This window comes from Lepus europaeus, chromosome 19, assembly GCF_033115175.1.
Source record: "Lepus europaeus isolate LE1 chromosome 19, mLepTim1.pri, whole genome shotgun sequence".
Taxonomy (NCBI): Eukaryota; Metazoa; Chordata; class Mammalia; order Lagomorpha; family Leporidae; genus Lepus; species Lepus europaeus.
This window is the reverse complement of record NC_084845.1, coordinates 58,882,747-58,943,694: the sequence shown is the minus strand read 5'-3', so window position 1 is coordinate 58,943,694 and position 60,948 is coordinate 58,882,747. Positions and strand designations below refer to the sequence as shown.

The following is a 60,948-nucleotide window of genomic DNA, read 5'->3' as shown; positions in this document are numbered from 1 at the left end:
GGCTTCCTGTTCCCCTTCCCAACGGCCACAAGCCAGACACCTGCGGTCTATTAATGAACTGGGAGTCGGGCGAGGCCTGGCCTGCGGCCTCTCCTCTGACACAGCTAAGGTAACACATTGGTTGCTGATTTGCTGTGTGATCCAGTGGTGTCCCATCCATCCCTGGGCCTTGGTTTCTCCGTATGTAAACACGTGGACCCCCTGGCCTGGGGCCCTTCTGGATCTCAGTGCATGATCTGGAATTGCCCAGGAAAGCAGGGCAGATGGTCAGGGTATGCTCTGGGGGCTCTGGGGTCTGCCTCCACCTGTGCCCACCCCTGGGGGCCCCACGGCAGAGCAGACATGATGGCATGTCTAGCACACCTCCTCTGGGGTCCTTGGGAACATTCAAGGCAGCCGTCCTGGATGATCCTCGTCACTTGCACTGCAGAGAGCCAGAGAGGGCATGGCTGTGTGAGACAGGTGGCTGTGGGGTGCGTGCCATGCGCCTCCAGGTGTCTGTCATTGTGGGGGCCTATGTGGGGTCTCAGAGGCATGCTGTGTGTGCCTGTGTCTATGTGCTTCCTGTTTGTGCCTTTCAGGGAGAGACTTGGGGGTTCCTGTGTGTCTGATGTGCACTTTGCTCACATGACACCCCCTCACTACCTGTGGTCCAGCGAGTCATTCCGTCCATATAATCCCAGCTGGGGGCAGCTTCCCTCATTACCCCACATTCCTGATGATAACACAGAGACACAGAGCCGTGAAGGTATTTCTCTCACCCTCAGTTTCACTCAGAAGTAGTCAGATGATGAATGTGCAGCTTTTTCCCCAGTATCATACAAATTTCTTAAGCATTTCCCTCAACTATCCTTCACTCTCCCAGGGGATGAGACTGTGTGTGACTAACTCTGTCCCCCCCCCCCTCACCATGCCCCTTCCTCATCTTAGACCTAATTGGGGGCCCTTTCACAGCCTTGTGAACTTAGAGCGAACACCCAGCAAATTGTAGAGTGGGACCATGGAATGTGCCTGTCAGAAGATAACCCTAAATTGAGGAAGGGGAACCTTCTTCACTTGCGGGCCAAACAGAATTCTCAGCTTAAAAATTAGCCTGCTATGGATTTGACTGAATTTGGAGTCCAGACTGCATTGCCTTGGCAGAGCCAGACCAAATGATTTTGTGGGCCTCATACAGCCCAAGGGCCAGATAGTCCACATCCCTGCCTTAAATGATTATAGTTTCATGACCATGAAAGACCAGCTATCTTGTTTCTGAAGCAGCAACCTGCCTTTGACTTTGCTAGCTATGTAAATCTCGCTCATCTTTAATGCTGTTGGAACCAGTTCTCTTGTCTTTCTGCTGATGTCATGAGTCAAACAGATGCTAACAAATGGTTTTAAGGATTGTTCTCTGACAACTGTGAAACCAGAGTCATCGTTGCTGTCTTTGCCCTGTCAGGAATTTTCTCAATCACAGTGTGAGATATGCAAAATTGTTGTAACTCACCAAGCCAAGCCAAGCGCTGGGGGATGGGGGCAACATCATCATTTTTCTTTGGATTGCTTCCCTCAAAAACTCTTTTGCTATTGAGAACAGAGAACATTAACAGACTGGTATGGGGCTTTGCACCCCACCCATACCCACAAGTGCCCAGTGAGCCCCTGCAGACCACCCCTCCCTGCACACACCTGCATGGGCAAGCCGCAGGGAAGGCCCCATTAGGCAGGCAGCCAGGAGTGGGATCTCTGGGCCAGTCATGGGGCCAGGAGGATAGGAGACGCCCTCTGTTGAGATAAAGACAAAAAGAGAATCTTGAAAACAGCAATAGAGAAATGACTCATTACATACAAGTGACTGTCACTAAAATTAACAGCCAGTTTCTTATGAGAAATTGTGGAAGCCAGAAGGCAGTGCAATGACAAAATGTAATTGGTCTTCTGTATTTAAAGTTGATTGATAATGAATCTTAATGGAGAATGGGACTGGGAATAGGAGAGGGAGGAGGAGGTGGGGTGGGAGTGAGGGTGGGAGGGTGGGTATGGTGGTAAGAATCATTATATTCCTAAAGTTGTACTTATGAAATTTGTACTCATTAAATAAAAGGGAACAAGAATGGAAAGAACCCATCTGCTAATGCAAGGATACACAGCATGTGACCTCTCCATAAACAGACTATTATTCAGTCATGAACAAGAATGAGGTACTGACACCTGCTACCACCTGCACACTCCTCGAAATCATGACACTAAGAAATCAATCATAAAAATTCACAAATTCTATATTTCCATTATTACAAACTATTCCAAGTGGGAAAACCAATACAGACAAAAAAGCATTTCAGTGGTTGCCAGGGGCTGGGAAGTCAGGGGGAATTAAAACTGCGTAGGGAGTATGGGATTTCCTTTGGGGATGATTAAAAAGCTCTAGAAACCAGATCCTGGTAACAGTTCTGGTGCCAAACAGTGAGCATGCACCAGGTGGTACCCAGGTTCTTTGCTTCACTGTGAGAAAGATTCTTGAGACAGAGGGGAGCAAATAGCAGGCAGAAAGCATTTTCTTGAGAAAGCAAAAGGACACACTTTGAAGTCAGAATGCACGCTCAGTCAGGGTAGTGGCCCCTTCTCTGAACTGTGTGCTTAAGGTGGGTCATTTAATGAAAGGATAGGTACATCCTCATAAAGGACAGGAATGTCCATGGGTTTTCAGAGAAGCGATTTCTCAGAATCTGGCTCTCACCCTTTTTTGATCCTTGAATAGTCCAACAGTTACACATCATGGTGGCTGGTAGGTGTCATGGAAGTGTGTCAACCTGGTATGAACCTGGGCGGGGGTGGGGAGGACGATGGTCTGTTTATCCCCAAAGCAAGGCCGGCGCCGCGGCTCAATAGGCTAATCCTCCACCTTGCAGCGCCAGCACACCGGGTTCTAGTCCCGGTCGGGGCACCAGATTCTGTCCCGGTTGCCCCTCTTCCAGGCCAGCTCTCTGCTGTGGCCAGGGAGTGCAGTAGAGGATGGCCCAAGTGTTTGGGCCCTGCACCCCATGGGAGACCAGGAGAAGCACCTGGCTCCTGCCATCGGATCAGCGCGGTGCGCCGGCTGCGGCAGCCATTGGAGGGTGAACCAACGGCAAAAGGAAGACCTTTCTCTCTCTCTCTCTCACTGTCCACTCTGCCTGTCAAAAAAATAAATAAAAAATAAAAAAATCCCCAAAGCAAGAGGAACCAAAACTGTACCCTGCAGGCCCAGAGGTAACAGGAACTACACCCAGGTGGCTCAGTTGCTCTCCGCCTCCCCGTCTCAGCTGCATACCATAAATATACTGTCAATGGATTGTACACTTTAAAATACTCAGATTGTGCTACATATATTTATATGAATGCATTTCAGAAAAAAAAATGCAGCTTTAGTGGAGAAAAACACCGGTACTCTTTTCAATCTCAAACTTTTAAAGTCTGTGTTCCTGAATTTTTATTTTACTGGATCTTTATTTTATCTAAGCTACCATTTTGAATAACACAGCAAGTAGTTTTTTTTTGTTTTGTTTTGTTTTTTTTTTTAACAGGCAGTGGACAGTGAGAGAGACAGAGAGAAAGGTCTTCCTTTGCCGTTGGTTCACCCCCTAATGGCTGCTGCAGCCGGCGCACCGCGCTGATCTGAAGGCAGGAGCCAGGAGCTTCTCCTGGTCTCCCATGGGGTGCAGGGCCCAAGCACTTGGGCCATCCTCTACTGCACTCCCGGGCCATAGAAGAGAGTTGGCCTGGAAGAGGGGCAACCGGGACAGAATCCGGCGCCCCAACCGGGACTAGAACCCGGTGTGCCTGCACACAGGCCCAGCAAGTAGGTTTTAAAAATTGTATGAGAACCAAATAAGTGGATCTCTGCCTTTTGTCTAAGGAATAATTTGGCTTTTGTCCTGTTTCTGGCATCAAAACTTCTGAAATCCTTGGAATCTCCCCCACTGAGAGGTATAGGAGCTTCTATTATTCCTAAAAACCCCTTTTGGGCGTTTTCTGTAACAGCTATAGTGGCCCAAAGATGAGGAGGGGGCCACAGGAACCTCAGTTTGTAGCCAAGACAGAAAGTGGGTAACCTAGGACCCCACCCTTTGTGACTAGTATCTGAAGTTGGGGGGCAGAAGTCTTGCGAGATGGAGCCCTTCACCTGTGGGGTCTACCATTGTTTCCCAGTAGTGTCAGAACTGAATTGTAGAGACCCAATTGGTATCCAGAAAAAATTGGAAAATTGTCTGTGCGAAAACCCTCACACTGGTTTGGGGAGGTTAGTATAGTGTTTTCCTTTAATGCCCATAAAATGTGATAGCACACTTCTACACACATTCATCTCTACCAAGTGTCCACAGATTGATACTTGCTGTATGATTTGTTACAAAAATCAGCAACTTGGGGCCAGCACACTGTGGCATAGGGGTAAAGCTGCCACCTGCAGTGCTAGCATCCTATGTGGGCGTCAGTTCGAGTCCCGGCCGTTCCACTTCCGATTCAGCTGTCTGCTGTAGCCTGTAAAAGCAGTAGAGGATGGCCCAAGTCCTTGGGAAGCTCCTGGCTAATGGCTCTGCATTAGCACAGCACCAGCCGTTGCAGCCAAATTGGGGAGTGAACCAGAGGATGAAAGACCTCTCTCTGCCTCTCCTTCTGTGTGTAACTCTTTCAAATAAAATCTTGGGGGAGAAGGGGAGAGGGGGAGAGGGAGGGGGAAGGGAGGCAAGGAGGGAGAGGGAGGGGGGGGAGAGACCTGGAATGTGAGACTGAAGGAACAGAGATGCTCCCAGTCCAGGTATTTGAATTCTCCCACATGCAGAAAACTCCTAGTTTTAGGGCACTGTTCTAAACAGATTAGCTTTTAGTGCCAAGGAGTACTGAGGGCAGCAGACCCATGAAGCTTGCAAGAACTCACAGGCAGGGATGGCCTGTCACACTGTGGGATGGGGAAGTCCTCCTGCCTTTCTCTTGCCTCCCTGTTTCTTGGCCTCCTTTCCGTTTTGTTTTGTGCCTGCTATTCTTCAGTTTCCTGAATTTGAATTCTGACTGGTCTTTTTATTGCTTATCATTTTTCAAGTAGGCGAGAGATTTTCTTCTAAAGAGTATCTTGAGACCTCTAAGATTTTTATGGAATCAGACATTGAAAAGCAGAGACTCAGAATTCAAGACAGGTCTTCCTGAGACCTCAAGAGACACATTTCTAGAGTCCTACAAAACCCTCACGTGCTATCCTGACTGTACTTTACACTTTAAGAGCATCTATAGCAAATGTCAATTAAAAAAAAAAAAAGATTTCATTTATTTACTTGAGAAGTTGGAGTCAGAGTGAGAGGGAGAGAAAGGCCTTCCATCCACTTGTTTGCTTTCCAAATGGCTGCAATGGCTGGAGATGAGCCAATCCGAAGCCAGAAACTTCCTCTGGGTCTCCCACGGGGGTGCAGGGGCCCAAGGATTTGGGACATGTTTCATTACTTTCCCAGGCCACAGCAGACTAGAACCAGCGCCCATACAGGATGCCAGCATTGCAGGCGGAGCATTAACATCCTGCGCCACAGCGCTGGCCCTGTAAATGTCACTCTTGAGGACTGCATAGCACTCCACGTATGAATATATACTGATGTGACATGCAAAAGAAAAAAAAAAAAACTAATTTTCTCTTAGAGTAATACTCAGACTGAACTTTTCCAACTTTAATAGTCATTTTTGGATCTTCTACAAAGTAATCTTTGTCATTTACAGATTATTTATCTTCCTCTTAATGGTAAAACTTCTTTGTACAGGAGATATTACATTTATAAACCACAAAGGCATTTACACTATTAGTGCCTTACTTTTTAACCTTATTTAGGATTATTTAAAACAAAAATAAACAGAATTATTTAACTTTTTTTTTGGACAGGTAGAGTTAGTGAGAGAGAGAGAGAGAGACAGAGAGAAATTGGTTCACCCTCCAAATGGCCACAACGGCCGGTGCACTATGCCGATCCGAAGTCGGGAGCCAGGTGCTTCCTCCTGGTCTCCCATACGGGTGCAGGGCCCAAGCACTTGGGCCATCCTCCACTGCCTTCCTGGGCCAAAGCAGAGAGCTGGACTGGAAGAGGAGCAGCCAGGACAGAATCTGGCGCCCCAACCAGGACTAGAACCCAGGGTGCTGGCACCGCAGGCGGAGGATTAGCCTAGTGAGCCATGGTGCTGGCCCAGAATTATTTAACTTTTAATAACTTACCAGTATTTTCCTTATGGTTGGTTTCTAGCCTTCATCTGATGCTTAGAAAGGTTTTCTCCACTCCATGAAAATAAAAATATTTACTCATGTTTCTATTTTTAAAATCTTTATTATTTTCCCCTTTACAAAAGTAATGCATGCTTGGTATCAAAAATTAAACAAATAAATTTATGTAAAGCGAACATCTTTCTGAAATGTATTTCCTGATCCAACAGTAAGGTGTCTCTCTTTCTCTCTCCATTTATTCAAGATTCCTTTGGTGGCCTTCATAAAGATTTCTAATTTTCTCCATATAATTCTTGTGTGTCATCACATTCCTAGAAAATCAACTTTTCATGCTGCTGCTGGGAATAGGCTATTTTCTTTCATTATATTTTTAACTGGTTGTTGGTATAAAACAAGTAACATTTTAATTGATGTATTTCTGATTAAAAATTCAATAAAACAGAACAAAAACGTTCCCATGGAAGACTATCACATTCACTTCTCTCAGGGTTTCCCACCAGAGTCAATCTGATGGTACTTGATCCATTTCAGCACTAACCTTGGGAGTTTTCTGAAACTTTCTCACTGCTAGGCTTTTCCTTCACTGTGTACACTCTGATGCTGACTAAGTTGGAAGCCAAACCTGAAGGCTTTCCCACACACATTACATAAATAGGGCTTCTTCCAAGTGTGGACAGTCTGGTGTATAAGACAGTCAGAACTGAAGCTGAAGCCTTTGCCACATTCCACACATCTGTAGGGTTTCTCCCCAGTGTGGCTTCTCTGATGCCGGATTAAATGGGCATTGACGTGAAAGGCTTTCCCACACTCCTTACACTGGAAAGGCTTCTCCCCAGTATGGATTCTCTGGTGCACAATATAGTCAGAACTACAGCTGAATGCTTTCTCACATGCCATACATTTGAAAGGCTTCTCCCCAGTATGGATTCTCTGATGCCTGGTTAATTTGGCATTGATGCTGAAGGCTTTCCCACACTCTTTACACTGATAGGGCTTTTCCCCAGTGTGTATTCGGTGGTGATCAAGTAAGTTTCTTTTAGAAGTAAAACACTTCCCACACTCATTACACCCAAAGGGTTTCTCTCCAGTGTGAATCCTCTGATGTTGGGTTAGTTTTGCATTAACGTTGAAGGCCTTTCCACACTCATTACATTCATAGGGCTTCTCCCCAGTGTGGATTCTCTGATGCTGCCGAAGCTGGGAGTTACACCTGAAGGCTTTCCCACATTCACCGCACTCATAGGGCTTCTCTCCTGTGTGGATCCTCTGATGCTGGACTAACTTCCCTTTGACATTGAAGGCTTTTCCACATTCGGTACACCCATAGGGCTTCTCCCCCGTGTGGACTCTCTGATGCTGCATCAGTTTGGCGTTGTTATTGAAGGCTTTTCCACACTCTTTACACGGATACGGCTTCTCTCCAGTGTGGGTGCTCTGATGTTGCCTGAGCTGGGAGCTGCACCTGAAGCCCTTTCCACACTCACTGCATTCATAAGGCTTCTCTCCAGTGTGGATTCTCTGATGCTGAATCAGTTTTGCATTAACATTGAAAGCTTTCCCACAATCATTACACTCATAAGGTTTCTCCCCAGTGTGGACTCTCTGGTGTGTAATATATGCAGAACTACAGCTAAAGCCATTTCCGCACTCCTTGCACTGATAGGGCTTCTCTCCTGTATGGATCCTCTGGTGCCTACTCAGACTCCCATTAACGCTAAAGGCCTTTCCACATACCTTACACTGATAGGGCTTCTCCCCACTGTGGATCGTCTGATGTGTTATATAATGGGAACTGTAGCTGAAGCTTTTCCCACACTCCACACATTTGAAGGGTTTCTCCCCACCATGATGTCTTTGATGCCAAATTAATTTTGCGTTACCAGTGAAGCCTTTGCCACACTCTGTACACTGAAATGCCTTTTCCCCGCTGTAGTCCTCTTGATGCTGATTAAGTTGAGAGTCACACCTAAAAGTTTCTACTAATTTTTCACATTTTAAAGGTCTTTCCACAATATTAATCGTTTCACGTTTAATGAGCTGTATGTCAAAGCTGAAGGCTTTCTTCAATCCTGGATGCTCAGGGGGCTGCTCCTTAGTGGCGAGGTTATGACACAGATACAGGTTTGGACTTTGATCAGAGACACACTCAGCCACAGGGTTTGTCTCATTTTTCCCGGCTGCATCAATCACACTGCTGCTGTCCTTCTTCATATTTCCTGCTGAGTGGCCTTCCTGTTGTTTCTCTGGAAAACGCCCCTCTGAAAAGTCTGCTTCCTGGGAGAAATCCTTCTGAAGCTCAAATGATGTACTAGCCTTCTTGTCACATGTTGCCTTTGCCAAATCACTGCCAGTCTGGATACCAATATCTACTATTAAAAACACAAAACATAAATGTTGTGTCAGAACCACGTTAGAAAGAAGAACAGAACTGTGCTGTATAAAGGATCTTAATAATCAGAGGACTTTTTACAGGACAGACATACACATAAGTGTTTGTACAGGCAGGTAAAACTTCTGACATGGCTAGGTCCCAAGAAATGCGTTGGGTAACTCTGTCATGGTGAAAACATTACAGAGGGACCGCACACAAACCTAGATGGTGTTCCCTACTACATCTGCTATATGGCGTAGCCCATTGCTTCTGTACAGTATCTTACTGTAAGGAATACTTTATGCAACTACAACACAATGGTAAGTATTTGGGTAAATAAACATATTTAAACATAGGAAAATAATAGATGACAGGAATTTTACAGCTCCAGTGTAATCATATGAGACCATTATCATAAATACAGTCCACTGTTGACCAAAATGTTATTCAGTGCACGACCTTATATGCCTAAAAAACTTCTGTGAAAAATACACAAGAAATGGAGCAAATTGGCACAGAAAGTCTGGAAGACTCTTTTTTTTACATTTTTGATAGATTTCATACATTTCTCTTTACTGTTTTGAGCACTGCCAATATTATAAATTTTAAAGAACTGAGTTAAAAAGAACCCCTGTCTCACTCTGCATAAGGCAAGCCTATTGTAAAAAACATAACCAATAACATAAAAGATTAAAAGCAACAGTAGTGGAATCAAAATCTAGATTTTTGTCCATTACACCAGCATTCTTTCCATCATTCCATACTTTTTTTTTTTTTTTTTTAAACAGGCAGAGTTAGTGAGAGAGAGAGGCAGAGTTAGTGAGAGAGAGACAGAGAGAAAGGTCTTCCTTCTGTTGGATCACTTCCCTAATGGCTGCTCCGGCCGGTGCTGTGCCGATCCAAAGCCAGGAGCCAGGTGCTTCTTCCTGGTCTCCCATGCGGGTGCAGGGCCCAAGCACTTGGGCCATCTCCCACTGCCTTCCCAGGCCACAGCAGAGAGCTGGACTGGAAGAGGAGCAACCAGGACAGAATCATCAGCACCCCAACCGGGACTAGAACCTGAGATGCCAGCGCTGCGGGCGGAGGATTAGCCTAGTGAGCTGCGGTGCCAGCCCATTCCATACTTTTTTTTTTTTTTTTTTTTTTTGGACAGGCAGAGTGGACAGTGAGAGAGAGAGAGGAAGGTTCCTTTCCTTTGCCATTGGTTCACCCTCCAACGGCCGCCGCAGCTGGCGCACTGCGGCCGGCGCAGGGCCCAAGCACTTGGGCCATCCTCCACTGCACTCCCGGGCCACAGCAGAAAGCTGGCCTGGAAGAGGGGCAACCGGGACAGAATCCGGTGCCCCGACCAGGACTAGAACCTGGTGTGCCGACGCCGCAAGGCGGAGGATTAGCCTATTGAGCCGCGGCGCCGGCCTCCATTCCATACTTTTTAACATTCTGCAGTTTGTTCTTAGTTAACTCTAAAGTATGGAAAACGCTTAAGAAGGGAAAGGCCAGGTTCCAAAATCATGTGGCAACACTGGGAACCACTTAGCAGCACCAAGAAGCAAAAAATAATTTTGTTTCTGTACTCTGATTTAAACTCTAGGCTTTGCAACATTTCTCCTTAAACTTCTTTTTTCTCTACTTCAGAAAGGCTGTTTAAGGCCCATTTGACCCCATCTCTTTCCACCCCTTCCAGAACACAGCTGCATTAACCTTGCCTCTTCTGCCTGTTTCCCCAAATCATAAAATTCATCATTTGCTAACATGCTTGATATAATCTCAGTAATTTTTTAAAATTTATTTATTTGAAAGGCAGAGTTATAGAGAGGCAGGGGCGAGGGGCGAGGGGCAAGGTGAAGTGAGGAAAGAAAAGACAAAAGACAAGAGAGAGAGAGGAAGAGGGAGAGAGGGAGGGAGGGGTAGGTAGGTAGGTAGGTAGGTCTTTAAACCCCCGGTCCACTTCCCAAATGGTCACAACAACTGAAGCCAGGCTGGTCTGAAGCCAAGAACTAGGAGGAGTTTCTTCCGGGTCTCTCATGCAGGTGCAGGGGCCCAAGAACTTCGGCCATCTTCCACTGCTTTCCCAGGCCACAGCAGAGAGCTAGATTGGAAGTGGAGTAGCCAGGACCTGAACTGGCACCCATATGGGATGCCAGCACCACAGGCAGCAGCTTTACCCACTATGCCACAGCACCAAGCTCCCCCCCCCCCCCAATAATCTTTAGGGCTATTGATTTCTGCATCTGTTCTCAAATATCTCAAAAGCTTGGCCCAAAAATGCTGCCTGTATTTTTTTCATCTCTCATTTCTCCTCAACCACATTTAATACATCCTCTGCCTCAATATTTCATTGTAACTGCTTTCTGTAAATGCAAATTATCTGTATTTTCTTGGGAAGCTTTTTTCAAAGTAATACTGGTCTTTTCCCAATTAAAAAAATAATAATAATACTGGAGGCCAGCACTGTGGCACAGCAAGTATCTGGGGTGCCGGAATCCCATATGGGTGCCGGTTCATGTCCCAGCTGCTCCACTTCCGATCCCACTCCCTGCTAACGTGCCTGGGAAAGCAGGGGAAAATGGCCCAAGTCCTTGGGCCTGCACCCACATGGGAGACCTGGATGAAGCTCCTGGTTTCAGATTGGCCCAGCCCTGGCCATTGTGGCCATTTGGTGAGTGAACCAGCAGATGGACGATCTCGCCCTCTCTCTGTCTCATTCTCTCTGTAACTTTGCCTGTCAAATAAATTAATAATAATAATAATAATACTGTCTGTTGCTATAAACTGAAAGTTTCTCTATTCTCTCAAATTCTTATGTGAAAGCACTAACCCCCCAAACAGGAAGCAGGGCCGAGGCAGAGTCTTCAGGAATGGGAGTGGTACCCTGTATAAAAAAGGTCCTAGAGTGCTCCCTTTCCTTCTACCACAGGAGGACACAGCAAGAAGACAGCTGTCTGCTAACCAGGAAGTGAGCCCCTGCCAGACAGAACTTGCCTGCGCCTTCATCTTGGACCATCTAGCCTCTAGAACTAGAATATTTAAATTTCTGTTGTTTACGACCTATCCAGTCCAGGGCATGCTGCTATAGTAGCCCAAATTGACAAAGACAGCTGTAGAATCAGAAATTTACAAAGGGTGGAATTAGCTTAATTGGTTAAGGTGCCCATGTCCCCTGCTGGAGTACCCCGATTCAACACCCAGCTCCAGCTCTTGATTCCAGCTTCCTGCTAATCCAGACCCCGAAAGGCAGCGGTGACAGTTTAGTAATTAAATTCCTGCCACCCACATGGTAGACATGGATTGAGTTTCTGGCTCCAGCTTTTAGCCCAGCCTAGTCCTGGTCACTGCAGGCATTTGAGGAGAGACCCAGCAGATGGTAGATCTGTCTCTCTTCATCCTCTTAAAATTTTTTCAAAAAGAAAAATAAAAAAGAAAGAAAATTAAAGCTGTCCAAATACAATCACTTGAAAATAATTGCCAATCTTCTGATGTATTTCCTTCACCAATCATTTTCCCTTCAATCATTTTTCTAAAAACAACTACATATTTTTTTCAAAATTGAAAATGTTTTTCTTCCTTAATAGTCATGATGATCATTTTGGAGTATCTTTGGATATACCATAAAAATAAACTTCTTAATTGTCAGACAGCATTCCACTCTGCAGAGGCACCTCAAATGACCATTCCTTGTACACTGAAAACTGTTTCCAGTATTTTATTACATGTATGAAAGCATGTACTATATAATGTATACAAACTTATATATATAATCCTATAATGATAGATAAGCTTCTGTGACATGCACTTCCGTCTAGAGCTTCAATGCCTTTAGAAGGCTACAGCCCTAGCAGGGAACGTCCAGGTTACAAGGTATAAATTTTTCCTTAAACCATCCACTCACACTCACTTCAGAAGTCCATTCCTCTTCTGCTGCACTATAACCAATATTTAATACAATTTAATTGTTCCCAATATGCTAGGTGAAATCTCTCACCGTTTTAATTTATATGTCATTGGCTTTCTGAGGGTGGACATCTTCCACATTGATCAATATCTGTGTACTTCCAATGTAATCAACCACTTGGATTCCTTGCCAGTTTTTGCACACCAGTGACCTTCTATTTACCAAATCCCGCAGTGTGGTAGATGCCAGTATCCATCCACTCTCCTTTTCCTCTTTACCAGCACAATGTTCATTTTTTCAGAGCAGCAATATGCCCAGCAAAAAACTGCATTTCCCATCTTCTCTTATAGTGCCGGCGGCCACTTGACACAATTACAGCAAATGAGATCTACACAGAAGCCACGGGGTGAGATTTCTGAGAAAGTTGTCAACACTGCTGACACAGGCCTCACGCCGTCCCTTCCTCCCCTCACGCCCCTGTCTGCTTAGGGTCTCTTCATTTCTTACCTTCATTAGTCTACACACAGGACTAGATCAGTATTTCTATCACCAGTTCAGATCAGGATGCATTGCAAGAACCTCAAAGACTTGTATTGTTATCCCCAAGACTAGAACTATTGCCTCCTTTTATTATTATTATTATCATCCCATTTTCAGAAATAAGAACATTGAATCTTAGTGAACTCAAAACTAACCTGCTCCAAGTCACAAGACTAGAATGGGAACTCAGGCCGGCGCTGTGGCTCAACAGGCTAATCCTCCGCCTTGCGGCGCCGGCACACCGGGTTCTAGTCCCGGTCGGGGCACCGATCCTGTCCCGGTTGCCCCTCTTCCAGGCCAGCTCTCTGCTGTGGCCAGGGAGTGCAGTGGAGGATGGCCCAAGTGTTTGGGCTCTGCACCCCATGGGAGACCAGGATAAGCACCTGGCTCCTGCCATTGGAACAGCGCGGTGCGCCGGCCGCAGCGCGCTACCGCGGCGGCCATTGGAGGGTGAACCAACGGCAAAAGGAAGACCTTTCTCTCTGTCTCTCTCTCTCACTGTCCACTCTGCCTGTCAAAAATCAAAAAAAAAAAAAAAAAAGAATGGGAACTCAGGGAAGTCCACCCTAAAACTAGGCTTTTAGCCACTTCCATATTCCTGTGTTAAAAGGCCGTTAATTATGCAACCTCCATATTAAATGGACAAGGCTTAGAAAATGCCAGTGGGGGGTGGGAGTGGGCAGCACTGTGGAGTAGTGGGTAAAGCTGCTGTCTGCAGTGTCAGCATCCAATATGGGTGCCGGCTAGAGTCCCAGCTGCTCCACTTCTGATCCAGCTCCTTGCTAATGTGCCTGGGAAAGCAGTGGAAGATGGCTCAAGTGCTTAGGCCCGCGCACCCACATGAGAGACCTGATTGAAGCTCCTGGCTTTGGCCTGGCCCAGCCCTGGGGCCATTGCAGCCATTTGGGGAGTGAACCAGTGGATGGAAGATCTCTCTCCCTGACTCTCCCTCCCTCTAATTCTTTCAAATAAATAAATCTTTTAAAAAAGAAAGAAAATGGCAAGGACCTCAAAAATTACCAAATCCTTTAATTCTGTCTGAGAAAAGCAGGACTCCAAGTTTTGAACTGAAAAGAAAATGAGGCATTTGAAAAACATCTGCTCTTGAAACCAGACACAGCAAACTGTGAAAACAAAACAACGTATACACAACTTTACAAATCACCAAAATTTATGAAAACTTCATTCTGTACGGCTGACCATACAGGTTTATGTGTTGCTAACACTGCTTTCTTCCTCAAGAGTTAAACATCCCAAAATAATGAGCAGTTCGAGTCTCTCTTACCGGCCCAGAGGCCCTGGGGACCTGCTGCTGCTCCAGGGGTCAGTGGGATTGAGACCACCAGCTCACCTCCTCTCTCTAGTTGTGAGATCACAGCAGGTTTGAGAAGTGGAAATCCTGGAGTGGGGAAGAAGCAGAAGGCAGATGAACAGTCTCCCACAGATGACTTTTAAGCCTCTTCTCAGACTGACTCAGCAACAGAGAGGGAAGGTCAGAGCCTGAGGGGTTCCAAGGCTAAGGACTATGGGAAATGGTAGGGGGAGGTTGTACATGTGAAAGGTGAGGGAGCTTTGGAAGCAGTAGGGGAGGCAGATCTTGCCCAGATTGGGCCCAGGAACACATAGATTCTGCCAACCAATACCAATTTTACTCCTGGCCTGCAATATTCAGAATCCATCACAGAGCTTCCATGGGTGGATCGCAAGTGCACAGCAGTCCCACCAGAGTCTCACACTGGTCCCAAAAGGGCTCAAGTTTCACCCTTATAAACAGGCTTTAAGAGTAAGGGATTAGGAACAGTCTTGGAGTGCCTGCTCAGTAAAGGACTACTAGAGACCCCACCAGCACCTTTAATGGGAAAGTAAACCAGGAAAACCCAAATGGCATAGTATAGGTCCCAGGAAGAGAGAGGCCTTACCCAGGGAGGCCACATTCCCATAATTCTCCAGCATCACATCCCTGTACAGGGCCCTCTGTGCAGGGGACAGGCCATCCCATTCCGTCTGGGTGAAGTACACAGCTACATCCTCAAAGGTCACCAACTTCTGAAACAACAGGTTCCTGCTGCCCTAGGGCCAATTCCATGGCTCAGGCCCTAGGTGAGGGGCAGAGGGCAGTATAAGGGATTGGGGAGGGAGCTTGTAAGAGCACAAAATTGATAACAGGAGAGGCTTGAGAAAAAGTATCAGAAAGTAAACCACAGAGTATCTGAATTCTTTCACAGCAAAGAAACCTCAGGCCATTCTTCACACTTAAAAGTAACACAAGCTGAGCTGCAAGAAAAAAAATTCCCAAAAGCAAATTTCCCTACAGCAACTGTTCTCTTTTATACACACCATTCCCTTGCTGACACAGATGGGTCCATCAGCACTCTCACTTCACGCTCTGAGGTCCCAGCTCTCCTACTCTACACCTTGTCCTCACCCTCACACCACAAGCCACCCCAAAGTACGGTCATGATTGCAGCTCATCTAGCCCCCACCTGTCACCCAATTTCCACCTCTGGCCCTAGCAAGGGGTGGTGCAGCATCCACTCAGGCACCTGCAGCCAAGGAAGCTCAGTGCTGCTCTGGCCAGACACCTGCCTGAAGCTCCTGTGTTCACTGCTGCCCTCCACCGTTCCACCCAAACTCTTTCTGACTCCTCTCCAGCCTTCACAGTTTCTCCAAGAAGGCTTAGAAAAGAAGGGAGACAGCCTCCCCACTGACTGGCTACACTGCCACCCTTTCGACTCCTCCTCTTTGCATCACTAAACTACATGGTCAGCACAAACTCTGCCACTCGGGGGTATACTGTGCATGGTCCTCAGGCCCACCTGCCCAGCCCATCTCACCACCCTGGTAGCTGCAGCCTGCCTGGCTCTTGCTCTGCCCACTCCTGCCGGGCAGTGTCTGTCTTCCTGGATTCTGCTGACTACTATGCATCAACAATTCTGTCCCATTTCTAGGTATTTCTGAGTTCTTTCTGTGGGACCGTAGGAAAGTCAAGGAATTTCTCTGCAAAAAACTAAATGGCTTCCCTGTGTGCCACTACTCCCCCTTTCCCTAGGAAGTGGGCACCTCTTCTCGAATTCCCACTTCAGCTGGTGTCAGCAAAATTCACAGGGGAACCTCACCTAGAAATCTGGTGTCCACTGCTGACTCTCCCCTCTCCCTTGCCTCCACTCCAGTTCTTAATGCTTTGCCTACACAAACTAAAGACTTATGTCATAAGCACCACTTGAACCAGATCCCTTCTCTTTAACAACTGCTTTCCTTGATGATGGCCACATCACCTGAACTTCCTTCTGAAATGGTGCTTTTGAAGGCTCCTGAAAACGATTCCAGATCCAGCTGTTGGGGCCAGCGCTGTGGCTTTAGCAAGCAAAGCCACTGCTTGTAGTGCCAGCATCCCATATGGACACCGGTTCAAGTCCCGGCTGCTCCACTTCCGATCCAGCTCTCTGCTATGGCCTGGGAAAGCAGCAAAAGATGGCCCAAGTCCTTGGGCCTCTGAACCCGTGGGAGACCCAGAAGAAGCTCCTGGCTTTGGATCAGCCCAGCTCTGGCCACTGTGATCATTTGGGGAGTGAACCAGTAGATGAAGACCCCTCTCTCTCTGCCTCTGCCTCTGCAACTCTGCCTTTCAAATAAATAAATAAATCCTTAAAAAAAAAAACAAAAAAAACAAACAAACAAAAAAAAGATCCAGCTGTCACAAATCTGACCACATTCTGTCACTGTCACCAGAGCTGTCATACAGCTCAGTAGCTATGAATAACACAGCAACTATGACTCCAGGCATGTCATTTTACTCCCCATTCTTTTGCATGTTTTCTCCCTGGTTGATAAAGTAGGACACAGCACCAACCACAGAGACAAGTGTCCAGATTGAGCAATGCATGCAAAGGGCTTCTCTGGGGCCTGCTGCATTCTCAGCCTTAAACGGTATTACTTATTCTCAACCTGGGGTCCATGGATGCATCTTGGGGGTCCATGGAACCCCTGAACATGTAAGATTGGGCTTAGTGTTCTGGGGGAGAGGCTCAAAAGCTCTTATCCGAAACCTACAGTCTGAGCCTTTGCACCTCAAGCTGAACTGAACGCCTCCCAAGGACACCAGGGGACATTCCGTCCTGTAAGAGTTCCTATCATTCCTCTCTCTTGACTTCACTGTCCATCATCTTCTCCTTTCCCCAAATCAGAGGGACAACCAAGCTTCTTGGCCATCTGGTCCCGTTACTCCTCTTCCTCGACCCTGGCACTGAGCGTCCTGTCCTCTGTGATTCTCCATCCACATTTGTGCACACAGTATCCCACGTGAGCAGCTTCCACATCTCCGTTCACCCACAGCCCTTTGTTGGGAGTGCTCCTGGACAAAGGGGAAAGACCTTCCATGCACAAAGGGTCTATATGACAAACAGAAGCTGTACGACAATTCTGCTCACTGCTCCCTCCTCCGTATCACCATGCCAGTGTCTCCCATAAGTTCCAGCTTTCATCCCAAGGCTCCCCAGCACCCCTTCTCGTTCTCCCCAGTCTGAGGAAGAGCTCACCTGGGGCCAGGCAGTCAAGAGCATGGCTGTCATCACTTGGTCTCCCCTCCAGGGAAGGGCTGGGGCTGTGAAGACACAGAGAGAGGTGAGCATGAGGCAAGCCACCACCACCGGGGCAGTACAGCCCCTCATGGAAGATGCAAGCCACAGGCAGCCTGCATCCGATGGGAGTGCCAACAGAAGGGAGAGACTCCCACACCGGCTCAGCACTCGCTGATACCGCCAGGGATCTCAAATCAACAATTCAGTCACAAGTCACACATACAAAAGAGCATATCTATAAAGTATATGCAGATCCTAAAGAAGAATAAAGACTCAAATAGGAATGATTCTGTTCCAGACAGAACATTACCAAGATCTCTGACTCATTTCTCTTTTCCTAAACAAACAACATCCTCATTGACTCTGTAGGAGAAGCCAGACTGGCTGGGCTGATGACTCCCCTCACCACACACACACACACACACACACGCACACACACCCTGGGGAGCCAGGCTCCAGAGAGGCACCAGATGGCCTGTCTGCTCAGAGTTCTGAGTGTCCTCTAGAATCCGAAAGCCTCTGTAGAGATCTTGGGAGGTTGGCCTCTCCAGGGACCAGGCCACCTACTCCTCTTCACTAACCTTCAGAAAGTGAATGAGCCAAGGCCTGGACTTCTGCCTCAGCTTCTGAGAGAGCACTATATCGTCCAAATGCCACCACCTGGAGCTTCCTGGTCATTGTGTTCAAAGACACATGAACTGGCTGGTTTCTGATGTTTTACTGCTGCTAAAGTCAGTCTTCAAATTGTACACTGTCAGGGCCGGTGCTCTGGTACAGCAGGTTAAGCAGCCACCTGAAAAGCAAGTATCTCAAAAGAGGACCAGTTTGGGGCTGGCACTGTGGCATAGTGGGTAAAAGCCACCAGGCATCCCATATGGGCGCCAGCTGGAGTCCTGACTGTTCCACTTTCACTCCAGCTCTCTGCTATAGCCTGGGAAAGCAGTAAAAATAGACGGCCCAAGTCCTTGGACCCCTGCACCCACATGGGAGACCCAGAAGAAGCTCCTGGCTCCTAGCTTCAGATCAGCATAGCTCCAGCCATTGAGGCCATCTGGGTAGTGCCCCCACCTCTCTAAAACTCTGCCTTTCAAATAAAATAAATATATATTTTAAAAAAGAGAGAGAGAGTACCAGTTTGAATCCCAGCTGCTCCACTTCCAATGCAGCTCCCTGCTAAAGCACCTGGGAAAAGCAGCAGGTGGCCTGAGTGCTTGGGCCCCTGCCACCACCATGGGTATTCTGATAAGGGATGTGGGTGTCACAAGCAGCAGCTTAACTCTCTACCCTACAGTGCTACACCCCGGGTCACTCTTTGTTGATTTAAACTTTGTTCAATTTTATCTGTCTGAGGTCTGTTAACAGGCTCACCTTCCTTCTCTCACTCTTCTCCTCCTTCACTCTGTCCCTGAATAGACTGTCAGAAACAGATCCTTGTCCCATATGTGCAAGTGGCTTTTTTTCTATCTTCTTAAGGTTGAATGAGTTACTCATTTATTTTCACTCCTCCCATTTGGCAATTTAAGTCCAAAAGGTCACAAATTTTCCTCTAAAAACACTACTAGCGACACTCCAGAGGTTTTTATATTTCATATTTTATTTATAATTTTACAGCCAGTCAGAAACTCTATTTTAATCATCTCTGTTTAGGACTTTTTTTTTTTTTTAATTATTTGACAGGTAGAGTTATAGACAATGAGAGAGAGACAGAGAGAAAGGTCTTCCTTCTGTTGATTCACTCTCCAAATGGCCGCCTCGGCCGGCGCTGTGCCGATCCCAAGCCAAGAGCCAGGCGCTTCCTCCTGGTCTCCCATGTGGGTGCAGGGCCCAAGCGCTTGGGCCATCCTCCACTGCCTTGTCGGGCCACAACAGAGAGCTGGACTGGAAGAGGAGCAACCGGAACTAGAACCTGGCCCCAATATGGGAAGCTGGCACCGCAAGTGGAGGATTAACCAAGTGAGCAATGGTGCCAGCCCAGGGCAACTTGTTTTTAACTTCTCTATCCATGAGTTATGATTTTATTGCATGATGTTTAAATAACCTGATCAATTATCTTCTACTTGACAGATTTTTCCAAGTTTGGGGGGTATATGGCTAAAGTGTCCATTTAAAAAGATAGTCTGGGGCGGGATTCAACCCAGTGGTTAAGTCACAGTACTTGGGTCTGAAAACGAGCTCCAGCTCCTGACTGCAGCTTCCTGCTAAGGCAGACCTGGGAGGCGGTGGTGATGCCGCGGAGTAACTGGTTCCTGCCACCACCTAGAGGCGGTCTGAGCGCCAAGCTTCAGCCCAGACCTGGGCATCTGCAGAGTACACCAGCAGATGGAATCAGCATCTCCCCCCCCTCCCCCTCTCGTTTCCTGTCTGCCTCTTAAAGTACACAGAAAAGTAAATTAAAATTTTAAAACTATTCTCTGGTGTTTAAAAAGAAAATTTATTCTATGCTGGAAGAATGTGTAATTCCAGCTGAATCTAATAAACTCTACCAATTACATTATATAGATTTCTTTTTTTTTTTTTTTTTTTTAATTTTTGACAGGCAGAGTGGACAGTGAGAGAGAGAGAGAAAGGTCTTCCTTTTGCCGTTGGTTCACCCTCCAGTGGCCGCAGCGCGCCGCGCTGATCAGATGGCAGGAGCCAGGTGCCTGGTCTCCCATGGGGTGCAGGGCCCAGACACTTGGGCCATCCTCCACTGCACTCCCTGGCCACAGCAGAGAGCTGGCCTGGAAGAGGGGCAACCGGGACAGGATCGGTGCCCCGACCGGGACTAGAACCCGGTGTGCCGGCGCCGCAAGGCGGAGGATTAGCCTAGTGAGCCACGGCGCCGGCCCACATTATATAGATTTCTAAGTAACCTTTTGATTATTTTTACCTAATGAAACCAAGGCAGCCAGTAAAGAGCTCTCACAAAACGCTGGGCCTAGATGTGTCATGAGCAAACCCTTCCAAATTTTTAAGAAATGAATAATTTTAACTCCTTAAACTGCAGCACAACACAGCAAAAATAAGATTCTCAATTCTTTTTATGGCAGCAAAACACTAATACAAAACCACAGACAGGGTCTCATTTATAAATACTGATGCAAACATTCTAAATGGTAAGGAATAGACTCCAGGAGTTCACCAAGGTAACGCAGTGACTAAGATCTTAAGATCTTCATATGTATGCAAGTAAAGCTCAATATTGATAAAGACCAGTACTTTCCCTACATTCGCAAGTAAAAGAAAGACAAACATACAAGTACTGTCTGTCAACAGAAGCCAAAGGTATCTGAAAAGAATTTTGCATTCAGGGCTAACTTTAAAACCCTACACCCTAGGGGTGGGCAGAGCGGCAGAGCCACTTGGGCCACTGCTCCAGACTCCTGCATCCAACATCCACATGCCACACTGGAGTGAGGGGCTCCTCCTCTCCCATCTAGCTTCCTGCTAACCCACATCCCAGGAGGCAGCAGCTGATGGCTCAAGGGCTTGAGTCCCTGCCACCCATGTGGGAGTCCTGGTTTGAGTTCTGGCTCTTGGCTTCAGTCTAGCTGAACCCAGGTTGTTGTGGGCATCTGGGGAGTGAACCAACAAACAGAAGATCTTTCTCCCTTTCAAACCGGAGTGGAAACAAACAAACAAAAAAACTATACCCTAGAAATACTCATATGAGAAACTCATGTAAGTCATATGTACAAAAAATACTCACTTTCAGCACTATTTTAATAGCAAAAAACTGGAAACAAGCCACTGATAATGTATCAATCTTTCAAATCTTTTTCACTAATGGAACATCAAGCAAGTCCCAAAAGACTACAGATTATGCCATTAAACACAATGTTTACAGATCTATGCATACATGATAATTTTTCATAAACACTTAGGCTAGCTTAACACTCCTTCTAGGTAAGCGGTTCCCCCCAGGGCCAGGTGAACGAGGGCCACTGATGGACGCAGCCGTACAGGTGATGCTCTCTTTCTTAAGCGGGTGGCGAATTCATACATAAACGTTATAAAGTACTCATCTTACGAATACACACATCCTCACACCAACACAGGACCCCAAACCAAATACAAACAGCAGCAAATGAGCCGAGCCACACTAAGTGAGGCAAGAGAGCTACCGGACTCTGGAAAACAAGATTTTGACTACATACTGGCTAAAAGCAGAACAGAACCCAACTCTGCACTGCCGGTTGAAAATCCGTTCTCCACGGGAGAATAACTAGAAATTGTGTTAGTATCTCCGTGTATTCTAGAAGTCAGCAAGTCCGTAACCACGCAGGGGAAGCCACTCTCACGTCACTTTAACCCACAGCCCACGGCGCGTAGGGCCGAGCTCTCGTCCCGCCCCACACGGCTCGGGGGCCAGGGCCGCCCCTGCCCAGGGATGGGCGCGCGCCGCTCCTCCCGCGTCGTGACCCTGAGCCACGACCGCGGAGCGCACGGGCGCCGATGCCTGCGCGACTTTGGCACAGCCACTGACGTGCGACGTCACCACAGGCCGCTCCGCCCGCGCCACATCTTCCTGGAACAGACCCAGCGCGGCAAGCTCGGAGCTTCGTGGCCGTCGAGTGCTTGTACTCCCTCAGGACGGAAGGTAATCGGCCACCAAACCCAAACGCGAGCCGAGAGCGTCGGGGCCGACCTCTACTCGCTCCGGCCAGCGTGGACCACCGCACACCCAGCGCCACCCAGAGCGGACGCGCGCCCCAAGCCCACCGGCCGCCCTGGGACTCGGGCACCGCCCTCGGCGTCTGCAGCCCCACACTCACCCCCGCACCCGGCGGGCCCGCGGCGCACCCGGAAGTGCGTCAGCAGGTGCGCCCCGAGTCGCGCTGGGAGCGGGGTCGTGGGCTCTCGCTGGTATCCTCGCCCCGCCCCCTGCGGCCGCGTCCTGCCTACCTGACCCCTGCCCCCCTCGCCCATCTCTCTCATGTCTGACCTGCGGGAGCCATTGCTCCTCGAGGGAAACGGGGAAGGCAGGACTCAGCGCCAAGCCAGAGGCGCCGGGAACCTGCATCTTGGTAAAGCTGCAGGAGCAGTCAGGTAGACTGGACCGTGGGCAAACCCCGTGCCCCCCTGGGAAATCAGCGTCTCTTAATATGCATTTTCTTCTTGGCGTTAAAACTAATGCTAGGCCTTAAAGGTAACGTAAAAATAAAAACATAATTTGTAATTTTTAAAAAAGTCTTAATTATGTATTTGAAAGTCATAGTTACGGAGAAAGAGGGAGAGACACAGAGATCTTCCACCCACTGGTTCAGTCCCACAACGGCTGAGGCTGGGCCAGGCCCAAGCCAGGAGCTTCATCTGGGTCTCCCATGTGGGTGGCAGGGGCCCAAGCACTTGGGCCATCCTCTGCTGCTTTTCCCAGGCCATGAGCAGGGAGCTGGCTGGGACATGGAACTGGCACCTATATGGGATGCTGGCATCGCAGGCAGCAGTTTTACCCAGTATGTTACAACGCCAGACCCCATAATTTTAATTTTAAAAACCACATACCACTAAGATATGTAAATGCTGGATGGTGACTGCTACAGGAGAGCTAATGAAGTGGCCAGGTATTTGCCCTTACATAGAGAATTTGACTGAATGCCACAGCTGCAAAACCATGTCTTATGTTGGTGTTTCAGAAACCACAAAAGTGTGATCCAACATGGTGAGCAGTTTTTGGTAAAGATCTGAATTAAACAGTGTGATCTATTGATTATTTATTACTTATATTCTGGAACATCAACATGTGTTAGAACTGTGCAAAAATGAACTGTGTTAATCCTAGATTTATAAATGGGATTTTCACCTACTTGAATGACCAACAAGACATTTGGAAGTCTGGATTTTTTTTTTTTTTTTTCAATAAGACCAGACCATCTTGTGCACTGTGGGATTTGTGGCATGCCTGGTCTCACCCACAGTGCTGCCATCAACCTCATTAGCTCTGTCGAGCATAACAAATACCTCCCATAAAATTCCAGAATGAACTCTGGTGGAGGGGGAGAGAGCTTTAAAGGCCACTGGATTGGACCACTCTTAGCCCCCCACCCCAACCCTTTCTTCTTTACACCTCTAATCCCCCCAGTGCTACTGCACTGAATGGTGGTAACAGGCCCCCTCACATCTCCCTTTCTCTTCAGTCGCACTTGCTAAGCGTGTTGTTCTCTAAACCCAGAATGCCTGTTCCTACCTTCCATCTTTACAATCACTGGAAGTGTCTGTTCAAATTCCATATCCCCTAGCAAACAAAACTGCCCTAACCACCCAGAATAAGGTGGGTCCCCTCTGCAGAAATGTGCCAGCACAGCACCTCGTATTCGTCAGTATTCACATATTTATATATTTTAATGGCAGTGGTTTGTATCTGTCCTCTCTGGTAGCTTCAGGGTACAAGGATTGTGTCTGTCTTGTTCAACACCATTATCCTCAGCTGGAGCACAAAACCCAGCACAAAGGAGGGGAGCAAAAAGCAGTTGCTACTGACATGGTCCAAAGGCTTCAGCCCCAACTTCTGGGTAGAACCTTCTTCTGTATCTGCCACTGGGAGTAGGATGTGTGTTTTGCCTGGGATCAGGACACCAAATGTTGCCAGGGGCCCTTCTCTGCACTGTCCTGATTCTGATCTCCACTGTTTTCCAAAATGAGCACCTTACATAAATTTCTCTTAGATAGGAAAATGGTCCCCACGATTTGGCAGTTACACTTGGAGATTACATTGCAGTACTTGATGGATGTCACTTCTAGGCTCAGAAAGCAGACCATCTGGTAGGAGTCAGAGGAGAGGCAGAGAGAGAGAGGTCTTCCATCTGCTGGTTCACTCCCCAATTGGCTGCAATGGCCGGAGCTTCACCAATCCGAAGCCAGGAGCCAGGAGCTTCTTCCGGGTCTCCCACGTGGGTGCAGGGCCCAAGAACTTGGGCCATCTTCCACTGCTTTCCCAGGCCATAGCAGAGAGCTGGATGGGAAGTAGAGCAGCTGGCTCTTGAACTGGTCCCCATATGGGATGTCAGTGCTTCAAGCCAGGGCGTTAACCCGCTGCACCACAGCACTGGCCTCGATGTTTCCAGTTTTAAGAAGACAGATTAGGCTAGCGCCGTGGCTCAACAGGCTAATCCTCCGCCTAGTGGTGCTGGCACACCAGGTTCTAGTCCCGGTCGGGGCGCCAGATTCTGTCCCGGCTGCCCCTCTTCCAGGCCAGCTCTCTGCTATGGCCCGGGAGTGCAGTGGAGGATGGCCCAAGTGCTTGGGCTCTGCACCCCATGGGAAACCAGGAGAAGCACCTGGCTCCTGCCTTTGGAACAGCGTGGTGCTCCGGCCACAGTGCGCCGGCCGCGGCGGCCATTGGAGGGTGAACCAATGGCAAATGAAGACCTTTCTGTCTGTCTCTCTCTCTCACTGTCCACTCTGCCTGTCAAAAATTAAAAATTAGCCGGCGCCGTGGCTCAACAGGCTAATCCTCCGCCTTGCGGCGCCGGCACACCGGGTTCTAGTCCCGGTCGGGGCACCAATCCTGTCCCGGTTGCCCCTCTTCCAGGCCAGCTCTCTGCTGTGGCCAGGGAGTGCAGTGGAGGATGGCCCAAGTCCTTGGGCGCTGCACCCCATGGGAGACCAGGAGAAGCACCTGGCTCCTGCCATCGGAACAGCGCGGTGCGCCCGCCGCAGCGCGCTACCGCGGCGGCCATTGGAGGGTGAACCAACGGCAAAGGAAGACCTTTCTCTCTGTCTCTCTCTCTCTCTCACTGTCCACTCTGCCTGTCAAAAATAAAAAAAAAAAAAATTAAAAATTAAAAAAACAAAAAAAAAAGATTAAGAATGGTACTTCTGCTTCTTCTTCAAAATTGTAATGAAGCAATAAAAGTCTGGTTGGAGATAATTCCAGGAGCTCAAGGATGTTTCAATATAACAATCTTTTCTCTTACTCGTTGATATTGTGAGTTACATGAACAGATCACTCAATCTACCGTGTGGAGAATTAAATTGCATTGGGGCTGGCACCATGGCATAGTAGGCTAAGCTTCCGCCTGCAGCACCAGCACTCCATATGGGTGCTGGTTCAAGTCCTGGCTGCTCCACTTCTGATCCAGCTGTTATGGCCTAGAAAGCAGTAGGAGATGGCCCACTGCTTGGGCCCCTGCACCCACATGGGAGACCTAAAAATGGATCCTGGCTCCTGGCTTCAGATCGGCTCAGCTCCAGCTGTTGTGGCCACTTGGGGAGTGAACTACTGGATAGAAGACCTTTCTCTCCCCACCTCCCGCCCTGTCTGTAACTCTGCCTCTCAAATAAATAAATAAAATCTTAAAAAAAAAAAGATATACATTGCATAATGTTATGGTTTGTCCCCAAACCATGAAACTTGGTCCTCCATCTGGCAGCTGGGAGGTGGGTTTATAAGAAAAAAAAGGCATGGATTTCAAAATTTTTTGGACCAAAATAAATTTACCTTTCAATATCCATGAGCTTTTAGAAGTACCGTAAGTTGTTCCACTTACACAAGAGGGCCTGGGATTCAGTAACTGCTCAGTACAGTTAACTTTTCCCCTTCTCTACCTTACTCTTGAATCTGATCACTCTCACACAATTATCAGTCAATAAATAAATAATAAAGTAAAAAAAATATATAAATGTGACATCATCAAAACTAGAGGAAAGAGACTGTAGTGCCAAACTCCTTCAGACGTCTGGTTTGCCTAAATTCATGGAAACTTGCTAATGACCAAATTCAGAAGCTTTCTACTAGAGAATGCAGCCCTAGTCCACTGTGTGTTTCTGAACAGAGGTTAACAGTTGGGGGTTAGCGAGTGAGGAGAGGGTATAAATGAGAATCAACAGCCGGTCTTCCCAGTGATCACAACATGCCTTCTCATATGCACAATAGCTTGCTGCTGCTGCTGCTGCTTCTTCTTCTTTTTGACAGAGTTAGACAGTGAGAGAGACAGACAGAAAGGTTTTCCTTCCGTTGGTTCACCCCCCAAATGACTGCCACAGCTGGCACATCCGAAGCCAGGAGCCAGGTGCTTCCTCCTGGTCTCCCATGCGGGTGCAGGACCCAAGCACCTGGGCCATCCTCCACTGCACTCCCAGGCCATAGCAGAGAGCTGGCCTGGAAGAGGGGCAACCGGGATAGAATCCGGCGCCCCAACCGGGACTAGAACCTGGGGTGTCGGCACAGCAGGCGGAGGATTAGCCTAGTGAGTCGCGGCGCTGGCCAATAGCTTGCTTCTTACACAGAAAGATCTTCATACAGAAAGATCTCGGAATGTCTTTCTTTACATAGCAAACCATATTTTTCCCCAACCTAAAGGAGTCTGACCTCAAGAATAATACTGTGATCCTAGGACCCAATCCCACAGAATACCCAAAAGAGTCCAATTATCAGCTCTGATGCTGAAGTCCCCTGGAAGAAAGAAAAAGAATCCCAATCCCTCTCAGCATGGAGAACCTTCTGTAAGACTGATGGAACTGAGGGGACTGCCATCTCCAGGCACCCAGGAGTGAAAGGCCACTTTTTTTATACTGCGGTCCAAATACAGAGGCCTAAAGCAGGAAACAGGAAGACTGCGGTTCTGTCCAGGGTGCTACTCTGCCCCATCTGGGTGTTAAGGGAGCTCTCCAAGGTCCTGGATTGACCTCAGAATCACTGATTTCCAAACTGGTGCTCTAACTACTCTGTGTATTTCTAAAAATTTATCTATCTGAGAGGCAGAGAGAGATACAGAGACAGGGAAACAGAGTTTTCAATTTGCTGATTCACAACAGCCAGTCTGAAGCTGGGAACGCTATCCAGATCTCCCCTGTGGGTAAAAGGAACCTAATTACTTGAGCGAGCACTACTGCCTCCCTGGGGGCTACATTAACAAGAACTTGCAGTCAGAATCCAGAGTCAGGAGTCAAACCTAGGTACTTCAATGTGGGATGCAGGGTGTTCTAACCACTAGGCTAAATGCCTCCTCCCTCCCCACTCCAACTGTACTTTAAATCTGATCCAGATACTGCTCCTATCTCTTTGTTTGAACTCAGTTAATTAGAACCTAACGTGTCACCTCATGTTCTGGTAATCCTTCAAAGGATTCTTTTACTTTAGGAATTCAAATCCTTACATTGACTGATAATCTCAGAGTGGCAAGCATCATCAGGTCCTCTCGACAGGCTGGTTACGTTAAATGCACCCTACTGTAGCTCCTGGGTACACAGCTATAGTTAGGTAAACCACTTAGCCTGTTTAAAATTAAGCATTTCAAAGAAAAACATAGCACTGTCAAAGAAAGCTTCTTTGAAGCAGAAGTTAGAAAAGTACAGTCCCCACTGAAAACAGAATGGAATTTCATCATGAAAGTGCCCGTGTGGACCATCAGCTAACATCTAAGATTCCATTCTTGTAAACTGCTAATATCCATGACTGGACTATTAGAAACTTTATCACCGCTCTTGAGTTCTGTCTCCTGCTCTCTAGTTTGGGTTCCCATGAAAGCAGAACGAAAGCAGAACTGGAGACAGGGACTTGGATATATAGGAGATAGTTTCAGAAGACACGACGAAAGCTGGAGTGAGGCAGGAAAGGAGGAAAAGTCAATGTAAGGTGTTAACGTCGATGCTATGAGCACTGGAGCCCTCCAGATAAAGGATCAACTCCTTCTACAACTACCCCCTTGAAAGGTAGGAAGCTGGAAGCTTCATTCTTAGGCTCTTCTCATTAAGGGTTTTCCTGAGATTAACGTCTCCCATGCATGCGTAGGTTATACTTCACTAAGTGAGCTCTAAAAATGTGGCGGAGGCAGAATGTTGAGGCCTGGAAGGATCTCAGCAGTGCAAGGGCAGTTCTCACTTGCACAGAACTGTCCACCATGGCTGCAGCTAACGGTGCAGAGACGCACCAAAGTCACAGGTCAGAATACCACAACCCCCTGAACCTTCACCCATCAATCTGCTAGGTTTCAGTGTTCCTAAGATGTAAAGTGCGGATAAACATTGTGCGTATCTCAGAACTGCTATGAAATTTTCCAACTAGGGGCCGGCGCTGTGGGGCAGTGGGTTAAAGCCTGAGCCTGCAGCACTGGCATCCCATATGGGTGCCAGTTCGAATCCTGGCTGCTCCTCTTCCAATCCAGCTCTCTGCTATGTCATGGAAAGCAGTAGAAGATGGCCCAAGTCTTTGGGTCTCTGCACCCGCATGGGAGACCCAGAAGAAGCTCCTGGCTCCTGGCTTTGGATTGTCTCAGCTCTGGCCATTGCAGTCATTTGGGGAGTGAACCAGTGGAATGGAAGACCTCTCTCTCTCTCTCTTGCTCTACCTGTCTCTGTAACTCTGCCTTTCAAATAAATAAAATAAATCTCTTTTTCTAAAGAAATTTTCAAACTATATAGCACAACCAACTGCACACCAGAATTATTCTCCTCTTTTCCAAAGTCTCTAGACCTCACACTTGGATGGCAGGCAGGGACTGGGGTGGAGACTGCTGGCTGTCCATCTAGACACTCATTCTCCAGCATGTGGATGACGCTAACGAGTCAATGAAGTCCAGGAACGTGGGATGATCACACCACCCTTGGCTGTCCCCACATCTCAAACTGGAAGGCCCTCAAAGAAGCCAGCTCCCTAGCTCAGGTATGTATTATGAAGATATGCATTTTCAGATTTTATCAAGAGGCATAGATGCTTAACAACATGCCAGTGCCACACAACCATGAAGCCTGGGAGGTCCTAAACATCAAGTCTACCACCTCACAACAGCTATACCAAGACATGGTCCGTACCAGACGTATCTTAATCTCAACCCGTGCTTCCCTTTACAGATAGATGCCCACCCTCTGGCCACCCCCATTCTGTGAAGTGCTGCTCAATCTCCCTGTGCTGACCTGATCCAAATACTCTCCTCCACCATCCGCTCTTCTGTTGCCAAGACGCAGCTGTCAGACTTTACCTCAGCCTCTACAGGGCAGTACTGTGCAATGGTTAGAACACGAGCTCTGAACTCAGACTGCCTGAGTTTGAATCTCTACTCTGCTACTTACTGTGCCTTTGGGTTCCTCGACTGTGACATGGGCCTGATAACTGCCTTCTTCATAAAGTTGTTAAACTGAGTAAATGTGTGTAATGATTAAGAAAGTGCCTGGCATATGTTTAGTGACTACTCCCCAAAATATTAATACTGTCGCCATGTGCTTAAGGGCAGCTGTAGCTGACATAGCAACACATGAAACTTAGGCTTTCTTGTCCTGGGTACTTTAACTAGATTCTTTTCTGCATGACTTTTGTCCTCAAAACAACCCCCCTTAGAAATAACTCAGATGACAACAACAGTACGTAATAAATTGCAGTAAATCCACATAATGGACTACCATAGCAATGAGAATTAATCTATATTGATGATTCCATTTATGGAAAACTACAAAAACAGGCAAAATAACCCGTGATGATAGAAGTCATAATACAAGTTATGATGAGAGAGATGTAACGACTGAAATGGATTATAGAACAACTCATAAGGTGCCAGTGATTCCATTTCTTGACAATGGTGATTATGACTACGTTCTTTACAAAAATTCAAGTTGTACAACTGTACCTCGTGCACTCTTATGTATGCTACACTTCACTTTTTAAAAACATCTACTTTTTAAAAACATTTGCTTAAAAAGTGATACCCCCAATCTTTTTATTCATTGGACAGCCCAAGTACACAGTACCACTGCTCTAATCCAGGGGAGAGCAGGGAGACTCTGGAACTGAACAGGTGACTCCAACAACAGATGGCAGCAGAAAGGTATGTGAGAGAAGAGGATGCAAGTTAAATTCAGCATCCAAAGGGCCGCTTTTTGTTTTCCAAAGTGTCATCTCTGCATCATGTCTTAGAACTAAGAACCAGGGGCTGGAATCGTGGCACAGCGGGGAAAGCCGCCACCTGCAACACCAGCATCCCATATAGGAACTGGTTTGTGTCCCAGCTGCTCCACTTCTGATCCAGCTCCCTGCATATGGCCTGGGAAAAGCAACAGATGGCCCAAACATTTGGGCCCCTTACACCCACATGGGAGACCCAGATGAAGCTCCTGGGTTTGTCCTGGTTCAGCCCTAGCTGTTGCAGCCACTTGGAAAGTGAACCGGCAGATGGATGTCTCTCTACTGTAACTTTCAATTAAATCTTAAAACAACAAAACTGACAACCAGATCATTTCCTTGGTCCACTAACCAGATCAAGGGGCAAAATGGACAAGCTATCCTGAATGTTAATCTGGTAAATGCCACACCATGAAAGATACAAAATCCAGACACTTAATAATTTGATGTCTAGAATAGTACCCATCCCTAATAAAAACTGGACAATGAAAGCTTTAAGAAAGAAAACTTTCAGTTTCATATTTAAGAGTTACTCTTGAGAATGGATTCATTGATGCATAGTTTTGTAGCAACCCTGAATTTTCTGTTACAGACCTTAAGCTGCTACATCTATCCACTGGTGGTGTCCTAATGTAGACTGAGCTCTGCAGTGGTACAGCAGGTTTCCCAATCACATTTTATAATCACAGGGCTTGGAGGACTTCCAGGACTATAACTACAGACTCCCAGGCATCATAGACACGAAACAATTCTAAATCACCAGGTAAGTCATACTTCAGACTTCGTAGGATGGAAGATCTGTCTCTCCCTTTCTGACTTTCAAATAAATACATCTTTAAAAAAAAAAAAAAAAACTTCTCAAATAATTGTTATACTGTGCTATGGTTTAGATATGGTTTGAGTGCATCCCTCAAGGACTCGTGTTGTGTGATCCCTGATGTGGTGATGCTGGGATGTGTCAGAAGCAATTTATTTCTTATGGGACCCTGGTTAGTTCTTGAGAAAGGGCTGCTACAAAGAGCAAGGGTGATCCCTTTTAGTCTCTCTGGTTCTTGTTTTGTGATCTCCCTCTCATACGCACTCCTGCCATGAGATGACACAGCCAGAAGGGTGCCCTCCCTAAAGCCAGCATCATGCCATTTGGACTTTCAACCTCTTAAACTGTGAGTTAAATAAACCCTTTTCTTTATACATTACCCAGCCTTGGGTATTTTGTTACAGCAGTGGAAAAGACTAACACCCACTGACAAGCCTCAGTATAGTCAAAATTCTATTCCAAGGAAAGAAAAGCCAACTCAAACTTACTAAAGCTAATGACAAAAAAGGAATTTATTGATTACTGGGATATAAAAATCCACACATACTTCAAGTTTCAGATATGGCTTAAAGAAGTTGTTCCAATAGTATCTTCAAGTTTGATCACCTACCAAATCTCAGTTGTCATTTTTGCCGTGTTGACTTTATTCTCATCTTCCACAAGAATCCAGTTCTGCTCAGCTTTAAAATCAATGAAAAAAAATAAAGAGTATTTCTTCCTATTAAGTCTGGCCAAGCCCTGAGACGCTAAATGAGCCCTATTTGGTCACCTTTTGACATCCAAACCAAGGACTACGTCCTATGGGAAGGAATTTGTAGACAAGCCTGTGTCACACATTTCACTCCCAAGCAGAAGATGGAATCCAAAATGAAAGTGAGGTACTGTTACCAGTAAAAGGGGGTGAAAAATGCTGGAAGGCCAAAACGACCAATGTCTAGCACGGGCTTTTCTCCAGGGGGCACGTGTTCAAGGTGACCTAGCTGGGAAGAATTTCTAAAGGTTTTCTCATACTTGCTACAGCCATAGTGTTTCTTCCCAGAGTGAACTTTTTGATGCTGAACAAGATTGCTTTTGCTAGTGAAGACTTTCCCACACTTGTCACATACGTAGGACATCTCTCGAATATGAATCCTTAGATGCCTTTTTAACTGTTCCTGAGCACTGAACGCCTTCCCACAATCCACACAGCCAAAGGGCTTCTCCTCACTGTGGATCCGCTGGTGCCGAGTGAGTTTTGTAGGAAAATTGAAGGCTTGTCCACACACTTTACAAGAATAGGGCTTTTCCCCTGTGTGAATACGCTGATGTTGACTAAGATGGGAAGTCCTTCCAAAGCTTTTGCCACACCTGTTACACTCATAGGGTTTCTCTCCAGTATGGGTTTTTTGATGCCGAATCAGTGGTGAATTACCAACAAAAGCTTTTCCACATTCAGTACACTCATAGGGCTTCTCCCCAGTGTGGATTCTCTGATGTATAACAAACTCAGAACTGCTAGTAAAGTTATGTCCACACTCTGTACAGTGATAGGGCCTGTCCCCACTGTGGATCCTCTGATGCCTGATCAGATTGGCGTTATCATTAAAGGCTCTCCCACAGGCTGCACACTGGTATGGTTTCTCTCCAGTGTGGGTCCTCTGGTGCCGAATCAGTGAGGAATTACCAGTGAAGGCTTTTCCACACTCTTTACACTCAAACGGTTTCTCTCCAGTGTGGATTCTCTGGTGTCTAACATAGTAAGAAAAATAGCTGAAGGATTTCCCACACTCCTCACATCTGAAGGGTTTCCTCACAGAGTGGATTCCTGGAACCTTTCCTTGAATACTTCTCACTCTAGGGATTTCTTGGTGCTTCTCCAGACAAGTGTCTGGGAAGTCAGTTCTCTGAGGGACACTCTTCATCAGCTCACATGACACCATGCCTCTTTCTTCAGACATTCCCTGTGTGGCTGTGGACATGCCGTCAATGGAGGTCTCAGCATCTGACATCAAGACATGGAAATCAAAATTAAAACTTACAGGGCTTTGGAAGATAGCATTGCAACCTCCTCGTCAGCCTGCTAGGACACAGCTGCTAAAATCAAAGTGCCAGATATCACGCAGGCAGGAAACAGTCAGGGTACAGACAGTGCCGGTGCTCACGCCGGGCTGCTTCCCACGCTCTTCCAGCTCCACAGTTGAATGACGCCTCCTGGTGCATTCTAGTATCTTTTGTATTTCTGCTATTTATAGACTGATAGAATGCCAAAGAGGGACTGGCGCTGTGACATAGCGGGTAAAGCCACTGACTGCAGTGCCGGCATCCCATATGGGCACTGGTTCGAGTCCTGGCTGCTCCACTTCTGATCCAGCTCTCTGCTGTGGCCTGGGAAAGCAATAGAAGATGGCCCAGGTCCTTGGGCCCCTACACCCGCGTGGGATACATGGGAGAAGCTCCTGGCTCCTGGCTTCGGAGCAGTGCAGCTCCAGCAGTTGCAGCTAACTGGGGAGTGAACCAGCGGATAGAAGACCTCTCTCTGCCTCTCCTTCTCTCTGTGTGTAACTCTGACTTTCAAATAAATACATAAATCTTAAATATATATATATAGATATATATATACATATACACATATATATATACACACACACACATATATAAAATGCCAAAGAAAGCACAAGCTCTAAGAGCAAGAAGTGATGCTGGGGCTGGCGAGACTCAGAGTCAGAAAACAAAAGCAATGATGGACTGTTCTTTTTAAAAATTCCTATCCCAGGGGCTGGTGTGTAGCTCACTTGGTTAATCCTCTGCCTGCAGCACCTGGATCCCATGTGGGCCCAGGGTTCTAGTCCTGGTGGCTCCTCTTCTGGTCCAGCTCTCTGCTGTGGCCCGGGAGGGCAGTGGAGGATGGCCCAGGTGCTTGAGTGCCTGCACCCGCATGGGAGACCAGGAAGAAGCACCTGGCTCCTGGCTTCGGATCGGTGTAGTTCCAGCCTTAGCAGCCATTTGGGGGGTGAACCAATGGAAGGAAGACCTTTCTCTCTGTCTCCGTCTCTCACTGTCTAACTCAATCTGTCAAATAAAAAATAAAAAAATTCCTATCCCACAATCTAGTCCCAATCACAGAACGTGAAAAGACAGAGAGAAAACCACACAACTGCTTAGAAGACCTCGCCCCCAGTAAGCTACCTGGTCACCTAGTCCACAGGTTCACAACCACAGGTCTATAGATGGGTAGGGAACAAGTGAGCACCTTAAAACTGTTGGCAACTGCTATGACCTGTCATAAAACTCTCAAAATTTGAAACTCAAACATGCAGAGAAACTACTGTTCTAGATTCTCTGCCTATTTGCGAAGGGGAGAACACAGTTTACTTAGATACATGAAGACTACCAAATATTCTTTCTCATATTAGCAAAAAGGAGAGAAATAACAGCCCATAACATGGCTTTTGTGCTCTTAAAGATGGGATAACTAAGTTAACTAAGTTAAAGTCAATCAAACTTTAACATCATCTGGGATTTGTCTGCTGATTAATCAAGTTCTTCCTGTGAATGTGAATTAAACAAATAAGAAACCTTAGAGAGTGTTGGGAGGTGAGATCTGTGACTGAAGTGAATGTGGTAACCAACAGTCCAAGTGCGAGTGATCAAGACAACCTGGAGGCTGGCACCGTGGCTCAATAGGCTAATCCTCTGCCTTGCGGTGCCAGCACACCGGGTTCTAGTCCCGGTCAGGGTGCCAGATTCTGTCCCGGTTGCCCCTCTTCCAGGCCAGCTCTCTGCTATGGCCCGGGAGTGCAGTGGAGGATGGCCCAAGTGCTTGGGCCCTGCACCCGCATGGGAGACCAGGAGAAGCACCTGGCTCCTGGCTTCGGATCAGCGTGGTGCGCCGGCCACAGCGGCCACTGGAAGGTAAACCAACAGCAAAAGGAAGACCTTTCTCTCTGTCTCTCTCTCTCACTGTCCACTCTGCCTGTCAAAAAAAAAAAAAAAAGACAACTCAGAAATCTGTTCTCATATCCCTCCTCTGTCTTGCCTACTAAGGGTATTCAGTGTCACAAAATCAGGAATAAGCAACCAAAAATCTAGTTCCCTGCTGCCCCATACCCTGCCATTCATACTTATGAGGACTCCGACAGCTGTTCTTCCAAGCAACCTTCCCTACACACGATTAAAGCCGCCTCCCTAGTTCTGCAGTTGCTGCCACCTCCTTCCTGCTGGAGACACCAAGGTCGCCCCTGTGCTCTCAGCTCCTCTCCCTTCCACTTCCACACCTTCCCACCACAAATCACCCTGACGTCTCACTTACTTCCCAATCACCCCTAAGACCTCTCCCTCCGCTTCGCCTGTATGCTGATCTAGCTGTATCTTCTCTTCATGCACAACCTCCTTCTTCAGACCCTCAGATCCACTTGGCCTTAATGACCATCTTTTACAGTGAACTTTTCCTCACAGGTTCTTCAAACGTAGCCTCAGTCATGCAATTTATATAGGGTACTACTATCCAACAATCTTTTTTAGAAATGAAATAATGCTAGTCTCCATTAGAACAACAAGAAAATATTCACACACACTGCAATGCTAGCTACAGTAAACTGTTTGCTTATACTCTGGTTTCAGAGGACAGGCAAGTGCACAGTGTTTTGCTGCAAAGTTTAACAATGCCCACTGAGAGTCATTATCAAAAAAGAGTTTGGAAAACATGGCTACTGTTCAGTGTATTTTTATTCCTAAACTTATAAAAACCAGAGGCTAATGTGCCACCTCAACCTTGTCCTTGCTCTCTGCAAACCAGGTACCCTGAAAATCCTGCCCTTGGCTTCAATTTCACTGTTCACTCTCCAAGGTCCTCCTGACTAACTGTTTGCTTTTTCTCCCCTCTCTCATTAAAGTTAAATATTCCTTAATATTTAAGATTCAGCCTTCATTTCTCTGCGGGAGCCATTTCAATCCACTTCTGTAAAGCACGCCCCCACCTGTGTTTTCAGACCTGCTGCTCATCTCAGCTTCTGCACTTGCCCTTTCAGTGGTCTGCTGCAGTCATCCACCCAGATTCTACAGAAACCTCACATTTTATGCTTAGGTATGGATTTAAGTCAATTCAAAAAGCTCCCGTATCATGACTTTCCAGTGTTATCTGACTCAACTACTTCCTTTTATGGCCAAGTCTGATCAATTTTACCTCCACACTCTCCTTCCCAATTCCATTCTTACATTACCATTTTCCCTACCTGATCTACTCACTAAAAGCTGATGACATTTCATAACAGTGCAACAGGACTTCATGCCATCCACACCCTTCATTTCAAACCACATACTATGTTAATGTTCTGAAAACAAAGTTAATATCAGCCTGTGTCTCTAGTGGCAAGATCACCATGGTAGGGGTCGTTGCTCCTGCCCCATGCTCTGGTTTGCCTGCTTGTCCACCTCCACAAGTTCTCCAGGAGAGTCATCCAAGTCCACTACAAACGCTGCATCTGGACTTCCCATACAAGCCTAAGTATTAGGCAGCAACCAAATTCACCAACACCGCTGGTAACTGGGGCGGCTCAGGGTATGCTGCAGACTCTGTCAGCCCTCTTCTACAAAGTCAAGAGAACGAACGCTCACTGGGTGTTTAGTCGCACGCTTCATGCTCTTGCACTGCTTACTAGAAAAGACCAAGCAGTGCTTGCGGGCGGGCTCCGTGTCTAAACAGGCTCACGGGTGAGTACCCTGCACACTAAACTGCGGAGCTCTTTACAGTGATTAATGCTCTACTCCCTCCCTCAAGCCAGTGTTGCCACTGTAATTTGCTGAGTTTGAACTCACGGCCCTGCCACTGATCTTCTAAAGTGGAATGATTCCAACTCCTCCTCCTGCCACGCTCTCACAGTCCACTGCTGCTACACCCACAACCGCACCATCTGCATCTGCTCCCCATCTTGCATCCTCCCAAGCTTCTTAAACAAAGCTTGGCACACAGCAAGTGCTCAAAAAGCATACTTAAATGAATCCACCCCATGCAAAGGAGGACCACTGCGGTAGACAATGCTGACACTCAGAAAGCAGCAATGGATTCAAGAACTGTAATCAGACGTGCTGAATGGTAACACCTGAATGTGAGTTAAGACTGGCGGGAAAGTTTTCATATTTGGGGAAAATCAATCATTTTATTTCAATTCTGGCCACCACGGCTCATTTTAAAATGCACAGCTCCATGAAACCCTATAATTGCTGTTCTAAACCTGCCTCACTTACCTTCACAGAGCTCTCTAGCCCTCTCTGCAGGGGGCTCCTCCTGTACCTCGAGGTTCCAAGGTAAATCCCCTCTCTCCAGAAGTGAGATCAGGGCAGGTTTGGGAACTGGGTATCCTGAAAAAGGGGAATATAATGGCACCTTTCAGTCCTATATCTGTGGTGTAAAATGAAAGAGAACCCCAGGAGTCAGAGCAGACTATAGAAGAGCGTTCAGGACTGGGCACGGACAGATCAGGACAGAGATTCTGATCAAGAGGAAACAGAGCCGGCGCTGTGGCTTAACAGGCTAATCCTCCACCTGCGGCGCCGGCACACCGGGTTCTAGTCTTGGTCGGGGCACCGGATCCTGTCCCGGTTGCTCCTCTTCCAGTCCAGCTCTCTGCTGTGGCCCAGGAGTGCAGTGGAGGATGGCCCAAGTGCTTGGGCCCTGCACCCGCATGGGAGACCAGGAGAAGCACCTGGCTCCTGGCTTCAGATCAGCACAATGCGCCAGCCACAGCGGCCACTGGAGGGTGAACCAACGGCAAAGGAAGACCTTTCTCTCTGTCTCTCTCTCTCACTATCCACTCTGCCTGTCAAAAAAAAAAAAGCGGAAACAGAGCATCTCTGCCCTCTTCCTAAAAAAAAATACTTCAGGGCAGGTGAGTTAGTGAGACCCTGAAGGCCCGGGCAGACGAAGTCAGCAGAAAGGCCTACTCCTTCCTGCACAGCCTTTTGGGAATGGGACACTCTCTCCCCAGTGGACGGCAAACTCAAGACCCAAGACCCAGCAATCTCTGAACTTGGTCAATAAGCCTCAGCCCTGGAGGCATGCAATGGACGATACCAGGGACAATCCCTCTTCCCCACACTCTACCCCTAGTCTGTAAGAAGAAAAAAAGGGAACAGGAAAGTAGACCTGAGTCCCAGGAGGAAAAGAGCCTTACCCAGCATAGTTAAGGTCCCATAATTCTCCACCATCACACTTCTGTACAGGGCCCTCTGTGCAGGAGAAAGCTCAGCCCATTCTGCCTGGGTGAAGCACACAGCCACATCCCTAAAAGTCACCAGCTCCTGAAACAACAGACTCTGCTGCCCCAGAGCCATTCCTCTGGCTCAGGGCAGAGGGGACAGTAATGAGGGTCTGAAGAAGGGCTCTATAAGAGAAAAGAACTGGATACCAGACCATTAAATAAATAATGCAACCCCAAACCGGAAATGTCCATTAGGGTACAACTTAGTCATAAAGTGTAATTTTACATTTCAAAAGCTCTGTGGGAAAGGTCTACCATTAATTATCTTTCTTAGAGCAATATCTCTTTTTTTGTTTGTTGCACCTAAAAGTGGACAATTAGTCTCAATGTGTTCAGATGTTCACTCACATGTGGCATCTCAGAACTCAACTGTTCCCACTTTTCTGCTCCAAGGGCCCAGCCAAGTGTCCCCTACAAGTGTTCACTCCACCAAACCTCATGCCCACAGAACGTGCACCAGGGGAGTCACAGTTTGCCTTGACAAGCCTTCCCACGTGACACCCGGTCCTCACATCTGAGACGTGGATAAGAGGCTGTGCTGCTGACGAGTGCCCAGCAGAGGGCGCTCAGAGTTGCCGGGCAGTGCATTCTTCCTGAGAGATCTTCCTGGGAGATGATTCTGTAACAGAACTGGTAGCTCTTTCAGCTACTTGACTTTACACCTTCAAGATCATGTGTAATGGCTTCTGCCAATCAAGCCTCATGCTTTTTCAATAGTCATCCTTTCCCCCTCCTTGACAGCCCAACTCTACATTCCCAGAGAATTCTAGCATCTGGCTTAAAGCCTCTAGTTAATCCTCAGTCTCTGGCATCAAACTTGACTACCTAAACGCGCAGTAAATATCCTCCCACCCTCCAGCACCTCAAATGACTGCACATCCTCACTTGCCTGTCATGCCACACTGCCTCGGACTCTGGATGACCCAGCACATGGGATCCACCAACCTACACCAAACTCATCTTGCCTCTCAACTGGCTCCCTTTATAACTCATGAAAATCAGCTGACACAGTGATATGTTTTGCTCTCAGTTGATGGCACCAATTTCACCCCAATCACTGCTCTTTCCTGACAAACCATCAGTAATCAAATCCTATCAGTTAATTCCTGGAACCTGACTCCTCTTCACAATGGAGTGCAGGGTATTCGCCCTCTGCTGGACATTCTTGAGCACCACAGCCTCTTCTCACTCAAGTATCAGATGGCAGGGTGGGGGTGTTACATGAGACAGGCTGGTCAGGGCAAACTGTGACTCCCCTAGTATTCTACTCCAACAACTCCACACTCCAGGCCTACCCTGCGCTGAATCCACCCCCTGTCTGGCTGAACATCTGAACCCGTCATCTCCTGAATGAATCTCCACTAACTAGAGCTGTGGCTCTCAAAGTGTGGTTCAAGGCAACCACCAGAAACAGTGGCATCACCCAGAAAAGCTGTTATAAAGCCAAATTCTCGGGCTCCATTCTGAGGGCAATTTGTGCTTTGAAGAGTCTGCTGAAGTTTGAGAACCCTGGATTAGTGGATACAAGCCAAAGCGCAGGCTGAGATGTATTAGGTGACTAGGAAAAGGGAAGAGAAGGCACAAGACTATAAACACAGAAACTATCTGGGAAGCTGTGCATATAAAATCTCAGGGAAGGAATGGCAAACCCTAAATGTGGGTGATATAAAAGATGTGACAAGTAGATGAGATAGTAGGCAGAAACAACAGAACTTGCCAGCTCTCAGAAATGGTACTGGGAAGAACAGAGTCAACAATCAGGCAATCTAGAGACTGGGTGATCAGGACTGCATTGTGATATCAGTGACTTTTTAGAAAATAAAAAGGTGGGGGCCGGCGCTGCGGCTCACTAGGCTAATCCTCCACCTTGCGGCGCCGGCACACCGGGTTCTAGTCCCGGTCGGGGCACTGATCCTGTCCCGGTTGCCCCTCTTCCAGGCCAGCTCTCTGCTGTGGCCAGGGAGTGCAGTGGAGGATGGCCCAAGTCCTTGGGTCCTGCACCCCATGGGAGACCAGGAGAAGCACCTGGCTCCTGCCATCGGATCAGCAAGGTGCGCCGGCCACAGCGCGCCAACTGCGGCGGCCATTGGAGGGTGAACCAACGGCAAAGGAAGACCTTTCTCTCTGTCTCTCTCTCTCTCACTGTCCACTCTGCCTGTCAAAAATAAAAAAAAAATTAATAAAAAAAAAGAAAAGAAAAAGGTGGGAGCTACAAAGACAATCATCAGTGAGAAAGTCAGGTACAGGGACCCAACAGAAATGAGAAATCTGGAATTTGGACTTGAGATATGCTTCAATGGATACTAAGTTTCAAGATTAAACAAGTCTCAAAGAAATGATAAAGCAACACACAACAATTCATTAGTCTCAAAAAGTGATATATAATTCAAGAAATCAACTTCCTGCCCCCACATATAAGGTATTTATGTCACTCTAAAAATGAAGCCCCCTAGGGCAGGCCCATGGTACAGTGTATAAGTCATCACCTGGGATGCCTACGTCCTGTATCAGACTGCCTGGTTAGAGTCCCAGTTGCTCTGCTTCCAATCCAACTTCCTGCTAATGTATACTCTGGAAGGCAGCTGGTGACAGCCCAAGTACTTGCATCCCTGCCACACATATAGGAGAACTAGATTGGTCTGGCCCAGCTCTGGGTGTTGCAGGTAATAAGGGAGTGAACCAGAGGACAGAAGATCTGTCTCTCTGCCTTTCAAATAAAATGAAAATAGATTTTAAAATTATTATTACAAGGAAAGCCAGGGCAGGCATTGGGGTACAGCAGGGTTAAGTCACCACTACAACTCCAGCACCTCATGTGAGCAGGTTCAAGTTCTGGCTACTCTATTTCTGATCCAGCTCCCTGCTAATGTAACTAGGAAAGCAGTGGAGGATGGCCCATGTACTTGGTCCCTGTCATACACGTGAGAGACCCACATGGAGTCCCAGTCTCCTGGCTTTGGCCTGGCCTAGCGCTGGTCATTGTAGTCACTGGGGGAGTGAACTGCAGAATGTCTCTGTCTCTCCCTTTATCTTTGTAACTGTGCCTTTCAAATAAACAAATAAACCTTTAATAATAAATAAACAGGTGCTGGCATTGTGGTGTAGCAGGTAAAGCTGCCATTTGCAATGCCAGTATCCCATATGGGCATAGGTTCAAGTCCCAGCTGCTCCATTTCCAATCCAGCTCCCTGCTAATGGCTTCGGAAAAGCAGCAGAAAGTGGCCCAAGTGTTTGAGCCTCTGCCACACACATAGGAGACCTAGATGAAGTTCCTGACTTTAGCCTGGCCCAGTGCTGGCTGTTGCAGCCATCTGGGGAGTGAACCAGCAGATGGAAGATCTCCTTCCCTCTATTTCTTTCTCTTTCTCTCTCACTCTTTCAAAACAAATAAATCTTTTTTTTTTTTTTTAAGATTTATTTTTATTTATTTGAAAGTCAGAGTTACACAGAGAAAGAAGAGGCAGAGAGAGAGAGAGAAGTGTTCCATCCGATGGTTCACTCCCCAGATGGCTGCAATGGCTGGAGCTGTGCAGATCCGAAGCCAAGGAGCCAGGAGCTTCTTCTGGGTCTCCCACGTGGGTGCAGGGGCCCAAGGACATGGACCATCTTCTACTGCTTTCCCAGGCCACAGCAGAGGAGCTGGATCGGAAGGGGAGCAGCCGGGACTAGAACCGGTGCCCATATGGGATGCCAGCATTTCAGGCCAGGGCATTAACCCGCTGCGCCACAGCGCTGGCCCCATAAATAAATCTTAAAATAAATAAATAAATAACAAAGCCAGTGGAGAATAGAGGTTATATGACTGGCTCAAGGTAACTATGCACTGAGGCTTGATGGGAATCCCTAACTTCAGGTGTCGTGTCCTCGTGTGGATTCTCCTGGCACGGCCCACTACCTCACTTATGCAGCAGTACCTCTAGGATGAATCTCTGATTCTAAGCCCAACTTACTGGCCCTCTTTACCTTGTCTTCTTCCTGCCATCCCTCTGCAGCCACCTCTGAGAACTTGTTAGTTGGATCATTCCCACCCTATACCGGATCCCCACATCATGAGCCTGTGTCCTTTATTCTCACAGACTCCTGGCAGGGCTGAAGGGAACTGAACCTGGGAACCCTTGTGCCCAGCCAAGATATTCAGCACACAGGAGGCTATACTTCTGATTCCCAGGACACCTTCTCCTGTCTGCATCTTTTAAAAATAACTAAATAAACAAATAAGTTTATTAGAAAGGCAGAGTGACAGAGACAGGGAGAGACAGATATTCCATCCACTGGTTCACTCCCAAGCAAATGCAACAGTCACAGCTGGGCCAGGCTGAAGCCAGGAGTCAGTGACCCCATCCTGGTTTCCCATATGGTTGCAGAGGCCCAAGCACCTGGGCCATCTTCCACTGCTTCCCCAGGCACATTAGCAGGGGGTAGGATCAAAAGCAGAGAAGATGGGACCCCAACTGGCACTCTGATATAGGATGCCAACTGGCACTGCAAGTAGCGACAACCCACTGTACCACAACACTGGCCCCACCTGTCTCCATCTTCACTGGCCCTGGAGCCAGACTGGCCAGCCCCTCACCATCAGCTCTTTCCAAGCACCTAGTCCTAATGGAGGAAACCAACAAAGTCTTTTTTTCCTCCTCCTCTGGTTCTCAGACTTGCCAGAATTACCTCTGTCATCCACCATTTTCCTTAAATCAGATCCTTCTAAGGCTGACCCGAGGGATCCACAGCTCACCTGGTATGGGACTTTCAAGGACATGGTTGCCATCACCTGGGCTCCCTCTCAGGGAAGGGCAGGGGCTGAGGGAACAAATGAAGAGAACCAAGAGTGAGCCCCACACAGTAAAAGGTGCTCCCATGAGCCAACAAACCTGCCAATAACAGTAGCGGTAATCATTTGCCAAATGCCCACTGGTTAAGTGTCGTCTAAATATTTCATCTTTAATCCACAATATACCATGAGCCTTGTAATTCTGAAATGAAAAGTAACTTCCCCCAGGTCACCAGCACCTATGTTCACCAATATCAGGCAACACAAGAGAAAAACCAAAGAAAATCCTAACAAAAGCAATCCCAGGCCTTAGTTTAACAACACAACTTTCTGACAAACCTAAGATCTAAAAAAAAAAAAAAAAAAGTAGTACTGGTTTTTGGATAAAAAATATGTATCTCCATTCAATACTAACAATAATCATCTGACCCTTTTCTTGTTTCCATAGGTAAGGATAAAACTCAGCAACATGTTCTCTAACAAGATCACGCGGCAGGTGGATGGGTAAACCTGGATCGCACAGTAGATCTGCCAAAGGCTACACCTTTAATAACTGCATTAAACTGCTTCTCATCATAATCCCAACAGATTTCTTTTAGAACATGACCAAGTGATTCAAAAGTTAATACAGAACGACAGACGACTAGCTAAGGAATTTCAGAAAAAGATCTCAGAAAACCTGCCTTTCCTTGGGCAGATGTGTTTTTCATCACTCCAATCTGGGGTCCAGTGACAACTAGAAACTGACTTAGCAAAGGGTGCTGAAAGGCCGCCTCAACATGTCAGCGTGTCTGGATTATACCACCCCCTACTCATGTTCTACCCGAAGGCCGGCATCCTCCCAGGAGAGACAGCGCAGGTGGCAGTCCCCTGCCAACCCCTCTGCGAACCCGTGCCACCCACCTCCTTTCTGGGTTTGGCCACCCCGGTCCTCAGCTTCCTCCTCTGAGCTAACTCAGGACCTTCAGATCTGCTGCCTCCTCCGAAGGAGCAAGTCGCCCCCAGCCTCAGAACCTTTGAACTGACACCCTCTGCCTGGTATCTTCCCTCACGGACCGCTCTTCAGCTAGGTGATGGCACGCCCTGTCTCTGCGGACCGCGCCGGGGCCCTGTTCCACACCCCGCACACGGCGTCTCCCAGATCACATAGTGACTTGTACTTTCCTCATTCAACATATATCGCACACATATTTCATGCCAGGGTATGTGTGAGCCACAGGAGACATCGTGGGGGTGGGGTGGGGGTAGGGGAAGGACGCGATGCCTTCCCGCACGGAGCTCAGGCTAAGATGACCAGTGTCATCAGTGCCAGGCGGACACTATCCGAGACAGGAAGGCTGCCTAAGGGAAGATCTTTACAAAGGGAATAGCACGGGCGAAAGCGTGTTCCGGAAGCAGAGGGTCCCCAACGCTGCAGCAGCACAGCCACGCGCTACAAGCCAAGGCTGAACAGGGCGCGCGGGGCCAAGCCACGCAGGGTCTGGCGCACGTCAAGAATTCGGTCTCCAGCCTGCAAGCACAGGGGCGGAGGCAGGGCCGCGAGCAGGTGGAGTGAAATGATCAGCTCTAGCACGTGACTTTCCCATTCCTCGGGCAGCTCCCCGGGGACGGCGCCCAGCGCCCTCCCATTCACAGCAGCACCCGGGAGCCTGCAAGAGCGACCGGCATTTAGCGGTTCCGGGACGAGTCGTCGGCTCCATGGGCAGCGAGGTGGCTGTGTGGGGGCCGCGGGGCGTCTCCTCTCCGTCGGCGGACCACGTCCACCGCCTCCATGTCCCAAGGCGGCCGGAGACGCGCGCGTAGGCACCTAGGGAGCGCGAGCCGACCAATTCCACCGCGGCCACAGCCTTCCCAGGGGTGAAGGCAGCGAGAACCGCAACCGCTCCTGAGCGGGGAAAGCCCGGCACCTACCTCGGGCAGCGCGAGAAGCGAGGCGCGCCCGGAAGTGCGTCACCGCGCGGCAGTGATGCGTCATTTCTCCAGGCCGCCGCCTCGCGCCCCGTGGTGGTGGTGCGGCCCCGGGTTAACCTGGGAGTAGGGAGCGGATCGCTGTTAAACGTAGCATTTCCTTTCCCTGTGTGTTGACGACAGGCCATGGCAGCATCAGCTGTAGAAAGTGCAGATATTTTATGGGCTGTTCCCATCACTAATTTGAAATCATCACCGTTGTTGGCCTTATCTGTGCAGCTTGTCATTTCGTTTCATACATTAGTGAGGTTGCACTTATATTTGTGTCACACTTTCTATTATGTATTATGAAATTATTTGAACTCAATGCTGAGGTGTTTTTTTGTTTTTTGTTTTTTTTTTTTTAATATGCCAGCCTTTTAAGTGAAGGAGCCTGGACTCGAACTGGCGCCCCTATGGAATTCCAGTGCTGTAGGCGGAGGCTTAACCTACTATGTCATAGAGAACGGCCCCACTTTTCTTTTTTTTTAATTGTTCTACCCAGTGTTAATTGGAAAGGTTCACAGGTGTTACCAGACTGCCAAAAAGGTCGTTGTGGGGTGGAGAGGGCTGTGGCAGAGTGGGTAAAGCTGCTGCCTGCAGTGTCAGCATCCCATATGGACGCCAGTTCCAGACCCAGCTGCTTCTCTTCCGATCCGGCTCTCTGCACCCACGTGGGAGATGCGGATGAAGCCCCTGACCCCTGGCTTCAGATGGGTCCACCTCTGGCCGTTGCAGCCATTTGGGGAGTGAACCAGTGGATGGAAGAACCCCCTCCCCCCCGCCCCCACCTCTCCGTAACTCTGCCTTTCAAACAAATAAATAAATCTTTTAAAAAAACACACACACACTCTCTGTAAAGACCCAACCACATTAAGAAACAGCAGGACTGAAGAAAGGCATAAAAAGAAACTATTTGGAAGTGAAAACAACAGATATAGAGAAATGACTGAATATGAGGGAGCTCAAGAAATCTGTGACAGCCATAAAGTTTCCATAGCTTGACAGATGAAAGTGCCATTCGCTGAGACCAGGAATTCAGAAGACGAGTTGGCTTCAGCCAGGACAGTTATAAAATTTAGTCTTGCAAATACTGAATACACATATATCCCACTTCATTGAAATTTAATTAACGGGGCCCGCACTGTGGCACAGCGGGTATGGGCACTGGTTTGAGTCTTAACTGCTCCACTTCTGATCCAGCTCTCTGCTATGGCCTGGGAAAGCAGTAGAAGATGGCCCAAGTCCCTGGGCCCCCGCACCCACATGAGAGACCCAGAAGAAGCTCCTGGCTCCTAGTGTCGTATCGACACAGCTCCAGCTGTTGCGGCCAATTGGGGAGTGAACCAGTGCATGGAAGACCTCTCTCTGTCTGCCTTTCCTTCTCTCTCTTTAACTCTTTCAAATAAATCAATAAATCTTTTTTAAAAAAACCTAATTCACATATCATACAACTCAGATTAAAACTCAACAGTTTTATTCAATCACAGACTTGTGAAAGCATCACCACAATAAATTTTAGGACATTTTCATTATTCCCAAAAGCGATCTCGTAACAAATCAGCAGTCACCGCCCCATTTTGCCTGCGGTAGGTAGAAGAGTGTTTCCCTCAAAGACGTGTGTCCTGATCTCTGGAACCTGTCACTGTGTTAGCTTATGCAACCAAGAAGAAGCGAAGGTGGAGTCAAGGTTGCTTAACAGCTTACTGGAAGATTATCTTGGATTATGCAGGTGGGCCCAGTATAGTCATGAGTGAAAGAAGGAACAGGAAGAAAGAACCACAGAAAACATGCGGTCTTGGCCCAACACTGCTGGCTTTGAAGCCGGAAGAAAGGGATCCCAAGCTAAAGAAAGTGAGTGGTCTCCAGAAACTGGAAAGAGGGAGAAACCGGATTCTCTCCCTCGCTGAAACCTTGAACTCAATCCAGTGAGACTTGCTGTGGACTTCTGGCCTCCAGAACTATGAAGAAAATAAATCTATACTGTTTTAAGCCACTGCTCATGGAAATTTGTGATTGAAATAATAATTAAAAAAAAAAACACACACACATCACTACCCTTCCTCCTCCAATCCCAGACAAGCCTGATATAATTTCTAACTTTGTAAATTTGACTATTCTGGACATTTACATCATGTAAATGTTCTTTAAGTCTAGGTACAAAACAAAAAGGTTTTATTGTTGGTAACTTTATTACATTCTTTAGATCCATGAGTACCTATGTGCTTATTCAGTGTCGAGTTGCATAGGGGCTGGCACTGTGGCATAGCGGGTAAAGCCGCCGCCTGCAGTGCCGGCATCCCATATGGGCATCGGTTCAAGTCCCAGCTGCTCCTGCACACATGTGGAAGACCCAGAGGAAGCTCCTGGCTCCTAGAGCATTGCAGCCATCTGGGGAGTGAACCAGCAGATGGAAAACCTCTCTCTCTGCCTCTCCTCTCTCTGTATAACTCTGAATTCCAAATAAATAAATAAATAAATGTTTATTTTAAAAAAAGCTGCATATAGCTTGAGGGAAGGGGGATGGAGAGGAAGGAGGATATTGTATTTTTACTCAACAAAAGACACTGCACTGAAGAGAAATGTTGCAATTATTCCTATGGAATGGACTCTCCTCACAGAGAAGCAGCATGATTTGAGCAGTGCTTTTAGGAACTTCAGACAAACTACACACTGCACTGGCCCTCAACCCTGGCCATCAGAAGCATTAGTTTATCCCAATAATGCTTCTACATAGGTGTCCTGTTCTTCCATATTTTACTGATGCTATACAAGTCCACTTCCTCAAACAACTTAGTAATTATTTCTATATTAAAATAGCAGGTGAATGCCAAGTGAACAGTTATTGTGGCAAGTGTACCATGGAGACCATCAGAAGTTAAACCAAACTTATTCCCTGCATGGTTACATTTTTATGAATCAGAATTCATATTGCTCTGATTGCTTGGTATTTAGAAACAAATTCCTCATAGGATGTTGTAATCTTAATTTCCCCTAGACTCTAACTCACTATCCTCATTAAATGCTGAATGTGGAGAAACATGGGCATCCTGAAATCTTCCTTTTGCTTAAACAATGAGATAATTTCCATTCCAGTTGTCAAAAATGCCTTCAGTGAGTTTTCAAGGGTATTAATAGCTAATTAGTGTTGACCTGTTTCCTTAGCTTAAAAAGAAATGTATATTCATACTCATGTCTGTCATAATCTGTACCAAAAACAATTATTAAGTGCTTTTTATTTGAGAGGCAGAGACAAATTCTGAGACAGAGAGCTCCTATCCATTAGTCCACCAACACCCCCTACGCCCGCCAAATGCCTGCAACAGCCAGACTGGCCCAGGCCAAAGCCAGGAGGAGGAACTCAGTCCAAGTCTCCCAGGCGAGGGGCAGGGACACAAGTACTTCAGACACCATCTGCAGCCCCTCCAGCAGCATGTATGTTAGCAGGAAGCTGGAATCATGAGCAGAGATGGGACTAAAACCCAGGCACTCTGACGTGGGATACCAGCGTCCCACACAGCATCCTAACCACCAGGCCAAACGCCTGCCACAAATGTCATTTTAAAGCTTTGGCCACTCCTTCTGGAACCACGTCTCCTTCTGGTCACCTCATGGCCTAAATATCCAATTCTCCCTCCGACTCCTCCACTAATCGCCTCTCAGCTTCTGGCCAAGATCAAGTGTAGCATCTAACTCCTCCACTATCTTTAGTTAGATAAAGAGCAATGCAAAGTCACAGGACCCAGATGTTCACAGCGTATTTACTGTTATTACTGACAGGAAATTGAAGAGGAAAACGAGAAGCCTGGGCACAAGTGGGTTGAAATTAAAGTGTAACTTCAGTTTCATGAAAAAAAAAATCATTTTTGCCTTGGCTGCAAAATATATACACACATACATACATACATACATACATACAGTAAACTGGGGCCAGCGCTGTGGTGCAGCGGGTTAAGGCCCTGGCCTGAAGCGCTGGCATCTCATATGGGCACCAGTTCTAGTCCTGGCTGCTCCTCTTCCAATCTAGCTCTCTGCTGTGGCCTGGGAAAGCAGTAGATGGCCCACGTCCTTGGGCCCCTGCACCCACATGGGAGACCTGGAAGAAGTTCCCGGCTCCTGGCTGATCAGTGCAGTTCCAGCCATGCAGCCATCTGGGGAGTGAACCAGCGGATGGAAGACCTCTCTCTCTCTGTCTCTACCTCTCTCTGTAACTCTTTCAAATAAATAAAATAAATCTTTTAAATATTTATATATATATAAACTAAATATTGCATGTCAGTAACTACAGTGAATCAGAGCTGATGTTATTTGCATTCTCCCCTTGTACTGAAAACATACTTAGTGTTCAAGATAGAATGTCTTCATCTCTGACATTGAGAAGGTATGTCTGCCCTTACCACTGCTATTCACCATCATATTGGGAGTCCTAGCAAGTGCAAAAAGGGCAGAAAAGGCGAGTGTAAAGCACCCAGATTGGAAAGCAGCAAAACTGTTATGCTGTGGGGCATGCTTATCTACATAGAAAATCCCAGAGAATCTACAAAAGAGTTCCTAAAACTACTGAGTGAATTAAGTAAGGTCACAGAATAAGGTCAAGGTACAAAATACCAATTCTTGGAACTTTCAGTTGCCAATAGTACAATTTTGAAATTTTTAAAGTACTATTTACAACAGCACAAAAAATTGAGATATTTAGGTGTGTCCAATAAAACATATGTAAGATATGCATAATGAAAACTATAATGACAAAGGAAATGAAAGACATAATTGAGAGATGTATTATGTCCATTTATTGGAAACATTAATATTGCTAAGATGTCAATTCTTCCCAAATTGATCTATATATTCCAAGCAATCCCAATCAAAATTCTAGGAAGACTTTTGTAGAAAACAAGATAATTCTATTATATTCTATCATATAATTCTATTGTATTCTAGCCATATAATAAAGCTGAAAGAAAGCAATAGAGAAAGGAGGGGTTCCTTAATAAATTATGCTGAAACATTTGGATATCCCAATGGAAAAATGAAACTATCTTTTAACCCACATCATTACTACAGTAAACTCCAAGTAGGTTAAAAATTCCAGTGAAGAAATCAAACTCTGATGAGGAAGCATGAGCAGTATGATTTCTACAAATGAGCTTCATCTTGTCTGCCCCACATCTGCGGCTGACCACTGGCATGGGGGCCTCCACCAGGACTGAGCAACCTGCGGCCCAGCGCTCCCAGGACATGGACACAGCATCTCCAGAGGCACCTCAGGTGGCCTCCCTGGGCTCACATGCCCTTGTGATCTACCTTCCCCAAACCCCCAACCAACACTGATTTGCCTGTTCCATTCCACTCTGCTGTGGAGGCTGCTGGAGCCCCAGCCATCCTCACGAGTGTATTTTCTGCTAATGGCCCAGGATACAGCTTAATATCCTATGACACAGAAGACAGCCCTTAAAAAAAATGTTTTTTATCAGGTCCCAAATTTCAACAGTGCTAGGTTTCAGATGGAGAACAAAAGCAATTTCCTTCATTATAAAATCCCCTAACCTGATCAAAGGTCAGGACAGACATGCCATTCCAGACATTATGATGATAAATGTCAGGCTTTTTTTTTTTTTTTTTGACAGATAAGAGTTAGATAATGAGAAAGAGAGAGAGAAAGGTCTTCCTTCCGTTGGTTCACCCCTCAAATGGCCACTACGGCCGGCACTGCACCGATCCAAAGCCAGGAGCCAGGTGCTTCTTCCTGGTCTCCCATACGAGTGCAGGGGCCCAAGCACCCGGGCCATCTTCCACCGCCTTCCTGGGCCACAGCAGAGAGCTGGACTGAAAGAGGAACAACCAGGACTAGAATCTAGCACCCATATGGGATACCGGCGCCACAGGCAGAGGATTAACCTAGTGAGCCACGGCACCAGTCCTAAATGTCAGGCTTTTACATGTAAGTATGAGTAACTTGCAGACAGTTCTGGACTAATGTATTTGTAAATGTCAATAGTAAATCATAAATTATCAACACTGGCTCAAGAAGACAGTGAAACTGAACAACGCCTTTAACACAAAGAACTGTTAAAGGTCTCTTCTCTACCTCCAACTGGCTCAGGCAGCTTTATAGGTAGATATTTTCCAAACGTCCAAAGAACAGATAACTGCTTGGCTGTCCAGACTGTTCTACCTCAGAGAGAAAAAACAGCCTCTACTTCTAATAACCAGGTATGATCTAGTTCCCAAATCTTGACAAAAATGGGGGATATGGAGGGCAACCATTTATGAAGATAGGTACCAATATCCTAAACATATCCACAAAAACAATCCATGAGACTTAAAAAGAAATTTAAAACGCCGTATGTAACCAAGATTATAAGAATGGGGGCAGACGGAGCAGGGAAAGCTGCTGCTGTGGACTCCCACATCCCATATTAAGAATGCTAGCTCGGGGCGGCCGCCGGCAGCGCTGGCATCCCATGTGGGCACCAGTCCAAGTGCCGGCTGCTCCACTTCCTATCCAGCTCTCTGCTATGGCCTGGGAGGGCAGTACAAGATGGCCCAAGTCCTTGGGCCCCTGCACCTGTGCAGGAGACCCAGAGGAAGCTCCTGGCTTCTGTTTGGCGCAGCTCCAAATGTTACAGCCAACTGGGGAGACCTCTCTCTCTGCATCTGCTTCTCTCTGTGTAAACATGACTTTCAAATAGAATAAATAAAATCTTTTTTTTTTAAAGATTTATTTTAGGGGATGGCGTCATGGCACAGTGCGTTAATCCTCTGCCTTAGGCGCCAGCATCCCAAATGGGCACCAGTTCTAGTCCCGGCTGCTCCTCTTCCAATCCAGCTCTCTACTATGGCCTGGGAAAGCAGTGGAAGATACCCCAAGTTCTTGGGCCCCTGCCATCTGCATGGAAGACTGGGAAGAGGCACCTGGCTCCTGGCTTCGGATCTGTGCAGCTCCGGCTGCTGCAGCCATTTGAGGAATGAAGCAACGGAAGGAAGACCTTTCTCTCTGTCTCTCCTTCTCACTGTCTGTAAGTTTACCTCTTAAGACAGAGTTACAGAGAGAGAGGTAGAGATAGAGAGAGGTCTTACATCTGCTGGTTCACTCCCCAGATGGCCGCAATGGCCGGAGCCAGGAGCCAGGAGCCAGGAGCCAGTAGTTTCTTCTGGGTCTCCCACGTGGGTGCAGGGGCCCAAGGACTTGGGCCATCTTCTATTGCTATCCCAGGCCATAGCAGAGAGCTGGATCGGAAGGGGAGCAGCCGGGACTAGAACCGGTGCCCATATGGGATGCCAGCATTTCAGGCCAGGGCATTAACCCGCTGCGCCACAGCGCTGGCCCCAATAAATAAAATCCAAAAAAAAAAAAAAAAAAAAAAAGAGAGAGAGAGAGAGAGAGAGAGAGAGAGAGCTAGCTCAGGTCCTGACTACTGTGTTTCTGACCCAGTTTCCTGCTAACATGCTTGGGAAGCAGCAATGACAGCTTACACACTCTGGTCCCTGCCACCCCTGCGGGAACCCTGGAGGGAGTTTCCAGGTACCTGGCTTTGGCCTGACCCAGCCCTTGCTGTAGCAGGCATTTGGGGAGTGAACCAGAGGATGGAAGATCTCGCTCTTATTCTCTCTCACTCTGCCTTTCAAATAAATAAATAAATCTTAACAAGTATGTAAGAATGACAGGGCGAGCACTGTGGCATAATAGGTTAAGCCTCTGCCTGCAGTACCAGCATCCTAAATGGATGCCAGTTCAAGTCCCAACAGTTTCACTTCCAATCCCGCTCCCTGCTATGGCCTGGGATAGCAGCAGCAGATGGCCCAAGTGCTTGAGCCCCTGCACTGACGTGAGAGGCCTGGACGAGGCTCCTGTCTTCAGACTGGCCTGACTCTGGCTGTTGCAGTCATTTGGGGAGTGAACTAGCAGATAGAGCAGCTCTCTCTCGCTCTCTCTCTCTCTCTCTCTCTCGGTAACTCTGCCTCTCAAATAAATAAATAGAAAGAGAGAGAGAGAGAGAGAGAGAGAGAGAGAGAGAGAGAAGAGAAAGGATTCACCATGGCAAAGCTCTGAATAAAAGAAATTGTGCTTCACAAAAAATGTTGTGGGGCCGGCACTGTGGCATAGCAGGTAAAGCTGCCACCTGCAGTGCCAGCATCCCATATGGGTACCAGTTCTAGTCCCAGATGCTCCACTTTCCATAACAGTTCTCTGCTACGACCTGTGAAGGCAGTGGAAGATGACCCAAGTCCTTGGGCCCCTGCACCCATATGGGAGACCTGGAAATATCTCCTGGCTCCTGATTTCATATTGGTCCAGCTCTGGCCATTGTGGCCATGTGGGAAGTGAACCAGTGGATGGAAGCTCTCTCTCACTGTCTACCTCTGCCTCTGCCTCTCTGTAACTCTGCCTTTCAAATAAAATAAATCTTTTTTTAAAATAAAAAAAAATGTTGTACAACTTAGGTGAGAATATGGTGACAACAAAAGCTATATATAAAAGATATCTATATGAATGATTTAGTATTAGAAAAATAGTATAATTAATTATATAATTAGGTCAAAGAAGAAATATCATCTTGAAATATAGAAAATCCAGCAATCATTTTTATTAAAGTAGGAAATAAATGCTTCTCTTTAAAGATTTTCTATTTGCACCAAGCAATGAGGTCCTGGGTTGGACAGAAACTAAAGTAGGTCTTCAGAAGCCTTTCCAGACTCAGGAGTGAAAGATAAACATTTGGGTGACTTCTCATCAGAGTAGAACAAAACCTAGAGTTTTTGTTGGGTCTTAAAATGCTCCCCGGGGCCAGCGCCGCAGCTCAATAGGCTAATCCTCCACCTGCGGCGCCGGCACACTGGGTTCTAGTCCCGGTCGGGGCACCGGATTCTGTCCCGGTTGCCCCTCTTCCAGGCCAGCTCTCTGCTATGGCCCTGGAGTGCAGTGGAGGATGGCCCAAGTCCTTGGGTCCTGCACTCCATGGGAGACTAGGAGAAGCACCTGGCTCCTGGCTTCGGATCAGCGCGGTGCGCCGGCCGCAGCGGCTATTGGAGGGTGAACCAACGGCAAAGGAAGACCTTTCTCTCTGTCTCTCTCTCTCACTGTCCACTCTGCCTGTCAAAAAAAAAAAAAAAAAAATGCTCCCCGGAAAAATCCTCCTCCAGTGTTCTTTCTATTGAGGTTTATGGTGTGGATTACTGCAATATTGATTTGACCAGCATGAGGCATAAAACTGGCCAAATGGCTTCTCTAAAGTCAGCCCTGATGCAGCGGGTTTGGGAATGACCTCAAATGTTTGTTTTCCAGAGCGAACCCTTCAGGACTCAACTGTACAGAACGTGTAGGAGTTCGCCCACCCTGCTACTGTGGAAGGAAGTCAGAGTCCACTGATCTGTTAGCACTAAGTCAGTCAAATCAGAAAAGAGACGACGCCGGTGAAGAAAGAAATGGTCACACTGGCTCTGTATGTGCAGCACACTTAAATCTTACAGTTTTGTAATAGGGAAGAAATAAATAAATGGTTGAATTGGAAGAAAAAAATTTTCTATTTAATACAGTTACATTCTCTAAGGAATATTTATTGATACTGTTTTATAACTTCAAATTTTGATCACAGTCATTTTTGAAGATTTATTTATTTGAAAGGCAGAGCTAGAGAGAGAAGGAGAGCAGAGAAAATGATCTTCCAGCTGCTGGTTCACTCCCCAGGTGGCTACAACAGCCAGAGCTGGGCCAGGCCAAAGCAGAGGCCTGGAACTCCAGCTGGGTCTCCCACATGCATGGCAGGAGCCCAAGCACATAGGCCATCGTCTGCTGCTTTCCCAGGCACATTAGCAGGGAGCTGGATAGGAAGTGGAACAGCCAGGACTTGAACCAGAGCTCATATGGGATGTCTGCATTACAGGCAACAGCTTCACCCACTACACAATGCCACCCCCATCACAGTTTCTAAACTGCTGTAACTTTTACCCACACAGGATGCTGACACTTCAAACTAGTTTAACTGAGGATTCATGGCTTTCCCACATTCGCACTACTCAAGCGTGTCTGCTTCTGTGTGAACCATTAAAACCACAGCTACAGCACTTCTAGCACATCACACACATGAGACGGCCTCATGGTATGGACTCAGTAATGCCAGGTTACCTTAACTCTGAAGCTTTTACACATCTGAGACATTGGAATGACTCTGCAACACATAAGGATTCTGCTTCAAGTGACATAAAATCCAACCCAAATTACTTAAGCAAAAAGAAACACACACAAACCAACCCTCCCACCCCAGAATTTGATTCATCTCAGTGAAAAATCCATAGATGGGTTTAGCTCTCTCCATCTCCGCCACTTGTAGTTCGACTACCTTCTCAGCCTTCCTGTGCTATCAAATTTAACATCTAAGAGAAGCAGAAAAGAAAGTTGCTTCCTGCTAGACTGCATGGCCACGGAGCTCATTCTCACTGGATGAACTACTGCAGAAGGAGCAGGGCAGGTGCACCAGTCTGGGTCGCACACTCCACCCCTGTGAGACAGAACAGAGCCTGAACTAAACCATAAGACCGGTTAGGTGGGGACCGTGATTTCCCAGAGAGAAGTTACCAGGCAAATGGGGTAAAAAATGCCGGGAGTCCCAAATAGGCCAGGTCCAGCACAGGCTTCTCTCTAGAGTGGGCATACTGGTGACGCTGCAGCTGGGAGCACATCCTAAAGGTTCTCCTGCACTTGCTACATTCGTAGGATTTAGGCTTCTCTCCACTGTGGATCCTCTGATGCCTGCTTAATCTGGATTTAACAACAAAGGCTCTTCCACACTCACTGCACTTGTAGGGCTTCTCCCCAATGTGGATCCTCTGATGTATAACCAACTGAGAACTACTGGGAAGCCGTTTCCACACTGCTTGCAGAGGTGAGGCCGGTCGCCATTGTGGGTCCTCTGATGCCTGGTCAGATTTGCGCTGTTACTAAAGGCTTTCCCACAGGCCTCGCACTGATAGGGTTTCTCGCCAGTGTGGATTCTCTGGTGCCGAATTAATGAAGAATTGCCATTAAAGGACTTCCCGCACTCCTCATACGGATAGGGCTTCTCCCCAGTGTGGATTCTCTGGTGTCTAATGTAGTAAGAAAAAAAGCTGAAGGATTTCCCACACTCCTCGCATTTGAAGGGCTTCCTTGCAGAGTGGACTTTCTCCCCCTTTCTTTCAGTATTTTTCACCGGGGGGACTTGCCGGTGCTGGTCCACTTCAATTGTCCCTAGAAAGTCAGTTGCCTGAGATGTGCTCATTGGCAGCCCGTATACCACTGTGAGGCCTCTTTCCTCAAAAATCCCATGTGTTGTTGCGGCCCTCTTGGCAGTGCTGGTCTCTGCACCTGATATAAGAAGCAGAAAACACAAATGCCAAGTGAGAATCATACTGGAACCTAGATAGCACCGAAATCACAGGGTTTTCAGAGATTATTAATCCAACTACTTTCCCACCTGCTTGCCAGAAACATAAAGCCAACACAACGAAAATGCCAAATACCACAGAAAATAGTACAGGTGGACAAGGGAAGTGGACTTGAACCCAGGTCACTACACTTCCTAACACGGAAGACCGCTCACTGTGCTGCTGCAGAACTATGCATCCCTAACAATCTGTGACTTCACCTCCTTAGATGCCTGAAACATGCATGGAGGAAGAAGGGCACATGCTCAGCAGACACCCTGTAACCAGGTTGCCCTGGCTGTTGTGGGCATTTGGGGAGTGAACCAGTGGATGGGAGGTCTCTCTCTCCCTTTCTCTGCCTTTCAAATAAATACATCTTTAAAAAAGAGAGACTATTTTGCAGGATGGAGTGGGAAGAAAGATGGCCTGGCTCAAGGAAGGGAACATAAGCCCTAACATAACTTCTGAGATAATATACTGTGAGACAGAGGACTAGTACGCAGCAGTAAAGACAAATAATCCGGTTAGAAAAGGTGCAAAGGAATGAACAGATGTTTCAGCAGAGAGGAAATACAGATGGCAAATTGATGTGTGAAAACATGTTCAACTCCTGTAGCCATCAGAAAATGCAGTTTGAAACCACAGTGACACTACACACCTATCCTATGTGTCACATATATAATACGAAGAACTTTATGATTTAGTGTGGGGGAGAATCTGGGGAGTGCATTGTAACTGGATAGTTGTAGAGCCCACCTGTGAGCATTCATTCTTCTGTCTTTCCTGTTAAGCACTGAAGAGCTTACAGTTGAGGACTGAGAGCTTAGGCAGGAGTTTGTTGTCTGTGCTGCTGTGTGCTAATATGGTGGGTGCCAGCTACACGTGCTCAGTAAACTGTTAAGTACTTGAAAGAGGCTGGTTCAAACGGACATGTGCTAAAAGTATAAAATGCACACCATTTGAAGACTAAATACAAAAATGTAAATTATCTAAACAATGTTTGCATTGATTATATGTTGAAATGATAAATGACACTACTTTGGATATATTGAGTTAAAATAAAATATATTATTAAAATTAATTTTACCATTTTATCTTTACTTTTTGAATATAGCTACCAGAAGTTCTAAAAGTACACAGCTTGGCTTGCATTGAAAATCCACATCGTCTTCCTGTTGGAGAGCCTGCTCCACTGCAGAATGTACTGAGCCAACTCTGTGTAAATTAATCAGTGCAAGTGGCAAATCCAGAACACAGTTAAGGTAGACCTGAAGAGTTCTGTCTTAAGGAAGTTAAGGTGTGGACATAGGAAATGAAAAAGCAGGCAAAACCAGAACAGGAAAACAGGAAATAAGTGATCAGGTAAACAGAGCATGAAGCAGGAACAGTGACACCACACACCCACCACAACAGCCTTATCACTAAAGACATAAAGACTGTGTTTTCAAAATGTCAACTCGACATAGTGTGGGCTTTGATTGACTGAGGAGCAAAAAGGCACAGAAGGCATAAAACCCGGCCACAGGCATGTGTTTTTGGCCCAGCAGTTAAGGTGCCAGGATGTCCATGTCTCATGTGATTCCTCACTCTGGCTCATTCCTGCCAGTGAGGATCCTGGGAGGCAGCAGGTGATAGGTCACCGGGTTAGGTTCCTGCTACCCAAGTGGAGGACCTGGATTGAGTTCCCAGCTCCTGCCTGTGGCCCTGGGCCCAGCCCTGGCCATTGCAGATACTCAGGGAGTGAACCAGCAGATTGGAGCTCTATCTGTCTCTCTTTGTCTCTCATAACAAAAACAATAACAATAATAATAACAATAATAAAAAGCCTGTCACATTGCTACTGCATTGCAGTTAATAACTTTGGAGGCCTGCAGAAGAGTGGAGACCATGCAGCACAGGTTTGGGAAGGATGGTGAGGACTTGTGGAGCAGCAGAAGCATAGATCAGAGTCAGGTACCCACGAGCTTTCTTTGGGACATGCAGCTCCTGAGGTATTGCAGGCTGTTGAGAATATAGCTGTGTGATCTTGAAGTGCCATTGGGTCTGGAGTTACACAGGATGTCACAAAATCTGGAAACAAGCTCTAATGCATAATGACATGATCACATCTTCAGTCTGTTCAAAATACATGATTACTGATGTTTCCAGACTTTCTGGTCATCCTGTGTATGTGGAAATCCTCTGTATCAGAGGTTCACAACTGGGGGAAATTTTGTCTCCTGGGGACACTTGACAATGTCTGGAGACGTTTTTCATTGCCCATGCTGGACAAGAGAGTGCCCCTGGATCAAGGGTGGTGCTTAACGTCCTACAGTGCACAAGACAGCTCCTCGCAAGGGCTATTTTTTCCCCCAAAGAAGCCACTTATTTAATGAGTACACATTTCATAAGTACAACTTCAGGAATATAGTGATTCTTCCCTCCATGCCCACCCTCCCACCCCAGCGAAGGATTATTCAGCTCACACCATCAGCAGTGCTTAGGTTCAGAAACCTTCCTGTCTGCAGAGTGCTCTAGCTGAAATGTTGCCAAGTGGAGGAGAGAAGAGGATGGGAACAGAATCTTCAGGAGTACTTAGGGTTAGCGAGAGAGGGAGAAGGAAGTAGAGAAGGTGAAGGCCGGGAGACACCCAGGAAGAAGCATGCAGCTGACACCAAAGGTGGAAAGATTTCCAAGGAAGATGGCAGGTGCTGGAGGATAAGGCTGGTGAGGAGTAAATAGGAAGCAGACAGTCTGAGGCAGCACTGACCCTTCCTTTTCAAAACTTTACTTACAATTATTTTTATTTGAAAAGCAGAGTGATGTAGAGAGAGGAGAGAGAGAGGGAGAGGTAGGAAGGGAGGGGTATCTTCCATCTGCTGGTTCACTCCTAGCTGGAGCTAGGCCACGCCAAAGCCATCAGGCAGGACCTCTCTGTGGGTCTCCCATGTCAGTAGCAAGGACCCAAAGACTTGAGGCATCACCCACTGCCTCCTAGGGTGCACATTAGCAGGAAGCTGGATGGGAGGTGGAGGCAGGACTAGATCCCTGATGTCCAACATAGTCATCCCAAGTGGCACCTTAACGTGCTGTGCCACAATGCCTACCCCAAGACCTTTTTATTGTGAGGCTTAGGAATGAAAGGAAAGACTGTAAATTGTGGCTCTAACGTGATGTTTGGAAACTTTGTTTTTTACTATAACCTACAGTAGGAAATACATTTAATGTTACAACATACATTTAATGTTAAATACATATAAATTACATGCCTATATGAGTATATAATTGAACCAAAATTTCATATCAATAAGTACCTTTCCTGTGTGCTCTGACCTCTGGTATTTTTTTAAAAGACTTATTTATTTATTTGAAAACACAGTTATAGAGAGGTAGAGAGAGAGAGAGAGGTCTTTCGTCCTGTTGCTATGGATTCATTCTGAGAGGAGGAGCATGGTGGGGGCAAGAGGTGCGGAGTCACCACACAGACCCCAGGAGTCGGGTGAAAGCAGGCCAGAGGCAAGCAGCCCGCAGACTCATTTATTTCAGTTGGTACAGCAGCTTATATAGCCAAGGCAGCCAATCCAGTCAAGGGGTGGTTTATACCCTAACCAATCACAGCCTGTTGCCAGGCAGGCTCCGTTACCATGTGGTTTCTGAAGCTATCCAATCACAGCCTGTTGTCAGCGGCCATCTTGGCATGGCCTTCTCATTCCACCATACCATCCACTGGTTTTCTCCCCAAATGACTGCAATGGCCGGAGCTGGGCTGATCCGAAGCCAGGAGCCAGGAGCTTCTTTCAGGCCTCCTACACAGGTGCAGGGGCCCCAGGACTTGGGCCATCTTCTGTTGCATTCCCTGGCCACAGCAGAGAGCTGGATCAGAAGTGGAGCAGCCAGAGCTTGAATGGGTGCTCCTGCCCTGATAGGGGATGCAGGTGCTGCAGGTGGCAGCTTAGCTCACTGTGCCACAGTGCCAGCACCAACCTCTGTTATTTTTTAAATGAATTTTAATTTTAGTTAAAATTAATTAAAATTAATTTTTAATTTTAAAATTAATTCTTTATGCAAAACTAGTCTGATCTGATCTATCTCAATTTGTAAAAAAAAAAAAATTTCACAATCTGCTACATTCATCTCATGATGCACTATGGTTCTCAAACAATTAAAAAGAAAAATAAACAGCCTAGGGAAGATAACACGTCCTCCACTGCACCTGACTACATAATGGAAGAAAAGGTGAGAAGTGGGAAGGGGCGGGCTCTGCTCCTGATGGAACTGTGTCCTGGAGGGACAGAAGAGCTGGCACCGAGGCAGGGGGTGCTGATCTGCACAAGGAGAGGCAAATGCGGCCCTGCCACGTGGGAGCTGGGGAGTGTCTTCTGGGCAGCCCTGGTCTC

At 47.1% G+C, this 60,948-nt stretch overlaps 1 protein-coding gene and 1 long non-coding RNA gene across 17 annotated transcripts; one reads left to right on the top strand and one right to left on the bottom strand.

Annotated features, from left to right (window-relative positions):
• Positions 1 to 6,294: 6,294 nt before the first annotated feature.
• ZNF23 (zinc finger protein 23) lies at positions 6,295 to 45,159 on the bottom strand. 16 transcript variants are annotated; one of them, XM_062177285.1, is made up of 8 exons: positions 45,137 to 45,159; positions 43,190 to 43,254; positions 38,371 to 38,497; positions 37,445 to 37,558; positions 17,553 to 17,617; positions 14,937 to 15,063; positions 14,303 to 14,416; positions 6,295 to 8,583 (listed from the first exon to the last, which is right to left on the bottom strand). In XM_062177285.1, the coding sequence occupies exons 2-8, from the start codon at positions 43,220 to 43,222 to the stop codon at positions 6,782 to 6,784; spliced, it is 2,382 nt and encodes a 793-aa protein (XP_062033269.1). In that variant the 5' UTR covers positions 43,223 to 43,254; positions 45,137 to 45,159; the 3' UTR covers positions 6,295 to 6,781. The 16 variants fall into 16 exon arrangements, with proteins under 16 accessions (XP_062033269.1, XP_062033270.1, XP_062033265.1 ...); XM_062177286.1 differs by lacking the exon at positions 45,137 to 45,159 and adding an exon at positions 45,033 to 45,050; XM_062177281.1 differs by lacking the exon at positions 45,137 to 45,159 and adding an exon at positions 44,888 to 44,943 and having other exon boundaries at positions 38,371 to 38,538.
• Positions 22,114 to 29,656, top strand: LOC133748482 (uncharacterized). Its single transcript, XR_009864460.1, has 3 exons — positions 22,114 to 22,173; positions 28,978 to 29,175; positions 29,364 to 29,656. It is a non-coding gene; the product is annotated as an uncharacterized LOC133748482 (long non-coding RNA).
• Positions 45,160 to 60,948: the final 15,789 nt, after the last annotated feature.

Excerpts from the sequence above, each read along its gene's own strand:
- ZNF23 (XM_062177279.1), bottom strand. The coding sequence starts at position 43,313 with ATGGGAGCACCTTTTACTGTGTGGGGCTCACTCTTGGTTCTCTTCATT. Across the intron at positions 15,064-17,552 it reads TCTTGACTGCCTGGCCCCAG|AAGTTGGTGACCTTTGAGGA; the intron begins GTGAGCTCTTCC and ends CTGTTGTTTCAG. Across the intron at positions 14,417-14,936 it reads TGGGAATGTGGCCTCCCTGG|GATTTCCACTTCTCAAACCT; the intron begins GTAAGGCCTCTC and ends TCCCCACTCCAG.